The sequence below is a fragment of the Rhopalosiphum padi genome, chromosome 3 (assembly GCF_020882245.1).
Source record: "Rhopalosiphum padi isolate XX-2018 chromosome 3, ASM2088224v1, whole genome shotgun sequence".
Lineage (NCBI taxonomy): Eukaryota > Metazoa > Arthropoda > Insecta > Hemiptera > Aphididae > Rhopalosiphum > Rhopalosiphum padi.
The window spans coordinates 45147244-45211175 of NC_083599.1; the positions used below are offsets into that span (position 1 = coordinate 45147244).

A 63932-nucleotide genomic window follows, 5' to 3' on the forward strand; every position below is an offset into this window, starting at 1 on the left:
CATTTTATAGGTAATTAAAATTATAAATTCATTATAATTTGTATTTTGTTTCAGTGATTCTGTGATTATCAAAATGAACAGCCAAAAGGATATTTTTTCAGTTTAATTATTTGCAGTTGATAAACGCTAGCTCTAAATGATTTTGATTGTTGCTCAGAAAGCCTTTCATATAATTTACGATGGCTTTCTAGCAATAATCATTACCAAGAAAGAGCCTATACTTCTACGTTATATAGTTACCTATGTTGTAGTCCGTTACTAACCACAATTATTGTACGAAGTATTAAGGCGAATGCGAAAAAGAAATGTTGAACAAAATTACAAAAGAAGCGTTCCAGGACTGTTTCAACAAATGAAGACAACGTTGGGATAAGTGTGTGCGTTGGGAAGGAAAATACTTTAAAGGGGACTCAGATATGTAACTTATAAATAAAGTATATTTTGTTTTTTGTCGTTAGTCCGCGTATTTTTTGAACAGATCTCGTGTATAGGTTTAAACCAGATAAGTTATCAATATTTAATTAATCAATAAACATTATTAATCAGAGAATTTACTATATTAATAATTTTACCTGTTACTCATTTTTTTATTTAGCTTTAGACACTAGACCCATTGTCTAACTACTTTTACTATTTTGTCTATTTTCTCATTGGCCATTAGTCCATCATCTAGTACCCATATTTTTCTCTCTAAGCGTTATACATTAGCTTATAGATAATTTAATTTCTTGTAATAATTAAGATATAATATAATATGTAAAAAATTGTTGCTATATTTAGTGTTCTAATATTTTTACCTGTGAAATTAAATATAATAAAATTTGAGCTTTATACGCGTTTATATTTAAAATACCTATACCTATGTCTGCAGTTTAAGACCTTGGTGTGTGTGTTGCCGTTTGATGTTGATGTTAAAAATTGTTGGCCAGGTGTGAAATTTTCTTGGATTTATATTTTTTTAACATATAATTACGCTATTATTAATGGATACTTTTTAGATTAAATTGTATCTTAGTAAAAGAATTGTAAATTAAGTGTACATTTTATACGTGTAATATAATTTCAATAAAACCTACGGAAGTACACGGATATGACACTTATTTAATCATATGGAAGCGACCAAAATTAAAATTGTCAACATGTATAAATATTAAATTAATGTTACTGCCAATAAGTAAATAGCACTATTTTTAATAATTAAACAACACCTAATTTTTCATGTCTACTATTCAGAGTACCTACAATTTCACTACACAGACCCTGTAAAATGTTTTCTATTTATTTACGAGTATAAGTACACGTAGATATATATTTATTTTATTATTGTTCATAAAATTTAAAAACAATAACGTGTATTTACCAATTATTTTGTATACATCATTTTAAAATAGTTGAAAAAAATAGTTCATTATTTTAATTTTAATGTACAATCATAAATTAAGTACTATTACTCTAATCATTATAATCATAATTGATTGCTCTATACGTATTTTCTTTACAGTTACTTCTTTATAATATCTTAAATGTGCATACATAATTAAGTCACTTAATTTATAATTGGTTATTCGTTAATAACGACAACGAGCACCAGAATCTCCAATAATTCAAGTTTGAGGTTACTTATAATACAAATATGAATAGTAAGAATTATGTAGTGGAACTAACCGTCTGATTTGAAAACATCTTTTGCATTTGATAGCCTAATTCTCGAGGAAGATTATAGACTATTTAACATTATGCTACGGTCTTTTGGAGCCTAGTAAAAAGAAAAAAAATCAGTAAGAACGCTTAGCGAAAACGAAGTGTAGGTTGGCAATATTACGACGTGGTGGGTAAGGGGTGACAATATTTATAATGTCAGTTAATAATGAAATACATTTTAAAAAGTGGGTAAAGTGTTATTCGTCAGTCATAGATGTTTATACGCGGACAGTGTCCACTACCATGTAACGAATTTAACACAATTTGAATTATATAAGAGGTGGCATTTTTTACGGAGAATAAAGTGCACAGGGACAGCAGCTAGTATAATATATTCATTCAGTCATTCCGTGAATGGTGCAATTAATTAATTTAAGTAGTTTAGGATATTATTAGTGATTCATTAGACTATTAGTGAATGAAAAAATAATTAAAAGTATAGTGCGTTATAACTGTGGTTAATATGGAAATCAAACGCATAATCTATAATCATTGATTTAAATTTTGTTATAACATTTTTGACGATTAAATTAAGAATGAGAGAATTTTGGATATGGTGGCGTTGTTTGAATGTACGATTATTAGCTGTATCGATGACTTAAGCTTTTAGAGTTTTAAAGTTAGTCGGGGGAGCTGTTAGTGAAGAATAATTTGATAGCAATGAGAACTCATCTATTTCAAGAACAAGTGCTTATGATGAGACTATTTCTGTCAAATTTGAATTGTAAAGCCTAACTTAATATCAAGAAAGTTAACCACATTTCGGTAAGAATAATACCGTTGTATGAGCACAAAATAGTGGATATACACAGAACCATTGTCCATTTTATTATAATGATACAAAAACAAAACTAATAGTAAATGTGCCTGGAAATTATTGGTTAGGCAATTTAACCTACATGTCTGGATGTTCGATGGTAGACAATCTGAATAGTACGCCGGTATTAATAATCTGTTATTTTTGGATTAAATTGTTAAGATGCAGTTTCTATAAGAAAATACGCAAAAATTTATTGAAAAATCAAATTTAGAAATTTAATTTATATTAAGATTAATTTTGGCTTTTTACCTATGGAAATAACTCTATTAGAAACAAGTAGATTATTATTACTGAGTGTATTAAAATAATGAATAAAGTTGAAGAACTATTAAAAAATTACCCAACAATATTACAAATAAAATGAAATTTCTTTTGAAAAATAACCCATATAATAGATATCAAAACAATACATAAAATTAGCGAAAATCTTGATGGAAAAAAACTTCAACAGACCGTTTACCAGATGAACTATAATGTCTAAAAGGCAAGAATAGACGATTTTCCATATTTTTAATAAAATTAATAATATATTAATAAAATAATTTGTCCTACAAAACCGACAACTGACGCAAGTACCTATAGGTAAAAAAGGCAGTATTTTTTAAAAATAAATAGCGAAAATAGGCTGTAGAAGCGCTATATTTGAACATTTGAAGTGACCGCGGGTCCATGGATATGAGTATGTGATGACTATTATATAGGTTATATAGGACTTGTAAGGTAGATTAATAATAAAGCAGTCACCTTTGGTTTTAATTTCGTAACAATTAGGAATGATGACAAAGTTCAGTATTGGGACAAAAAGGAAAAAGTGCAAAGGTGGGCAAGTTAATGAAAATAATTAACCCTAGTTAAAAATTAAGTTAAGAGGATACAAGATCGATAAGTTAAAAGTTAATATGGAGAATAATATAAACTTAACTCAGTTTAAAAAAAGTAAATCTATTTTTTTAAATTAGTATGTAAATCTAATAAAGAGTGAATGTGGCTTTCTAGTTTCTAATTTATCTTCTTCTTTAGCCTAACGGTCCCTGTAGGACCTGAGCTGCCACAAGCAATTCTCTCCATCTTTCCCTGTCCAATGTCAGGTCAACTGTCATATTTCTTCCCAGCATCTTGATATCTTTCTCTACCGCATCTTTCCACCTCGTTCGTGGTCTGCCTATTGGTCTTTTTTTTTGTATGGTCTCTGTTAGTACTTTTTTGATTATGTCGCCATCGGCTCTCCATACATGTCCAAACCATTCCATTCTCTTAATTTTTATATACGTCGTAATATTGGGTTTTGAAAATAGTCTGTATAGATCTTCATTCTTCCTTCTCTCAAAAATTCTTAACTCTGTATTATATATTGGGCCAAAAATGTTTCTAAGTACCTTTCGTAGTTTCTAATTTATAAGTTATAAAAAATAATTTTATTGTACTTTTAATCATAATGCACACTGTTTACATAATATACCCTTTTACTTTACTAATATTTATTAATATAATTATATTAATATATACAAAATTATGTTATCAAGAAAAAGAACAGAAATGTTTGTGTTATTATAGTGTTGGACTATTGGATTATTTTTATACTAATATAGTAATATTTATGTATAAACGAAAAATTTCAAATGTTTTTAACATGATGGATTTTTTTTTAAATCAACTGAAAAAGCTGAGTTATTTCAACTGTGATTAAACTAGTTAAGTTGATTAGAAAATAAATTAACTAATTAAGTTAAAAAGTAAAAAAATTAACTTTTTACCTAGTTAATGCTCGCCTTTGAAAATATATGTAGAAACCGGAAGACCGGGAATAATGAGAAAATACAATGATTAAATGGGAGGAGTCGCCAAAATAGATCAGTTGATCTGTTACTACCGTATTCTAATTAGATCGAGAAAATGTACATTACCCATGGTTATTCATGCATTCAATATTGTCATTACAGACAGTATTTAATGTACCAAAGAAAAAAATGTATTTTAGAATAAATTTAGCGATAGATTTAATTTCATTTGAAAAGCCAATAACACCAAAACATATAAAGGACACCCGTCAAATGAACCAGCTCAACCATACAAAGTATTAAAAATGGACTCTCAAAGACCTATACTATAGAAGCAGTTAGAACAGATACTGTTGACCATACATCAATATTCGATGATAAGAAATACAACACGAAATGTAAAAATAAAAAGTGCGAAGGACGAAGAACTCATAATCTATTACATTGTTTAAAGTATAATATTAATTTTTGTCTTGACAAAAAAAGTAATTGCTTTAAAGATTTTCATATTAAAAAATAAAATACTCACCTATATATTTAGAGATTTTATAAAGGTTACCTAGTATTATTTTACAAAACAAACTTTAATTTTGTTTAATTTTTTTTATCGCTAAAATACCACAGAAAAGGACTATTTATTTTCATTTATAATGTCAAAATAAATTGTATTTGATTAGTTTCACTAGATTTATTTTTAACATCGAAGAAGATTAATAATTTGTTGAAACAATAAAATAAAATGTATTAAAATAATATTTATTTATAGATAAATATTGACTCCACGAAGATCCAGTACACACTAAGTGAAGGTTAAAACTTTGTGAAAACAAATGCAAAAAATTTGAAACTTAAAAATTATTTTTTAAGCTAAAACTATAAATTCGATGAAAAAAAATTTGTGTCTGAAAGGGTTAATAGTTATGTACTGTTTGCATGAGTGATTAACCACGAGTCAAACTGTCAATTATATATATATTACCATAAAAAAACAATAGACTATTAATTATTATTATCCTAATATTAAAATTATTCAAATAATGACACTCATTTAAAAAATAATCAGCAGAATTATAGTTATAGTTCTGAATCATTATAAACAGTTTTTTGCGTTGTATAATTGACAAAATAAAAATGTCCTCAATGTAAGGCTTATTATAGTTTAATTTTTGTGTATATATATATATAATTATTTTGTTCATTTGTTGTGATCGAGTAAATTTCAAACGACGATTATTTTCCATAAAAAGTACCTATATTAATAGATTCCTTGGAACTAGAATTGGTTATAGGTAGCTTATTTTTCTATTATTCTTAACTTCTATAAGTTACTATAAAATAGCTCACCCTTAAATTTAGTTTGGTCTCGGAAAAATAATATTTTTTTGCTAATTTAAATGGTTGCCATTGATTACAGATTAAATTAAATTATTAGAAATGGGATGGAATATAATAATTTTTACAAATATATCTAAAAAAAGCTAATCCTAACTTACATAAATTAATTTGAACAAGGACTTGTTTATCATAAAATATCGCTTAATAAGTTTCAGACTATGAAGAAAATTATGATACCTAACTTTATAAAACTAGGTGATAATTAAAAAATAATCTGGAGACTGGGGTTCATAAACCATTCATTATTATTTATGGAGGAGTATAAATTATAACAAAAAAGTTAAAAAAACTAGAAAATGCACTCCTAAATAATATGACAGCTACATTTATAATGAAGTGTCTTCAAATTATGTTATTATACCTTGTTACTATACCAGTCTTTACTGTACCAAACGAGCGCACTTTTTCAAAATTGAAGTGAATCAAATATATTTAAGAAACACTGAGTGTAGTTAAGATTTATAAAAAATCAAATTTATCATCCTAACATAATAATTATTTTTGTTGGATCTGAAATGATTAATTCGAAGTGTGATACATTAAACAATTAAATACCAGTATGAACATTAATTTTACATCCAGGAAATAAGATTAAAGATTTGCATCAGTTTTAAATTGTATTAAAAAAGATTCCAATGTTGTGGATATAATAAATTTTAAACAGTGTATCAACCTCAATAAATCATTAATTAACCAATTTTAACTAAACTTATGAATAAATAAATACTTCTTTTTTTATAAATTGTAATTAGTTAATTAATGTATTTTATACTTGAAAATTTAAAATATTTTTTTAGTTTCTAACTATTTTTTGTTCTTCTAAATAACTAGTATTCAAGATCAATCCATATGTAAAATGATGTATTAATATATGTATTTTAATTTACAAAAAATTACTAATGAAAATTTGAAGCACTTAATGAAGGGAGTTCTAGTCAGTCATATTCTAAGGCGTGTTGTATAGGCAATTAATTTACTATGATAAGCCTTGTAGTGTATGCAAAGTAAATTTACATTAGTGCGTGTGTGCTTCCCATGTGCATGCCAAATAAATAAAAATATTTAAAATTACTTTTTGAATAGGAATATAATAATATAATATACCCAATAAGATTGTGGGACTAGCTGGTCAAATTTTAAATTATAATCCTGTAAAAACCTTAAGATTTTCTGATATCTTTTCTAGTTTTTGTTGGAAGAATTAATTAAAATATGTATGCCTGCCTTACATATAAACAAGTGAAATATATATAAAATTAAATTGTTTAATTATACAGAAGTCATACATGTATATTTTGATAAATGTCTCAATCAAAATATGAAAAAGATGTTGAGCATTCTTTGTTTTTACAAAATTTAAATTGACCAGTCAATTCATAATATTGTGAAAATAAAATACCCACTCTTGATTAACTATAATAGTGTTTTGTCAGTTTGATTTACCTAAGTGCTACAATTGATAGTTCTGAAAGTACACTAAAATGTTTCAAACAGTTAAATTATTAAATAATTAAATTAATACTTAATCGGGTACTTATAAATGTTACATTTGTAAAAAATCATTTTGATTACTTAGCATCAATTCACAAATAATAAAAAAAAATAACGAGAGGTAGTTTTTCTTATAATATTTAATAATTATGCCATAATTGAATTATTTAACAAATTACCTATATTTATAATTGTAAAAAAAATATATAATAATAAGTTACATTACAATTGTTTGAAATGACTAATTAATAACGTATTATAAGTATTTATAAATTAAGTATAAATGAAAACTAAGTGGTACATATTTTTAATTAAAAGTTAATCCATGGCTCTTAAATTTTTCTGCTACTAATGTTTCAAAGTTATTATCAGTTCCCAACTCTTTAACAGTAAACTGAAAAACAAATAATTAAAACCATAAAATTATTTAATCTATATACAAAATTACAATAATAGTTTGATTATTAATACTAATATACCAATAGGATTATAATAATATTAATTAGATATTGTGCATTATAAAATGTATGTTATTTTTCAAATTATCCATTTTATTGCTATAATAATTATGCTGTAAAATAAATTACTAAAGCAATATGAAAGCTTAAGTATTATTTTAATTATTAAAACGTTATAACTTAAAACACAATTCTAATAAATAATTTTTTGATTCATTGAATTAGAAACATAACAGTATTACAAATTTTCAAAACAAATAAGTAAATAAACAGCAGTAATTTATATTTTAATTTCAGTGTCATAAAGTTGTTTATGAATTGTTCAGTTAAGTTATACCAACATTTTTTTTTTTTGTTTATCAAAGATATTCCGAATTTCCGCGATTAAGAAGTCTTAGATTTGTTGGTATTACGGCCTCTTCTTAAGGAGAAATTTGAATGCAAAGTTGGATTTTTTAAGTAGTAATATCAATATTATTTGCACTATAATACTTAAAAAAATTATGTATACACAAGTTCTTACCAAAATTGGTTCATAACCAAGTTTCTTAAGTTGTCTGATTTTACACAATGTTAAACCATTATATTCATTACTATAATAGAGCACTGAATTTCTTACAAGAGTCATTACAGCAAACCATTTTCCTAATTCTAGTGGTTTCTTAAAATCATTGAATGCTATCCTATTTTTCATTGTTTCGGGAATAGGTACTGGTTTACCATTAGTATCAATGCAAAATAATATATCTAGAAATACAAAAATTTAAAATGAATAAATTTAAAAAAAATTAAATAGAAACTAAATATACACAAAATTACCTGGTTTTGGATGATGAGGAAGAGGGTAACACACGTGTAAATATGACTCATTTTTGAATAGGCTTAGAAGTTCCTCGTAAAGTTTAATAAAGTTTTTGTCATTTGCAGTTAATTTAGCCATAGTAGTTGAAGTAGGTATATGCCAGGCTAAATGCTAGAATATAAAACACAATAAGTTATAACAGAATTTATTATTTTTCAACATAGAAAATATTGGGGCATGTGTTTATTAATTAGAGTAAACAAAACATTGTAATTATCAATTATAATGAATATTATTTCCAAAAGTATATATCATATATATGTAATATTTTAATATAATGCCAATAAAAATACTTTCATTGAACTTTTAAATTCTAAAGGAATAAGATGTTGTTTTTATTCATGTTACAACAAATATAATTTGACTATAAAAAATACAGTAAGTAAAATTGATCATATTTTTCATTACAATGGATATCATTATATATTTTTAGTAACTTCTGTATTGTTTTATTAGGATTATGAAAAATTTGTTGTCTGGTCAGTAAATATGCTAATGACTGTCGATACGGTGTTGGTTGATTATACAATTGAGCAATGAGCAGTACATTGAGACTATAAGTATAGGTACAAACAAGAAGTTTTAGCTTACAATTAGACAGACATTTATAAATATTTTAATTTAAAAATAATTTTTACATTAAACAAAATAATCTATTTATTATTCATTATTATTGTATTATATTAAAATTCAATGATAAAATGATTACTATTACTAATATTAATAATACTAACTGTATTATCACATTTATTTTTTTAGTGGTGGTCATATACCTAATAAATAGTCAATTTGTGAGTCACTATTATTTCGAATTAAAAAAAAATAAAAAATTTAAAAAATAATTTTAATACATTACAAATAACTATCAATTTGTTTTGCAAACAACATTTAAATTAAATTTAGAATTAAATATTTTCAAGAAGATGCTATACTTTCAATCCACATGTGTTATTTCTATCTTATAGAGCAGTGGTTCCTAACTGGTGGTCCGTAAACTCATCTCAAGTGGTCCTCGAATGAAAAAATTTAAATTTAAAAAAATAAGCAAAATTATACTTTTTATTTTTGTTATTCACTATTATCTATAAAAAATAAACAACGAAATTGTCTGAATCCAAGTTATGATATGCAACTGGCACTAAGCAACAGCATTGCTCCAAGAATTCCAAAACTGGCAAAAGAAGCGCGCACTAATAAATCACATTAATTAAGTACCAATAATATAAATTTGTTATTAATTTTTTTCTCATTGAATAAGTTAATTAATATAAGTTTGTAAAATGTAATATTTGAATTTTTATCACCTTTTTTTTATTGAATTGAATTTTTAAATAAATAAGTTAAAATATTTTTCCACTCATAAACGGTATTTCTGGTTTTATTTTGTACCTAGAAATTATAAACTATAAAAGTATGAAAAATAAGTTATAGAAAGAGGGGGAGGATTGAAATCCTTAGGGTGAAACATTTATAAGTGGTCCGCGCTTAGTGTTTAGTTGGGAACCACTGTCATAGAGATACAAAAAAGCAAATATGCGTTCAGTCTTCAGTAGAACTGATTGCATGTTGACGTGTTGTTAGAGTTGTTCAGAAAGAGTATTTATGTAAATAATAAAATAAGTAAATATGTGTTCTTTATGTAAGTATGTATATAATTTAAATTACTCTTAAAATAGTATTGATAAAAATAACTTACTTCATTGCAAGATTCTTTTAATGTATCTGGTAATAATGAGCCAGAATAGTCAGGACATTCTGTAAGCACACCATTGTTTAAACTTACAATATCACGTGGTATATTAAATCTGGATAATCTTTTTCCTAAAAATGTTACACATTATTTAACATAATTTATTAAAGTTAATTAAAAAAATAACTATGTTTGTAATAACTAATTAGTAATAATGAATTTTAATTGATAAAGTCCATTTACTAATTTTACTTTAGGTCAACACATTAATGATAAAAAAAAAGTAACCATTAAAAGAACTAATAATGGGTTTTCTGGACTCAGAAATAAATAGAAAATTATAATTTATAAAAACATTTTAAGGTTAAATTACATTTTACTTTAATTAAATGTTTATTTTAATTATTATGTATCTTAATTTAGAAATAATTTAGTTTAAGATACTAATTAATTCTTTACATTATACACTAATAGAGTATATACAAATATAATAGAACAGGGAGTGTCTAAAGTATTTGTCAATCTAAAACTTATTGTTAATTATTCAAATAACACTTTAAATAGTATTCCTAAATATTCCTAATATATAATAACATTATATACTATATGTATACATATTTTTTTTGTAACTTACCATAACATTTATGAAGTGTTTCAATTTTTAAAGCTTTTGAAATACAATCTTCGGGGTAAAAATTGTTCACAGCTAAGTATGACAAAGTATAAATATAACATCTAGTGTGTTTTTCAAATTCAACATTTCTTGTATCACTCTGAAGTTCCTTAACAATCATCTTAAATATGCATGGTGTTGTTTGTGGATTAAAATTCAACATAGTTAAAGCCAAAGTTACTCTTTCTAAATCCTTAAAAAAACATTATATTTATTTATTTAGATAAAAATTATTGTTTTATTTTTTTTATCACCTTAATCCTTGCCAGAGATATTTCATCTACTATACGCTGCGAAATTTTTTTTAAAAGGTCTTCATGTTTAATCAACAAATTGGTACCCAATAGAGCCATATGAACACAGCATACTAATTGTACTTCATCAACTTTATCTATTAAAGCATCCATTAATCTGTACATATTATCGGCATTCTGGTGCTTTGAGCAATATCTAAATAGCTAAATAAAAATAAAAATATATTTAGAGAAACACAATGTTCATATAAATAATTTATAATATTAATTTTAATTTTAAATATGCATATTTTCCATACTGTTTGATTTTATTTTTAATATATTTAAATACATCATTAATACTTGATTAATTTTATTCAAGAGGACGGACGCCACACCTGCATGTGCTCTCTATCTTACAAATGTAGTACATAGTAAAAACTGTTAAACAACCCAATTTTTACAATATAAAAAGTAAAACATTGGCAACGTTATTTTTAATTTTTTGATATCACTAATACAAATAAGTTCTTATTATTTCAAAATCCATAATTTTTGTATTTTTCAAAGGGCTTTGTAATTCTGATATTGAAAGAATAAAAATGATGTTATACAGTTCAAAATCTCCTATTTTTAGTGAAAATATTTGGTTGCATAACTTAGACTATAGTCTAAAGAGTTCTCACTAGCATGAAATGGTTTTTATTATATTGTATCTTTGTAAGACGGAAACAACACATGCAGGCGTGGAGTCGTCTTAACAGTACCATTCAAACAATAAAAATAAATTTAATATACAAACATAATTGACATTTTATGTCATTAAGTTTATTTTATATAACTGCATTTTTCCAACATATGTTACACAAGTGCATGCCTATTTCATGTTTTTTTTTTTTAGTGCATTCAATTCACAGCTCTGGTGAATAATAACTTATAATAAGTCAAGATCAATAAAATCACAAAGTTCCTTTGAAAATATCAAGTTACTAAATTGTTCTCTGTACTAGTATGTTATTTTACGTCTACTGCTAGAAAAATAAATAACATTTTAGTTTTAAAATTTAACTGCTGAGTTCATTATAGTAAATTTTATAAAATAATTATAATATATAAAAAAATTGTAAGCTATTCTGCCAATAATAATAATAATATTTATTTTGATGGAGAAAAAAATAAACAATGTTTTTAAGTAAAAGAAAGTCATTCTAAACAGAGATATTTTAGGAATGGATTGTGATGCATACACAATTTTAAAGATAACACTTTGTTGCACCAATACAGCAATTTGAAAACCTTATAACTAGATATTTGTTGGACAGCAATATATTCTTTTGTTGGATTAAGTATAGGATTCTTATTTAAATTTGAAAAAGTACCTTTAAAAATGCAGCCAATTCTACACTATTAATGTTTGCAATTTCTTTGATTACAGAGTTGTATAGATTTTTTACAAGCTCCTGATTACGTATAGGTGTTTGAGTTTTAAAAAATCCTAAAGATACTATGCCCAATTCTTTAATATTAAAGTCGTTGTAATAAGAACATATTTCTTGTTCAATATCATACATTGGTAATGTTGGCAAAAACTTTCTACTTGTGTTAGCATAAAACATCATCTGAACTAATTGCTTGGGAGTCAACCTGAAATATTAAATTTTATATTTCAAAAATATAGTAAATAACTTAAAATGAATTATAATGCATCGAGATACAAATTTTTATACATTGTTTTTTACTACCAATAACTAACCTTTTAATATTTAAACTGTTAAAAAGGTTATGATTTGTAGTTTCTCAAATGTTTTTATTAATTTATATAAAATATTATCAATTATATATTAAATGCAAATATTTAAGTAGGTATCTAAGAATATAGATACAAAATTATTTATAATGTTGTTTTAAGAGGACGCCATACCTGCATGTGTTGTCTCTGTCTTACTAACGTACATCATAACAAATTTTCGTTCAGTAGAATACATTTTGTGACGTTAGCTTTAATATTAGAGTAAATTTACCTATTAAAAAATTTAAAGGTAAGAATATTATCTAGACAATGACATATGCTTTAATGATATTATCATTTTAATGTGAGTTATAGCTATGTAAAATATTACAACTTTAAAATGTTCATAACTCACTTTAAAATGATAATATCAATAAAATCATAAGTCATTGTCTAGATAATATTCTTACCTTTAAATTTTATTATAGGTAAATTTACTCTAATATTAAAGCTAACGTCACAAAATGCATTCTACTGAACGAAAATTTGTTATGATGTACGTTAGTAAGACAGAGACAACACATGCGGGTATGGCGTCCTCTTAATATTAACACATAACTCAGTAGTTTCCGAATTATGTGGTATGGGGTAAGTATTGATATTGTAAACACTATGCTAATAAAGTATTATAAAGAAAGAGAAAAAATTTTTGTTTCATTTATTCAAGGAAGAAATGGTAAATTTTTTTTTACTTTTTGGGATAATTGAGCTAAAAGTATTTAGGAACTGCTGGTCTAGCTTGATACACCTACCAAGTGTTCTATTTGTAATATAGGTATTGTATTATCTTAAATTAATCATTGATACTTATATTAAATATTTACTAATGAAAAACATTTTATTTGAGACTACCAAATTTGTTATCAATGTATTTACCTTGATGGCTTACGTGCTAGTTTCCTGACGCCCATCCAAACAAAGTTGCTCAGTCTAGACAGTCTCATCAAGTACCAGTGGTCCATGAACAGTAAAAGCTTGTTAAGAGTCCAGCGCCTATGCCTTTCAATACACTGTCGGTCAAACTCAGACCACAGACGGTAGTAGACAGGATCCTTGGCCTCTTTGGTGTCCCACAATGGTATGAGTGTAAATATGGACAGCAGCTGTTGGTCAGTCATCTGTGGCAGGACATCAATCAGGCGGTCACGGAGACCATTGTACACCGTATCAGTCAGTAGGTAGTCTTTGCCGGCAGCGTACGAGCTGATTGCTGTAAAGGCTTTGTGCACATCGTCTGCCGTCTTAGCACTGAAGTCCTGGCTGATGAGCGAATGGTACTGCTGAGCGGTAATCGCTGTTGGCCAGTTAAGAGCGGACGCGTCTGGATTGACAACTGTGGCGTGATACCCAGGATCTTTGACCATTACGCTGTGAGCATTGTGATTTTCGTTGTTCACATGCGAGGGAAATGCTGAAGAAGATGAAAACTTTGGCCAGATTTGAGCGAATGCATTCCGACGTCCGCAATTGTTCGCGAACGCCCGCCCAACGAAAGCCAGACGGCTCAGTGTCTGATTCATGGTGTAATTCGATTGACGTCGAACTGATTTCAAAATTTCAACGTACAATTTCTTTCAAAGTTGACCATCGTCATTTGGTGGAAACTGAAAGGATAAGCTAATTGGCATATTTGATAACAATTTTTTTATCTATCATACAAAATAGACCGCAAACGAGATTGATAAGAACAAAAATGATACGAGTTTTAGTGGAGGCAACAATAGTGATGGTAAAATGCTATTTATTTAAATAGCAATTGCTATTGTAAAATAGCAGTGATAAATAGCAGCTATTGCTATTTTGTATTTTTCTATTCACACCATTACTGATTCGTTATTATCACATATTAGCGGCTATTATCTATTTGTAAAATATATATTTTTATAATTAAAATTACACTTTGGCCATTACAAGAACAATTTAATATTATTGTTTTATATTACCGTATTAAATTGCATTATTTAGATACAGTTTTATACATAATATTATATTATATTATATAAACAAAGAGAAGAGAATATAAATTTATTATTTACTTAGATTAATATTTTAGTTATGTGAAAATTGTAATTACATACAATGTAGTTTCAGTAAGATATTGTAGGTATCTATTGTGGCCTTTGGGTGCATCCTAACATTGAAGGCTGTTAGTGGTGGTAATTATATGACAGCTTCTATAGTTATTGTTATAGCACAGGGGCTAATAAATGTTTATGAACAACTGCAGAAACAGAATTATACATTAAGGGTCAATGATGTAATAAAAAATATCACTATATAAAGTGGTATGAAAGAAAGAGATCGATGGGGAAATATTGAAAAGAGTAAAACCTTGGCCCGTTGTACGTTTCTCGATCCTAGATTTAAAGATGTTCCATTTAGTGAAGTATTGCAACAGACAACCAAAACCGAAATCATCCAGTTAACTACAGCCATAATATCATCTAGTGGGACTGGGTTATCCGAGGAGCAATCAATTCCAAATGATTCAACCGAACCTAAAAATAATTTTTCAATTTGGAGTACCGTAGATACTAAAGTGGCCCAAAAGAAACCTGTTGGCACAAATACATCTAGGGCAATAATAGAAGTAGCGGTATTTGGAAGACTCATTGCAACGAAGAAATGCAGATCCTTTGAAATGGTGGCAAGAAAATAATCATAATTACCCATATTTGAGCCAGTTAGCTAGGAAAACACTCTGTTGTCTTGGCACATCAGTGCCTTGTGAACGTGTGTTTTCAAAATCTGGGTTATTGATTAGTGATCGGTGTACTAGATTAAGCAGTAATAAAGTAGAGATAGATTGCCGCAACAATCTTCCTATCCAAGTGCCTACGTTTATGCCGTTTATGGGTATGAATAATGAAAGTATACCGTAAATCGTAATAGCATTTTTGTGGAGATACCGAGAGCATTTATTTTATTAAACATTAATTTTAATTTTATGTTGAAACTGTTTAATGTTAACTAAAATATTCCTATCACTAACTGATTTTTTCGAAAGTGTTTTTTACCACTGACAATAATGATACAATTTTAATACAAACATCTTTTTGGATCGTTTTGGATACAAACAAATTTTAAATGTTTTATTGTCTTTTCAGTAAAGAATCAACAAACTAGTAAGTACTAAGTAGTGATGAGTGATAGGTATAATTCAATAATTTTAATATTAGAAAAAAAATAATCGAATATACAAATGGTAAATAGTCAAAATATATAAAATCAAATATTCATAAGATTAATATACAAAATATAAATAATCAAATACCTAATCGAATGAACTATTTATGCGAGGTTTATTTCTAATACAACAGTCGAAACTATTAAATAATAAAAAGTTTTATATTTTTACAACTATTACGAGTATTTGACATATTAACTATATAAAATGACTAACATGCTAATAAATGGGTATTGTTTAATGTTTGGTCTAAACTCTGAATATAACACCTCTGAAAGTAAAAGTTACAAACAAAAATTATGATTTGAAATAATAGAATCATTCGATTATTTCTATTACTATTAGCAAGTTGTTTGTTTGAGATGTAACTCTCCTTAAGAATTCATAAATGACAAAAATCCAATGCTGGTGAAATTAATAAACTATTGAATTTTTGTCACTAGTATCACAAAAAGAAAATAACAAATTTTGAATTTTATATTCCCTATATTAGTTATATTATAAATTAAATTTAGTTTTTAATGATTTTTTTCAATATTATTATTTATTTATATTTATTTTGTACATATTTTTAATTTACTTTTTAACATAGCTTTTGATAATATAGTAGTAAAAATTAGAAAAATTGATTATTTTGACTTGTTAATACACCATATTTATTATTTATTAACGTTTGTAATATTTACTTTTTATTTAATTTTTACATTTTAATAATTGAGAATATATATACTTACTACTTAGATATATAATTTATAGTTAACAGGGTGTCCCATGAGGATTATTATGATATAATTTTTTATAAACATTTAGTAGGTAATTTAATATATATTGAAAATAAAAAAATAAAACATCAAATTACATTTTAAATTTTTCAAAACTTCTTGCTTAACAAGAAAATTTTTCAAAATAAAATATAACAAAGATTTAAATTTAATAGTAAAATAACATTTTTGTTACAATGTGAGTATTCTTAATTGTTTTAAAATAATTTATATTCAATCCAATTGTATTATATTGTTATTGAAGGATAGTCTAAGCTAATCGTTTGTCAACATTGAAGTATTTTTGGTAAGGTGTGAATTATTTTCAAGTTTGTTGTATAATTAATAAGTGTATTATTATGGCTTGGTACCTTGCCATTTTAATTGTACTAACACTCATTAGTTATACCTATCATACCTAGAGTATACACATGTATGTGTACATACAACCATCAGTAGTCTAATAAGTAATGATACTAATATAGTATCCATTTCAAAAATAAAATAACCTAAATCAAATGTTTGATTTTATAAAAAAAAAAAAAAAAATGTAAATGGTTAAAATATATAAAAAAAAAGATTGGCTGTAATTAGCCAAGTACCTACTTAATATTAATGTTTTAAATTTAGTAATTTTGTAAATTAGGAATTTTATGTATTGAATATTAAGGATTTTCATAGATCTCTAATAATTTAGGAATTTAATAATTACCTACATATTATCTACAATTAAATTAACAGAAAAATAAGGGCATTCTGCAATTTTTATTGTTTGAATATGTGTAGATACAAAACCCTGAGCAGTTGATAAATGCATTGTATTTCTCTGAATATTTCATAGCATAATAGTATGTTCACTTAATTACTAATAATAAAAAATAATCCATTAAATAATCAAGTTAATGATTTGAAATTGTTGGAATAATTACTGTCACACTTGTCATGTACCTTTTAATTATTCAACCCTAATCAGAGTTTCAGAAAAAAAAAAATAAAAACTATAATAATTTTCCTTAATTTGTTATACATTTTTAAATAAAAATATTTTCATATTATAAAATTATTAATACAATAGCTTTATTGAGTTTTTTTTTTTATATAGTTGACAAAATAAAGTTGTAATTATCGGTCAATCTACTTTTTGTTTTGGATTAATTAGGTTTTGATATGATATGATTCAATATTTAGACGTAAAAATTATACCAAACAGAGATATAAGATTAAAGAGAATTAGCATAAAAATTGTATAAAAATAAAATTATGAGTTAAATACATATTATAATCTTTTACCATGATTTTAAGTTGAAGACCTTTAATATATTTTAGTGTAAGAAAGGCATCTTAAATTCACAGCATCGCAGCCCATGGCTAACAACTTTGATGGCCCACTGATTGCGTTATAAAAAAAAAATCTATATTATATAATAAGTATTATAAGTGATGCATACAATTATTATTGCAGATCTTGACATCTTGTAATAGAAAATTAATACAAAGTAAAATTAAAATCCCATTTAAGATTTTTTTTAACTTGTTAAGTTATTTTAAAAATAATAAAGTTAAATTAAGTTAAAAGTTACTCATAATTTTTCGTTAACTTGTTAAAAGTTAATTTAAAAAAAAAGTAACTTCACTTAGTTTAGTTAAAATTTTCTAATTTGCAAAAATAAAAAATTTCAGACACATAATATGGTTTATTAGTTAGTTTTTCTTTATGCTCAAGAAAATTATCAGGGAAATTTAAAATGATACATTGCTAAAAACTTGTCCATAACATATGTTTTGATAATTGCTGTTTTTAATAAACTAGTAAGAATATTGTTTATTTCTATATGCATTACCTATTTTAACTCTTTATTTTCAGAACTCAATTCGACAATTCCTTGTTCATTTTTTTATATTTTTATATTTTTCATGAAATTCGTTGATTCATTTGCGGAGCTCGTAGAACCCAAATCAAAACGAGATAAACAATAACTGTTTACAGTTAAATTATTCAACATTTTAACTTTAACTCAAAGTTAAACCATTGTAACTCTACCAAAATGTAAATCTTGAATTATCATTAATAATACGAATTATATGAATTGGATACCTATTACATTTTATAGGTGTATTTCATTCTAAAATCAAACCATTTTTATGACTTCATTGCATATTTGCATAATCTAATTGTAATTAAATGCAATATAAATAATAATCAATCAGGTTTATTTATTAAGTTTTATTCAATACACAAGCTTATACTATCAGCTGTATAAAAATACTCTAACAACTATTCAATTAAATCTAAAACACACCATAATTATATTATTAACATAGATATAATATTGCTTTTCAATAGCACAAGAAAAAATCACCAGCTCCAAAAACTTTTCAAAACGTTGAAAATTGTATGGGTATAACAGGTAATTTACGACCTTATATAAGGAATTTAATCAAAATTTTTTTTTTTTTTTTAATTTTTAATTCATCAATTATCTAATGGAGATTTTGATGGTATTATTAGACAAAATGTAGTTGAAAATCAACGAGAGGTGTACATTTTGGTTTCTGTAAGTATAAATCCACATGTTTCTACGAGAATGTTGGCACAGAAAGTTGGTATGTCAAAAACTACTGTACATAGGATCTTAAAAAAGCACAAGTTATATCCATATAACATTGGTTCAAGGATTAGGACCAACAAATTATGAAAAAACACTTACATTTATTTCAAAAATGTGTATTTTGCATGAATTTGATAGAAGTATTTTTTCGAAAATCTTATGGACTGATGAAAGTAAATTTTGCAATAACGGTGTAATGAATCGTCGAAATTCACATTTTTGGTCAGAAGAATGGATGTATCAAATCAAGTAGAATATCAACGTTTGGTGTGGGTACTTGGTCCATATTTTTATGATGGAAATTTAGCAGGTAAATTAGGTATCATAAGTAAAATTTAGGAGTCAGAAGTTATGAGCTAAAATTTACAAAAATGTACAAAAATCTATATAAAAATGTACTTTTCCTCACAATAGTTATGAGGTCAAAGACTTCTTGTATCGTCGGTTCCCTGAAAAAATGGATGGGTACAAATGGGACACATTATGGCCTCCTCGTTCACCATATTTGACTCCTCTTAATTTTTTTTTTGTTGGGTACCTTATAGATATAGTGTACGCTACCCCACCAGCTTTATTAAATGATTTGATACAGTGCATTCAAAATATACACATGTCTATCCCACAAAGGTATGAATGTTGCATCAACAACGATGGAAAACAAATTGAACATATTCTGAAGCATCGGGAGATAAATGAAATTAAAGAATTCAAATGCCAATATTTTCAGAAAAATGACCTCTAGAAAACGACTCTTCAATTTTTTTTGAAAACAATTAATTAAAAAAATATATTTTTTTAATTTTTTTACCAAGACATTGAAATTAATTAAAACGTGAAATATTTATAGTTCTTATCCCTGTGAATTTTATTAAAAAACTAGAATTATGATATCTCTATTATTTCAGGTTAGGTAAATCCTCGCGGGACACTGTATAGGACATAGGTACTTGATGTATATATAACAACGTTCACATTCACTCTGATGCGTATGAACCGTCCCACTAGCAAATAAACGATTACAGTTGCTTTGCTTACGTTCTAAGTGGAACCAAATACTATATACGATAATACAGGAGACTGGCATATAAAAACTGGCGAATTATTTCTTATCATTGCCCCCCGAGATTGTTAAAGTAGTTGCCTATTTTACTCATTGAAATTTTCATGAAAACAAATTAATTTGTTACCTACACTAAATAGTAAATACTATAGGTAATAGGTATATACGATTATATTTTTAGTTAGAAAATACTAAATAGAAATATTAAATAATTTAGATTTCAGATTATATAGTATTTGTGTATTTACACATACTTCAAATCTCCATAAATCCTATTGGCAAATCGCAAATACATTAAACAATATGATGTACGTTTTAAAGTAAGTATTAGTTAGGTATACCTAATATAATAATAAATAATTAATAATTGTTATTCAAAATATAATACTTTTTTATAAAAATTATACAATACAAATTAAAATTTGAAATTATAACATAAGTGCTTAAAACAAATAATGATACCTAATAATTTATAATTTTATAACACTACTCAAACATGAACTACTTTTTTCGACTTTTTATTTTTTGAACATTTATTACTGATTGAATAAATCACTGCACTTCTTCACATAGCAATTAATACTGACATTTAAAAATTTGTCTAAAAATGTTGTATTGCAGTCTTTGCATATACTTAGTGAGTACCTTTTACAAACATGGTTTATTATTAATGTAAGATCCTTTTTTAAATTACATTTTTTTTTTTAGAATAAGGTTTTCAATGTTTGCATGAAAGAGTGCAGAAACATGTTTAGTGAACTCCAATGTTTTGGCAAGAGGATAAAGTAAACTACAGCCTTCATATTCTTTTATAGCAATGTGTGTATTATCAAGATCAAATTTTGTATTAGCATCCTTATTTTTTGTGGCCAGTTTTTCAATACATGGTTGATGATCCATGATTTTTTACAAAACTATTAATGTTGGTCTCAGTAGAAATAAGAAAAGCTTGTATTAATTGTTACACTTAACCTAAAACTAAGTACAGATATAATATTGTGTAATTTTAAATTTAATATTTGGGAATATATTTATTGTCAGTCATATTACAATAATAATTTTATTATTTTTGTAGAAGAGCATAATTATTTAGAATCGGAAAAAAATGAACAAGGAATTGTCGAATTGAGTTCTGAAAATAAAGAGTTAAAATAGGTAATGCATATAGAAATAAACAATATTCTTACTAGTTTATTAAAAACAGCAATTATCAAAACATATGTTATGGACAAGTTTTTAGCAATGTATCATTTTAAATTTCCCTGATAATTTTCTTGAGCATAAAGAAAAACTAACTAATAAACCATATTATGTGTCTGAAATTTTTTATTTTTGCAAATTAGAAAATTTTAACTAAACTAAGTGAAGTTACTTTTTTTTTAAATTAACTTTTAACAAGTTAACGAAAAATTATGAGTAACTTTTAACTTAATTTAACTTTATTATTTTTAAAATAACTTAACAAGTTAAAAAAAATCTTAAATGGGATTTTAATTTTAATATTAATGAGTCACAAAAAACATTAATAAATGAGTGTTTTGCAGCCAGCAAAATTAAAAATACCAAGAGTCGGAGATATAGTGAAAATTGGCTAATGCTGTGTCTATTATTTAATATTAGATCACCGGGCGCTTATAAATATTTACGTGATAATCAACTTTTACCTCTTCCTCATCCAAAAACCGTTCGTTAACTACTCTCTAGCCTTAAAAGTACTTGTGGTTTTGAAGAAGATTTTTTATCACTTTTAGCAAAAAAAGTGCAACACATGTCATCTATGGAAATATCCATAGATTTTTTGGTCCTTCGAACCGGATCGTAACAACAAACCTTGACCGAAAATAATACATGTTCAATACCTTTTGTCTCGTTATTATAATAGATTAAATTTAATCTACACCACGATACTGTAGCTATCTTAAAGTACTACTTACTAGTGTCATAGTAATCTTGTTTCCGTTCGTCGAGCTACAATACTACGTCGATTTTTTTCTGTCATTATGGCTCCAGAATCTTCAATTACGTATGTCGATGCAAAAGCACGGGTCGTCCGTGCCATTGCTAAAATCACTTCGTTTGTCGTTGCAGCGGGCGATTTTAAGGCCGATAAACATAATCCTGGCAAACGAGCTAAAATCTGTACCATGCTATTGGAGCTGAACGAAATTCGTCAGACCACAGAAGATGATATCCAAGTTATGGAAAATGCTGTTGGTAAAAGATTAGCCCCAGTTGAAGTTTTAGATAACTCAACAAGCCTTAAACTCTCTGCTGATTTTGACAATCTCTATTACGAGTTGGCTGCATTCGCGGATGTGTATAGTTTGTCATTGTCACCCATTATCGAAACATCCAATTCTCGATCAGTGCAAAATCAGTCAGGTGGTTTTGGAAACTTGTCAAATTATTAACTTTCAAAACGAAAATTTCCGACGTTTTCTGGACTTATAACGGAATGGCAGGGTTTTGAAGATTTATTTACATCAATTTTATCTCATGCTCCAGATCTTCCTGACGTTGAGCGTTTCGAATATTTAAAAACCTCGCTAGAAGGTGAACCTCTATCACTTATAGCCCATCTTCCTCTTACATCGGCAAATTATCCAAAAGCTTGGGACGTTCTACGTTCGCGGTACGGCAATAAGCGTGACTTAGCACGTATTCACTTGGACGCTCTGCTATCCCCACACACCGTCAAGTCAAATGATGCCTTGTCTATTAAAAATTTAATTACATCTATTCAAGAGCACACTGCTGCTTTGGATAATTTGGATTTTGTTACTCGGCAGTGGAGTCCGATATTGGTTTACATTTTTGAAAATCATCTGGACTATGACCTCCGAGTTCGTTGGTAGATAACTGTGGGAGACCGACATCACCTATCTACAAATGATTTTCTTGAATTTCTGAAAAGTCATGTACGGTTTGCGGAAGCGCGTGCTGGGCAGTACTCGTCGACTTTTACTTCGCTCACGTCTCAACAGAAACCTCCTTAAAAAATTTTTAAATTCAAAGATGGCGGCGATCGGACCATCGTATTTGAACTTAGTGACTGCATTTAATCCATATTATAATACTGATGTGGGACGCAGGTTTGCTCGAACTAGGTTTGACGAATTTCGTTCAGCTCCAATAGCATGGTACAGATTTTAGCTCGTTTGCCAGGATTATGTTTATCGGCCTTAAAATCACCCGCTGCAACGACAAACGAAGTGATTTTAGCAATGGCACGGACGACCCGTGCTTTTGCATCGACATACGTAATTGAAGATTCTGGAGCCATAATGACAGAAAAAAATCGACGTAGTATTGTAGCTCGACGAACGGAAACAAGATTACTATGACACTAGTAAGTAGTACTTTAAGATAGCTACAGTATCGTGGTGTAGATTAAATTTAATCTATTATAATAACGAGACAAAAGGTATTGAACATGTATTATTTTCGGTCAAGGTTTGTTGTTACGATCCGGTTCGAAGGACCAAAAAATCTATGGATATTTCCATAGATGACATGTGTTGCACTTTTTTTGCTAAAAGTGATAAAAAATCTTCTTCAAAACCACAAGTACTTTTAAGGCTAGAGAGTAGTTGACGAACGGTTTTTGGATGAGGAAGAGGTAAAAGTTGATTATCACGTAAATATTTATAAGCGCCCGGTGATCTAATATTAAATAATAGACACAGCATTAGCCAATTTTCACTATATCTCCGACTCTTGGTATTTTTAATTTTGCTGGCTGCAAAACACTCATTTATTAATGTTTTTTGTGACTCATTAATATCACTCATATTATTTAATTGTTCTTCAATCTTTTCATCACAAAATGTTGCCATATTTTTTTTAATTTTATTTAGTTCTGAATTAAGTTCATTGATTTTTTCTTTAGCACGTACGTAATCTTCTAGACTTTTAGCTGGAGTAATATTGAGTTGTTCTGCTTCAATTTTTTTACCCAGTACTCCAAAAGTAATATCACCATTGGTTGAGACAGTAACAGACTTTTCAATAATTGGTAATAGATCATTGTGGCAGAATGATACAAAACAATACATACAATGATTTGCGTATTACAAATACAGGAATCGCATATGGTTGTAGTATGTTTTTTGCAAATTGGATTTGAACATGTTGCGCAAATTACCTATATAAATAATAGTAAATATAATTAAAAATATAAAATATTTTAATTATTAAAATATAAATTTACTATTACCACTGTATATCGATTTTCCTTTTTTGGACAATAAGAACATTTTGCTTTTCCACTTGTACCGGTTCCAGTTTCTGGGCTTGAAATGACTCCACTAAATCGTGTAATTTGTTGTCTTAGAGGAATAGATAATGTTGGAATACTTTTTCGTCGAACCATATGAGGTTTGCATAGGTCTTTCCCTAATTGTTTTAAAAATTTGCGTCGTGGAATAACAATATCAGTGTTTGATTTGTAAATAATTTGACTATTTATTCCAGCAATGTTGAGTAAAGAAAAAAATACTGTCAGAGGCCATCTGTGGCTGTTTCTTGAAACTGAGTATTCGCCTTTCAGTTCATCCACAACGTCTACACCACCTTTTATAGAGAATTTCTCTCACCGTGTGTATACGAGTCACGTTAAACAGATACTGAAATATGTAATCAATTACAAAGTCGTTTAATGCCCATCTATTTTTAGATTATCTGTATCTGATAAGGTATAGCACAACTAATAGGCAATAAACCGATATAACAGACAGTGGTGACCAAAATAATATCGTAATGAGAGAATCTCTCACCACGCGACCAACGACGGGTTAACTCTGGATCACGAGGTGCAGCAAATCTTGACACCTTTTCTAAATTACTTTTATACCCCGACGTGCACCCAACTATACAGCACCGGCCCATATCTACAAATAACTATTCAGTATTCTTTATTCTATAACAGTTAGTTTATAACAATACTTACTTTTATATAGTTTTACACTATTTCGGATTAGCTTTATTACGTCTTCCACACCAAAATAGCAAATCGCGAACAAAAAATTAAAACATTAACAATACCTTTTTTAATTTCGGCTATTCGGCTTACGCTTACGCAATACGGCATACACACGCTAACGAACAATATAAATACGCCAAATACGGAGTATAAAATATTGATGGTACTAGCACTACTAGCGCTGTTAACGCGCAATTACGCCACGGGGCCGTGGCTCGTAATGAATAGACATACGCCGATTCCTAACCCGAGTAGATAACCGTGGTCACAACACTGGACTGACAGCGTGGAATCGGTCACCGTTATTTTCCACGATATGGATTATCAGTTGTTGTAATACCCTACTGTATGTAAATTACATATTTAGTAACTATATCAATTGTAACTATTTAATTTGTTGTTCGTTATGTGGTTTTCATATTATATTTTTAGTCTTTTAGATCGATTCGTGTTCGTCATGGTTTCAACTCAGAACGACTGAAAATTTTGTGCGCCGTGCCGTTTACGATTAGGAAGTAATGATACACGAGTACACTGGATTCTTCTATACGTCAAATATTATAGAATTCAACACCGAAACTTGTAGAAATAAGATCTCCTTATTTTTCGACGAAGGATTTGCCGAAAAATTCAACCAACATTTAATAACGCAATTTCCACACGTAAATGGTACATATTACTACCCGATCGTGTTTTTATACGTGCTTACACAATGTTCCCAGGAAATTTACATGAAATCCGTCGCATTGATATTTAAGTATTTTAACTCTTCACAAGGTTGTCAGTTACAATTTAGTCTATTATTATAACTGGATGAACTGACTTTCGTTACGCTACAACACAGCGCTCAATTCGGACTATATCAGATTGAACATGCTGGACTTGATCTAGTTATAAATAAACATAAATGGATTAACGTCACGAGATTTTGTAAAAGTAATAATAACGAAATAACCGATTTTAAAATATATCCATCATTCAAACATTTTTCGGACTATATGATTGGACGTTTAGGAAAGTATCCGATAGTAAAACTCAACGATCACCAAACGATCTGGGAGGGTATATACTATCACCCATTACTGTTTCTGAAAATGATATCCATAATCAGCGATGAATTTTATAGAGCAGTGTTTAATTTAGTTTTTGGATATAGTCAAAATATCTAAAAAAAATGATCAAGTTCAAACATTTCCACTCGAAAAATCTCCACTTGAAAAACTTCCATTCAGGATTAAAGTAATCGAAGAATCTAAAGACACTGAATTCAACATTGAAACCGATACATAAAAACATGTCGGAATTAACATGTATGGAATATTTAAAAAACAACCGATCGCTCGTTGAAGGTTAATTTGTTGTTATTGAGCAACAAAGACAAAGAACTAATCATGTAAATACAAAGTATGCAAAAATTTGGAATAAATATCAGGACGCGTTAAAAGTAATAGAAGAATTGAAGATATCTACAAACAGAGTAAACGACCTGCAGAAATCTAATATAACAGTTCTACCGGCTTACCCAAACTAGATCACCGGCGTCGACGACCATACAGTGTGTGATGTTCAAACTTTAAACGCTACTGGTTGTACGGTTAAACCGAAATAATATGCGGATTTCGGAAACCTCTCGGAAATTTTAAAAATAAATTGTATCATAGATATAATACTAGAAGAATCAACCAATATTTTATGTTTCAAAAATAATTAAAATGTATAAAATTTGCCTATATAAACCCCTTCTATTGATTATGGAAAATATCAGATAGCCTGATTAAATTGGTTAATCATATAACCACTAATACTTTTGAAATTAAATCAAAACACAGATTAAAAATGCTAAAAAAATATGTCCCCTTTTTCAAAAATTGGTTTTATATGTCCAATCAAAAAACTAGATGTGGCAAACAATTGTTTTAAACAGACATATTAAAATTGGTGCTTATTTTAACCAGACATACACTATTTGGCAAAACTGATAAATTCAATTTTAGACTGTAGCAAAATATAATAACAATTGCCATTGTGATAAGTATATTCTAATTCCACTAAAAAATAACTTAAAAAAAAAAACAGAAAGTTTTAGTCAAATTAATATTATACAGTAAATTAAACACCATATTATCAAGTTAACACAAAGTTAAAACTTATACTTGGAAAATAGTAAAACTTTAAATGGCTTTTCTGAACATTTTGGTATTTGAGACATATTATAATTTAGCCTTTTAGCCCGATATATATAATTTTTTGTAAACATTTTAAATTCAAATTGATTGTAGTTAAAAATTATAAATAGTTCAATTTTTGTATCTAAAAATTGATATAGGTACAAAATAATTAAACTTAATTTATTTTGTATTTATATAAACACCTACTTCCTTGATAATTTAAAAAAATATTTACATGTGTTTTTCAGGATACAGATATAATTGAAAAAAATACTATTCAAACATATACAAAATGTATTAATGTTGCAATAAATAACTGGGAAAATGCTATAGAATTAACTAAGCATGAAGATCTATTAAAGCTAATAAAACATGAAATTGCATTATTTAATATTGCTTGTGTCTGGAAGTAAGATATTTTAAAACAATGAAAAAATTAAATTATGATTATTAGTTATGAAAATTGTAGACTTCAAGACTGTAATATTTTAAATAGCTGTTTCCAAACGAAAATGTACATTTTTATATTCACATCACATATTTATTACAACAACAATACAGACAGTCATTAGAACAATTATTAAAAATATTACCAAAATTATTGCTAGTCAATCCTTAAATCCCAATCTGTGTTATAATTACTTGTGTAATGATTAAATGCTGTAATAAAACAAAGAATGTTTTAGGGAAGTCTCCATATTTCTTTTTAGGTTATTAGTTTTAACACTTTTGCTACTATGTCAGTCATATATGACTGACTCTTAGTTATCTATTCGCATTTTCGAATATCTTTCTGATTTATATCCTCGCGTTTTGTCAGTTATATGTGACTGACATGGAAATTATCATTATGGCCACGTCAGTCATTTATGACTGACAATCTAATTTTTTTATTTTCAATTTTTTTCATTGATAGTTATTAATTTTTAATAGTTTTTCTGCTTAAAAATATTCTTGAGAACATGTTTATTCAATCAATGTGTACATACATTATTATGTATGACACAAAAATTGTAAAAAAAAAAAATTTATTAAAATTGGAATATATTTAAAATTAAATTTTAAGAAACTTTTTCCTGAGCCATTTTTCTGTTAAAATAATATTTCTCTTGCAAAACTTAATTTGAAATATAGATATTTGAGCCAACCGGCAATTTTTTTTTTTATATAAAACTATTTATTACAATTTATAATCAAACACCATACAATATTTATGGTTTATCTACCTCCTTAATCCTTAAAAATGGTTTTATAAAAATATAAACTATGTTTAATACTAGATGTATTTATTATAATTGTTTTAGTGTTTTAGATTAGGTACTTAAAATATATTTCTATATTATAGAAGCGTGTGAAGCGTTATTCAACGTCGATGTTGTTGAGGTATACGAAGACGATGAAGAAGGAAACAACTTAAAAGATATGCTATGTAAGTAAACAAGTCTATTAATTATGTTAATAGCTTACATTCATTTTTTAATGTATTTTAAGTAAATTCTCCAGTTAATAAGATTTACATATCATGTACGTCTGATGGCTTCACTGAACTCGAAATTTCTGATCCAGATGAGGTAGTTACAATAGAACCCAGTGACTCATTTGTAACACCGCCAAAACCTAAGTAATTTATTTGTTCGGGTAGTTTTTTTATTTTTTTGTTCTTTTTTATTGTTTCATTAATAATTTCATAGAAAACGCAAGTACTATGTTGGCGACTTCAGTGAAGAAGACATTGAAAATCCAAATAGTAGGAAAAAGTTTTCCAGCGAGATCAGCGTCACCTCTCACAATCCTCGGGGCACTTGCTCATCAAAATAATATGGTGGTTAGTACCTATGATGGATTTTAGGTAGATGGTATATAAATATAAAATTCAATTGTAAATCTAATATTGTATGATTAACTCATAAAACATTAAATATAGAATTGTTGGTAATTGTAGATGATTAATGGTGGTGAGTGGATGCCAGCCAATAAATTTGCTATTAGATAAACTGAGTTAGATATTAAGTAAAGGTAAGGTATAGGCAGGGTTGGGCAGTATTAAAGATATAATTGTATCTTGTATCTTGTATCATGATACATAATTTTAAAGTATCATGTATCTTTTTTTCCAAAAGATACAAGATACTATTATTGTATATATTTGTACTGAATAGTACCAAGAAATTTGAATTTCGTTTTCGACCTTCAAACCTTAGATAAATGAAACAATAATGATAATTTTTATTTTGTGTGTATTGTATTGTAAATAATTTTGTCGTGGATTGTATTTTTAATTTTTTACAAATAATAATTCTCCAGATGCAATCTAATCGAAACTAACGATAACGATTTACAACATAATGACATAATATTATATTAATTTTTAAGATAAATTGAGGTGCCCTCTTAAATAGGTATCCCTATTTACAGATTACAGTCATACAGATAATCACCAAACTGACATTTTCGTGCTTATAAAATATGAATCCACTAAATAGATATAAGTGTAACCGTATAGGTTTTTCCACATATTATTTAATATTTATGACTTTATTGTACCTATATGCTATAAGCTATAATGCTAAACTAATATAGACTATAGTGCCCGTTCGGCTCCGAGGACAAAACACGTGTTATGCTGATAGCTTAATATACAATGCGGTGGCGGATCACGCACAAAGACAGATATATTGACCCGACAAAGGCTGTCGTTTTAAATAATGGTCCGACACGAAAATCCGGCCAGGCCGACGGCAAATATACACAACGGAAAAACGGCTGTATCGCACAAAACGTGGGAAATAGCACTCGAGCCGCTGCGCGTCGGCATCCAACACGGAGCACACGAACGAGGGCGAAACTAGACTGTGGAATGCACCAACAAAGGCCGAGCTGTCGTGTATATCGGCATGACGAGGGAGAGGGGATCGAAAGTTCTCGATCGCGTTATCGCAGATAATCGTTATACCGATTCGGGATAGTCCAGAGTACCGAAGAAGGCGGCAGTTTGAACACACCGCGAAAGATGAAATATTCATCGGATACTCAGATAAATGAAAAAATAGCAGATTATTAAACCATGTTACTGATATGTGATATATCTACTGGAATTCTTATGTATGATAAAATGGTTCAAATATAGTTAAGTTATAACTAAAGACTGGATTTATATACATTTAAAATTTTAAAACAATAAGTCATCGATATTTGACGAAATAGACAAGTCAAAAATATTTCATATGAAAATCAATATGCAATGAATTAGGTATACCTACCTACCTCTACCGACTAATTAGTACTAATGATCTACGGAAACGTAATATTATATTTTTAATTTTTGAGTTTTAGACCAAATTTATAGATAATAATTGTATACAAAATTATAATACTAAATTAAAACATTTAAATGTATACATTATACATAATATGCAAAAACATGCGTTTTTATGGAAAATATACACTTGTATTCAAAATATACAAAATAACAATTTGTAATATTATTTATTTAGGTATGATTGATGTAAATCCATTTACTGCATGTAATTGCTTATAAAAATATGAACATGAATTACGTATATGCAAAATCCGTTGTTTAGTTATAACGCTATAGGTAGATACCTTAAATTAATTATTTTATAATTATTTAGAACATATTGAATATCATGAGTAAATAACGGACGGTAATACAAAACTACAAAAGCATACGAACTAAGTTAGGAACTAGAAATAAAGTTTTTATAGTCAAAATAATATGTCTAGCTGTACCTATAAATATTTGTATAATATAATGATAATAGATAATTAATTTTATTTAACTACTATACCTAATTTCTATTTAATAAACTTAAGAGCTCGAATTTAAGACAAGCTTATTTACCTAAAATACAGAATTAATAAACATAATATGTTTATACATTATAGTCATATTCTAGTCCAAACAACTGTAAACATCTACTATAATATAGTACACTTTTGGCCGGTTGCACAAAAAACATCCAATATTTATTTTATTGATCCGATAATTTTTTTGCTTCATAAGTTTTATCGGTTTGATAAAATGTTTTATCAATGGATAAATATTAAAAATCGTTGCACAATTCGTTGTTTATATTTATTATATTTGTGAATATAAAATTATATGCAAATTTACATTTTATTCAAAAATAATAAAAAACAAATATCTCATTATTATGTTGATAAACTTTTATTAATTTTATTTTATTGAACTGATACAACTTATTGGACCAAAATCGGGCCTATAAATTGATGAATCAATATAGTGACTAGCGGTCGATAACTTATTGATTCAATAAGGTATTATGGCTTTATGCAACGTATTTTAATTTTAATCGAATCAAAATAACTCAATTTATAAGACCAATACCTATTTATTGAACCAATATAGTTTTGTGCAACCGACCCTTTAACTTATATCAGAGAACGTAGTTAAAATAATATGAAATATCAATTCAATAATTTTTTTTCGAAAGTGACTTCCGTGGAAGCGGTTCTGCGGAAAAATTTATTTACACAGGTACAATAGCCATACAAATCCGATTATTATCTTTGGAGTTATCATAAATTTCGTGTCTTTGGGTATGTTAGGACGTCACATTCAGGCGTTTCATTTTGATCAGTCGGTCACGTGACTAAATATTTTTGTCATACCTTAGTAAAAAAGCGTTACTTCAAAAACAAACGTTTTAAAATATTTATTAAAAAAGCCAGTTCAGCAGTCATCTATTAAGGTAAGTAACTATAAAATTTACGAAAATGTAATAAGTTTTAATAAGTACCTACCTGATTTTGTATTTTAAAAATAAATTAAATTAAATTTTCATAATTATAATTAAATAACTAAGTATATCTAATGAAATACAAATTCAAATATATTAAAGTTTTTAATTCGCTTTCTTATTTTTAAACTAAGGACTATTGAATATTATATATAGGTTAATTAAATTTATAAATAATAACTATAAAAAATTATTTTAAAACGTTTATGACTTAAAATTATTTTCTATTTGGTTTAGACGGTTTAGTAAATTCAATGTTAAACTATAAGATTGTCCCTATAACCACGATGGATTATTGTTGAGGTAACCATTTAAATGGCTGCAGCAACTTTACATTTTTTTCCGTGTACCTACTATATACGGTACCTAGGTTGTATTTTAATATTTACCTATATAAATAAGTAATAGCTTAATAAATTAATCTTAATGTTTCGATAATGTTAATGTACCTATACCTATGTTTAAAATATAACAAAATACATTAACAATTTCAAGTACTTACTCATGACATTTCCTAAATTCTCACAAAATAATACGAGCGTCTAGAGACAGCACAAGAGCAAATATCTTATCACATCGTATTTCTTATCAATTATCATAATATTATAATCTTTAAAAATAATAATTTTATAATTAATTATAATATAATATAATAAAAATTAAAAATTATTAAATTACAAGTCAATTCATCAAACAGTATAATATAGGTATTGTTCTCTTATAATTTGTATACAAATAATTAAAAATAAATATATGTATAGGTAAGTGACTTACTAGTTCATAAAAATTATAATAATAATAAAATATTATACAAAAAATTATTAAATTACAAGTCAAGTTAATGACTTATTGTTCATATGCATGGTCAAAATGTGTATCTATATGAACATAAGGAGACTCTTCTTTTCCATTTAAGTCATCTATTATTTGCTGTCTTACATTTAATGTTGGCTTGTTTAATCGCTGTTCCTCAGGTAGTTTTAATCTTAGTTTTTTTGTTGAAAAAAATCGTAACTGCTTTTCAATATTTTTATTGGCTGGTTCACGATTTTCATTTAATGTAATAGCAGCATTACTCTCCTGTTCATATAATATTTTTAAATTTGTATCCAACGACAAATTAATTTTTTTCAGCTGTTCATTGTTCAATTTACCCCCATGTGACATAAACATGCTGTAAAGTTGTTGTATTTTGTTTGCAATACTTTCTGTTGATGGGGCAGTAATGTGTTGTACACTTGACATTTTCATGCAAATTTCATCACTTTCCATTGGGTTAATGGTACAAGTTTGAACGACTATTTGGTTCTCATGATCATCACTTGTATTAATTTTTACAGCATGGATATGCTTACACATATTATTTTTAATTGTATAATCATAACATGTACATGAGAATAAATGTACACAGATTTTACATGCAACACAAATAACCTTACATGCGCATGGTTCACATTTCTTCACTAAATATTCCTCTTCTAATGATTCTGATTTCACAGTCCAAGTAATTGTTGACAATACTTGATTTCTACATTTCCACATCCTTTAACTACTACTTGTATTTATGAAGGACAGAATTTATCTAAAATTATTATTAAACGCAATTTTGACTAAAGGAAAACATACATAGTGTTAAAATCCAGTTCACAATTCATTGTTAGCTAATAATTAAGTTATTCAACAAAAGTTTAATCAAACATAAATTTAATTATTAAGCTAGAAAAAAATTATAATAACAATAAAATAAAATACTAATATTTAATTACTTAAGTTTTATTTATATTTTATATATTTTTTAATATTATTCTACACCTATATTTTATTTGAATGTACATTCAATATTTAGTATCCATTAAACCCAAAATTAAATACAAAACATAATATAAATTAATTAGTTATTACAGAAATAGAAGATAGGATTTTTTATTTCAGAATAATATATTGAAAACAAAACATAAATTAATTAGTTATTATAGGAATAGACAATAGATGGGATTTTTCATCTTAGAATAATAAAATGAAAACAAGTTAGTTGTATAAACATTAATATTTTAATATTTAACATTTGGTACATAACAATTTATAATTATATCATAAGAGATGAACTATTTCATAAATTCCATAAACACCAACGACTTGACTTGGAGATCAATTAACAGCAAGCAACACATAAAACAATAAAAAAATCACAATGTAACAATTATATACAACGGATAAACATAATTACAAATTTCAGTAATTGATCAATGTAAATTACTGATTTTGACACTTGCCTATTTTACATGAACCAATAATTTTCATGGCACGTTTTCCAGTTGCTTGAAAATATTCCAGAACGATGGCAATAATAAACACTTGTGGCAATAGTTTTATCTGTGTTAAATCTTGTCCCCCTTTTTTTAACAAACCGAGACGAAGAACTTACCTCCTCAATTGATTTCCATTCTTCAAACTCTAGATAATTTTGATAAATCAAAATATTGATTTCATAAATAAATTAGATAGTGAAAAATTGAAGTAGTATATTTACCCTGAAATGAAACAAAATTCATATTATTTATATTTAATTTCATTTCTGCATCTATCAATGGTTTTGAAGATTTAATGGTCAGTCCCTCCATGTGTAATTTTATATGCCTAATTAAATTATATTTTTTACAAAATTGACGATTACAATACGCGCACTCGAACATATTTGAATATAAATTATAAATCAACCAACAAAAAAAATTTAAGAATTTTAAAATTTTTTAAAGATTATAATATTATGATAATTGATAAGAAATACGATGTGATAAGATATTTGCTCTTGTGCTGTCTCTAGACGCTCGTCAAAATAATTAATAAAATAGCTATTATTCGTTTGAATATCAAATTTCACCCAAATATGTAATTAAAATGTCTATACCAAAAAACTGTGTTTATAATTTTTTTTAGATTCTTTGGTTACACTGTTACAGTATAAACAATTCATCAGTAATTTTGTATTCAATTTTCTTAGCTGTAAAATTCAACATTTTATAAATTGTCACAAAATTATTAGCAAATTTTTGTGGTTTTGACGATTTTGTCAAATTTTAAACTTCAAATACTTATAATAAATCACACTTTTTAACAATTTATTTTATCAATATTAATAGAAAAAAAAACTAAATGTTTAAAATGTCTAATAAATACCTTAAAAATATTTAAAATGTTTAGAAAATTATACCATATATTAAAAATGCTAATATTAAACAATTAATTTGGTAAAGTTTGCAAGTACTTATCTAAAGTTATTTATTTTTGTTATACCAAAAAAAAATTGATTTAACATTAAAATGATCGTTTAACCTTATTTTGATTTTGGAATTATTTAGAAAAGTACTAAAAATATATTACTTTAAAATAAATAACCAAACCTCTCAAAAAAAAATTCAACGATTTATAACTTCTATACTATAAAGTAGACTGTATTTAAAAATATGTTGACAGAAAACGTCACAACTTCACTGAAGAAAAATTAAAAAACGCAAATTATGTTTATTCATTTTACTAAAAAAAAAAAAAATAAATAAAAATATATTAAATTTTTAATTTATAATACCTTTTTTACAATATTTAAATATAAGTACCAATATTAATATTTCTATTAATATTGTAAAAAATTTTCATTTAAATAATTAAAATTTTCTTGCATATTTTGCGCAGATTTACATATTTGTTACATATTTTTATGATTTTGAGTGTATATTATATGGCATATATTGATATATTGATACTTTTTAGTGAATGAAATAATTTATTATTTATAAAATAATTTTTTTAATACGTTGAATATTTTTAAATAATTTATAGATTTTGAAATTTTCCATTATTTTTAGTTTTGTTTTCAGACGTCAATAAACAATGATAAGCTAGAAAGTTTAATACAAGGTTCATCATAAGTTCATAGGCGGAGATTGGAAGGTGCTTACGGGGCTTAGCCCCCCAAAATTATTGAACATTTTTCAAAGTCATGTGGCCGGCCGGACGTTGGACTTATTTTACAACAACTGCCAAAATCTTGGAACTTGACAAAATATTTTTTTTCCCGAAATTTAATCAATATAATAATTAATAATTATTACAACATATACCTACTATAGTCGAAACGGATTGAACAATTTAATAACTTTTCAATATTATACATTGAAAAAGATATCAATATCAATATTGAGAACATTATTAATATATTTGCTAGGTAAAATAGGTTTATTATACTAAAATAATAAAATATTTATTGTATTATAAATTAATGATTTTAAAGTACATATGTAGACATGTAGTTAGTAATGCCTATTTAGCAGGTTTTCTTTTTAGTTGCCAGTTGGTAATTATTAGTTGGTTATTTAGTAGTTAACGCGTATTGGAGGTAATATACGCCGCTTATAAGACTCACTTTGGGACCAGCACAAAGTGAGTCTAATAACCGAATGAATCTTGTAGGCGAAATGGGGAAAAATTGAATTACATATTTATGAATTTTATTTTACTATATATTTTGCTTTAATTTTAATTTACTTTAATACATATAATATTACATATTATATACCTATTATTACATTTAAAAATTCTGATAAAAAAATTAAAATTATAATACTTAAACATATAATAAAAATTATTACATATTAATAAAAAATTATAAAAGATGTATGATGTATTTATTATTTATGAAAAAAAAATTGTAATTTTGGTTTGTTTTGAGTATTAATATTTCGAAAATATATTTTTCGTACCTACTCATATTACAATAAAAATAATTGCAAAAAATGTGAAATGCAATAAAATTTGTTGTAAATACACACATTAAAAAGCATGATTTGAAACCAGAAATAACCCAAAAAATATGTAATTTTTAAAAACCAATTTATTTCTAAATTTTAACCAAAAATGTTTATTTTTTACGAAATTTGAGTCTTATAAACGAAGTGGTGAGTCTAATAACCGATTTTTTTTTATAATGTAACTTATGATAAGTTATTCATTTATTAATTTAAAAATTCTAAAAATTTATATTCACTGCATTTAAATTTAGGATTTCAACGAAATTCGTAAAATCTTAAAAATATTCACACTATTTTGTAGTAAAAATTTCTTTTCATATTGTTTTATATGTTTTTCATCCTTTATAATATATAATATATATAAATTACAACGAAATAATAAAACTATATTTCTATGAACGTTTGAAGTTGATATTTTTGATATTTTATCGTAAGTATAATTTAAAAAAAAACTGGATACTTGATAATATTGTCACCAAATATTTAAATTATTAATTTCTATAAGTACACAAGATTTTCAAAATATTTCTTTTCCTTTTTTAAATTTTTAATTGTTTTTAGTTTTTTTTCTTCTACAGATGTCGATAAACTTTTTTTGCTTTATCAAAAAACTTTAAAACTTAATACAAGATCTCACATAATGTATTACAATAGACATGTATTATGTAAAGATGTTTAAAATACAAGTACATAAGTACAATATATTTTTATAAGCATTTTAAATAGAAAAATTGTCAAAATCACTTAGATTCAAAATTTATAATTGAAGATTGAAAACTTAATACAAAATTCCTCATAAGTATTACTTACTGAAACCAAAACATCTAAAAAATATATAAGCATATATTTTTTTTTAGACATTTTAAAATCAAATTTGGACAAAATTGTATGTTTGAACTATGAATAACGATTATTTTAGGTATATATATATTCAATGATATTTTCAAAGGCAATGTTTTAGTAAAAATGTATTCAATCTGCTAAATAAAACTAATTAAATTACATAGTAACAATATCAAAAAATATAACATAAAATTTACTTGGTAATATAGGCCGATAGACGACCTACGATTAGAATTGTTTTTTGTTGACAATGATATCATATAATTCTAATTTAATATATCCATCGACCATCATAATGACAATCTCGCCACCTAGTTTTCAGCAGAATGGTAACCACTTGCCTACTTATTTATACGTGTTTCTGTGTTTCTAAATACTAACTCAAAAATATAAGGTATTTTTAAAATATGGTTGTAAATACTCCCTATTTATCCGTGTTAAAACATATATTTTAGAAACAAAAATGTATAAATAAAGGTTAATGTGTTGTCTGTTGGTAAGTGTATGTATTTAAATAAAACAATTAAAATGTATTATTTCAACTAAAATAAGTTACCTAGTCCAACAAAGTAAATTACTTAACCATTTATATTACGTATTGATAACTTCATGCCTGTTTTGTTGTTATTAGTATGAATATTATTATCGATTTAATCAACAGCCAAAGTTATCTATGTTGCTATAAAATGTTTTATTAATTGTAATAAATTGTATTAAATGTTTTAATAACTATTAAATAATATGATATATATTAACTGTTAATTATTTTTATTAATATAATGAATTAAGAAATTGTTTAACCGTAAAACCTCTATAGTAATAAACAATTTAATAAATTCGCTAAAAAAATGTATTTTTACATAATGTACAAGTTTTAAAAAAGTACTTATAATATGTTATACCTACCTATCTATCTATTTACTATTTTATTTTTTGCGATTGAAAAGAGAAGGGGACTACTAAAATAAACAATACAGTTACTTGCAGGAAGAGAGTCTCTGATGTAGGTTACAGTGTAAAGCCGTTACAAGTGGAGGATTTGGAATATCGTAGTAAAAGTAGGACGATGACTATAAACGCACTCGGAATGCAGAAGACCAGTTTAGTCGTACCTGTTAATCATACCACGTCGCAGTGTGTTCGTACGGTCTTCTTGTAGAAGTCGGCTATCGTAAATAACCGTTGCCCGTATATCCAGGTAAGATAAACTTCTAAATATATATAAATTATTTTAGTTTTGTTTCAATACATCATACAGAATAATTTTTTTACAACGCTGAGTCAAATTAATTCTTAATTTATATAAATTCTATTTTTAGTAAAAACATTCCTCTTAATCATTAATTATATTGATTTTCGCTTAGGTTAATATTCACAAAATGTATTTTCAAAAAGCTCCATTTTAACATTTATTTTACGAAATCTTACGTGAACAAATCAATGAGATAAATAATAATAAAGATCCGAAATTTCAAACCATGGGTAACATTATAGTTTGTTATTTCATTGTTTGTTTTAGTATAAGCTATATTGCTTCCCAAAAACAGTGGAACATTTTAGTATATAATATGTAGGAAAAATAAATCGTAATTTAGAAGAAATTTAGCATATGATCTTTCTAAAATATCATCGTACCCATATGATATTATCTGTATATTTCTGAAATATTCATGAATTTTCCTTTAGTTGATACATTTTAGTTGTACATTTGTTTAGTAGTACATTAAAATATTACTAATATCTTCAAGATACAAATTATAAATGATTGCATATTTTATAATAAATATTTTTAAAATTTGTAATAAAAAGAACTTAATAACAGTATAATGGTATCATTCTTTCGAGAAAAAAAATGTATAATTACCTATTTAATATTAAATATTTTGTATACGTCCATATTAAATGAATAAAAATACTGATTAATTGCAGTTACCATTGTTTTAAGTAGATACTTCCCAAACATTTATTTCATTATCTTCTAAGGCATATTTTATTTTTAATATATTTTACTACGAAAATTTAAGTCAGTCTCATACATAAAACTGGTTTACCTACACAGAAAAATATCAATAGTATAATATGTACACTGTACAGTATACAAGTCAATGACCTACAACAAAATGTTTTATTTTGATCGCGGAAAAATATTGAAAAAAATCGGATTTAAATCACAATATTCTAAACAAAGTATTTAACGTGTACTTTAATATGTACTTTTATTAATATTAAAGTTTTTTTATCAATATTCAACAATATATTAATTAATGTATGAAAAAATATTTATTTTTATTTAACTGATAATTAGGTTAGTATTATAATTGGTTAATACTATATATTAAATAAGTAAACTTATATTATAGCTTAAATATTAAGCCGATCACTGTATTATCAAAACTTAGTATACAAAATTCAAAATGTTGAATATAAATTGTCCATGCTGTACGTTCGTAAGACGGATACAATAAAATATCACACAAATTGTCTTCTTAATTTAGGTCTTTTATTCAAAATTAATAATATTTAAAGCGTCTTAATACGTTATAATTAATTATTACTTATCTAATAATCTATACATATCTAAAGATATCAAAAATCTCTTGATTTGATCTTTTTCATTTAAATAATTAATATTTTATGCTGAGTGAGTATAGTTGATACATAATCAATTAGAATAGGTACCTTAAAATATGTCAAACGACTGAAAAAATAACTTGTAAACGATTTTGAAAGATTAAAATTTGATGTAGGTAAATACTAATTAAAATACAATAATTATTCTGTGTAAGTACTTAAAATTCTATTGGTATTGTTATAATATTTCATGATTAAAAATTATATCTTACTAATGATTATTAAGTAACTATCATAATTAATTAATTATTTGTTATTTTAGTTTTTTTACTTTAAATTCTCGTTTTAGATTTTTCCGGCATGTGTAGACTATATTATTATAAAAACCGTAATTTATTATTGTTAGGTACTAGGATTGTCACGTTACCTATCGTTATTATATGGTATTATATTAAGTCCAACCAATACATGATAAAGCAATACAAATAATTATCAATAATACTTGCAGCTATAATATAAAAATGAACATTTTTGAAAACTAAAACGTGTAATTTTATGAAAAATACATTTTTGTTAAAATTGATTTATAAAATTATAAATTTGTAAAATGCAGGTTGACAAATAAGTTAATGTTGTTAATAACTGATAATTATTGTTTATAAAAATTTAATACCTACATAATATACGGTATATATTATATAAATATAAAATTTTGTAGATGGAAAGATTTAATTTATTAATTTTTTTTACAATTTATTAACGCGCATTCATAAGTTTCCTATAATCCTATGAAAGTTATTTTAATAGATATCATGCTTTTGTATTTAGATGCCCGATGCTTTATTTATATTTATTATTTGTATTATATAATAACACTATTTACATATGCTGAAATCACGGTCGCAATTTATATCACAAAAATATTATAAATGGTATGAAATAATTTTCTTTTTAATTCCGAGTGGAGCGATAAATATATTGATTTTATAATAATATATTGTTTTTATGTTAATGTATGTATACACAACAAATAGTTGAAAAAGTGATTCAATATTCAACTTTGAAGGTTGTTTTTGATAAAACAAAAATGTAGTTTGGTCTTTTGGAAAATAAATATTAAAAAAACACCCACTATTTGAACATATTCAAGAAAAACAAACACAAAATTAAGTAAAAATAAGAATGTTTACGCAATACCAGTTTTTGAAAAAATCAATTAAGTTTTTTTAATATATAACTCATAAAACACTTAAACTTAAATTTGTATTTGTATACTAGTATATCAGCATTTAATAAACACAAAACAATTTTCAAAATATTTTTCCACTTTTTGAGGTATTTTTAGGCATGAGAAATTTTTGATTTTTCTTTTCTAAATTATTGTCGATAAAATAATTTTACTCGGTTAAAAACTTTGATAATTGAATATAAGATCCCACATAACTAGTGGTTATAAAATAAATATTAAAAATAACTTAGCGCAATTTATTTTGTTGTACAATTATATATCATAAATTAAAATAATTTAACAAATTCATTTTAATAACTCGCTTGATACCTAGTTTTTATATTATATTTTAAAAACAGTAGTTTTATAGAATAAAAGTTAAAAAAAACATTTTGAAGATTTATCGCAACAGTGAAATATTTTGTTCTCTTATTGTTTATTATTTTTCGTTTTATTTCAAAAAACATAGACACGTCATATTTCTTATTAGAGTTAGAAATTCAAATAATGACAAAATTACAGAAAATTGTAAATTATTTTGTCATTAGATTTTATAAGATATTCAGTTTAGATAGTTTAGATAATTAAGTCTTAGCTATTGAATATAAGTTTCCTCGTGAGTTTTATTTACAAAAGTATTTAAATAGATTTACCGAAAATACGTAAGCACAATTTATTTTTAAAAATGTTGACGATAGTCTAAGATAAGATATATGTTGTTTTTGATTTTTTAAATTTAAATATTGTTAATATTAAATTTGACGTTTGTTAAATTCTTTAGGTATTCGAAGTAAATTTGTGTCATATAATAAATATACCTTTTTCTTTGAAAAAAAAATTGTTCTACCTATCGTATTATTAATAGTAAGATAATTTATTACTATTATATAAATATAAATATTAGTAATATTGGCTGACAGGCCTTCGGTCAGAATCGTTTTTATGTATTTTGCAATAATGTACTTATCATTTTTATTTCAAATTTAATACATCCGTTACTAAACTATCCTTACTTAATGACTAGGTAGTAGGTACACTTAACTATCGTATAGTAGAATGGTTGCCTACTTGCCTTTTTTCGTATTATTCTCATTATATCTTAAAACTACCTTAAATAAATAATTGTATTTATAGAAATTATAAATACAATTAAAATAATTATTATTATTATAAGTTAAACAAAATTATGTGAATACAAATTTTGGTGATCTGGGTATCTGTAAATCGAAATAACTGTAATATGAATAGGAATTAATTCCTGTAAAATTAACGCCTTCAAAAAACAAAATCCTGTGTTACGAATAGTAATAGGTACATAAATAAATTATTAAACATCATTAGAAATAGATGCTAATGCACCGTTTCTGTTCAGAATCGGTTTTTTTAAATTTGCAATAACATTGTTCTAATCAAAATGGGCATGCTGTAATTTTCACCATTTTTCACAATTTTTCCATTCGTTTAGTGAAACTCTTTACCGTGAAAACGGAAATATAAACTATCTGAAGAACCAATTATAAAATATTTCTGATTGGTACTATTTCAGTCTAGTTATAGGTCTATATGTAATTTTAAATCACCGATTATAATAGACTAAACTATCATTTTGTATGACAATTTTCGTCCATTGTCCCAGAAAAATCAATTAATTTTTCTTCTAATTTTATAATCAAGAAAAATAATTATCCTTTCCTTTTTAAAAAAAAAATAATTAAATACAATTAAATATACAACGAACATTAACATTTATGTATTTTTAAATTATTTGTAAAATTTCCGCTTTGTTTACGTATTTTGTAAATTTTATTCATAATACTAAAAATTAAAATAATTTATCAATTTACATAATCAAAATTGGTATTTTAATAGTATTATGAATTTACAAGTCGATAATAGTATTCATAAAAATTGTAAGTGTGTATAGGTATATAATTTATTTATATTTAATAAATTATTATTGTAAATATTATGATAAATTAAAAATATAGGTAGTGGTTATGTTGGATACTGAATAGTCAGCATTAATTGTCAAGAGAAAAGAAATTTTTTAGAGACCTAATTTAAAATATGCTCTATCAGATATTTTGTCTATGCCTAGATTCTTGGGTTAATCAATATTAACACTAAAAATTACCAAGACTCCGTTAAATGAAATCTTAACAATTATTGATTTATCAATTAAGAAAAAAACAATGAATCGAATGACCCAACAGCTGAATTATTAAAGAATAAAATGAACGCAGTTTAAACAAATCTAAGATTGGAACACATTAAATAATATGTAGGAAACATTCTTTGTGGTATTAAGAATGAAGACACGACGGCGCTCAAATTTTAGCCAAGTGAAAAAAAAGCAATGAAAAAACAGCCATGAAGTATACACCATTAAGGTCTTATGATGTGAAACGTTCTTTAGTGTAGATATAAATTTAAATTGTCGTAGTTTTAACTATGGAAATTTAAAACACTAAATGATTTGCATAGTTTTACTTTGAATTAATTAAAAAAATTAAAAACAATGAATTGTATTCAAAAATTATTCTAAATTGCATTTAATTCAACACGTATACATATTTTTAATTTTTTTTTTTTTTTTATTACATATTTTGGCCATTTTAATAAAATTACATTGTGTACTTTTTTTACGTACATATTTTTTGATTTTCTGTTATTTATAAATTCCAGCCCTGCTGATAACAATATAGTTTTAATACATATTGAATCAATATTCCATTAAACATAATTTAAAGCAAAGTCCGCACATTTTTTAATGCGAAAGTTTATTTCTTTATTTGCTTTTAAATTTATAATATTCCTATAGATATAATCGCCCTGCGCCAATATGAGTAAATGAAAATAGATACCTATGACCTGCAACCATCCGTCGGTTTTTTTTTAAGTTTACAAGATTTAGATAAATAAATTAAAATATAGGAATAATCTAAATAGCTATAGGAAGTTAATAAATTATTCTATAGAATGGAAAAAAAATAATATTGAAAATATCACGAATTAATGTTTAATTTATAATTGAAGAGAAATCTAATAATAATTATTTATTACAGTACTTTGAAGTTTGAAGTTGGTGATAATATTGAATGATCGTTAATTATTGTACGAGAAGAAAGTTTCATAATCAAATTTGTAAAGAAATATTTTTTACATTTACCTATGTGCACATCGTGTTATATTTTGAAGTTATATATACATTAAGAAACTATGAAAAGTACATTTTATAAACTCATTTTCTTAGAATAATAAAATTAGTGTTCATAAAAGTATACAATACACTATAAATTTACACACAAATTGCAATAGCGGTAGTTATGTTAGATAATACATTCAAAAAGTAAAAGTAGATTAAGTATTAAAATAGTGAATTAAGTGTCTCGAGTATTTTAAATTACATTTTTGTTCAAACAAACCGTAATGACACGTCCAATGTAGGTACGATCACGAGTCTACATAATACACATTAGAAGTACCTATCAAAAAATATTAATTGGATGGTGAATAAAAAAAAAATCGTCAAGAGTAACAAAAAAATATGGCGCCAGATATGCACAGATAATTATTTTAAATTTTCATGAGAATAGAATATACTCATATCATGTAATACTATTACATAATAATGTAACTCAATGGCAAGCCTTACTAAACGGGACACGGTCCCAGGGCTTTATATATTTTTTTAATGTACACATTGAAAATATATTTCAAAAAATAAAATAAAAATATTCATGTCACGAAAAATAACCAAATGATAAATTCATAATAAATGTATACATGATAATTAATAACGATATAATAAAGTTTTTAAATTAATAAAAATGGAAATTGTGAACAATGTAATACCTACCTGGTAATAGTATAAAGGTACATAACAATTATTAACATGTAGTTATTGAATTGTTTAATAATTAATATGATTTAAATATTCAATTATTAATTGTTATACGGCGTTTTTTATTTATTCACGAAAGGTAACAATATTTTATAATAATGTCTTGTATTAATAATTGAAAAACATAATTAATGTTATTATCGAATACCTACTTGCATAGTGATAGTTATATCATATTTATCAGTGAATTGTATATTATAAATGGCACATTTTACGTTAGGATTATTTGTATTACACACTTCAGCAAGTTTCTTTCAAGTATAAATAAATAGTAATTTTATGTGCTATACACTTTGTACCTATATTATAATAAACGAAATAATAATTGTTTATATTAATTTTTTTAAATTTTTATTACTATCAATATGTTGAGTAATGATTATGAGTTACCACGTATTCACACATTTACTAGGGGATGACCCACTCACAACTCATTACCCTCTCCATAAAACCGCCACTTTTTTGAAATTTTAAATTATTTAACTACAAGCAGATTATCATTGAAGAAGCTATACGTACGATGACACTACGACAACGACTATGGTCGATGATATGTGTGACAATAATTAAACATGTTATGCCGTAGACGGAAAGCTCAAATTATGATTAATGTGAACCGGTACATATCGTATTTTGTTTAACTGTTATCGGCGGGGCATGAACATCTCTCGCGAATGTGTCCACTGAAAATGTCCCATTGTTCCTGCCTAAATATGGCCTTGCGGTTATACGAGTACATTGGGTTTTATTTAATTTAACTTTTCAAACGATATTGTATCAAAAATATGTAAATTTAAATATTTCAATGAAATGTTGTAATGTAATCTATGATAGCTAAATATAATATGAATAGCTTTCTCGTTCCGTTTAAATCCTCGCTTAAAATGTAATAATTTAATTATTGTACGATTTTTTATGATTATGAAAATTTACCTAAAAAAAAAAATTAGTTACGCTCTATCACATGATTCTCTAGAAATTAATTTAATTATCATTAATCACAAAGTTTCTATAGCTATAAAATAGTACAATTACCACAAAATTAATATTGAACGTATGTAATTACATTTAAATATTTTTTCAGCGTCTTCCTTATAATTTGAAGTATAGGTATTATATACCTACTTACTCATATACGTAAATGAGGTACCACGAATAGTTAAGATTTTACTTAATATATGATTGTCGATTTAAATATCTAACCCTTTTTTACAATATTATTATGATTACCATAATAACAGATTTCCGCATCTTCTTGTTAGATAATTTTTTTACTAAAAGTTCTTAATCTAAGCAATACAATAATTATGCTGTCTATCAAACCTAATTTTCTCAGCGTGCACATACACTGATTAATTAAAATAATTATCATTTTAAATCATTTTAATGATAACGATATTATTCTAAGAACCTCAAATTGGTTTATAATTTTCTTTGAGTTTTTTTTTTTTTTTTATACTTGTAGCAGTTTTCACCGAAACGGTTATTAAACGGAGAGATCAATTGGTCACACAAGTGCATTTCTCTTCAGTGGTCCTAATGGTAATGATATATTGTTCGTACTTCCACCGATTAGAAATGCTTACTATAAAAATTGTTCCAATAAAATATAGTATTTTAACTAAGAAACTGAATACATTTTTAGTTAATTTAATAATACAATATCATACTATTACAGTTTATTTCAGCTAAAAACTCTTTTTTTTCTTATGTTTTACAACAACTTTAATATACCTATAGGCTATAAACATTATTATTTCAATTTTTTTTTTTTTACCTAATTCCAAGTTTTTATAAATAATAAATATTACTTAAGTAATAGTTATATTATATTATATTATGATGGCTTTCTAAATGTTAATGCAATTCAATGGGTAGATATCATATTTTAATACTTACTATTATTTCGTAACGATTTATTATTTGTTCATAAGTACATACTTCTTATTTTTCTGTATGTATACACATGAATTATATTTATTTCACATTGTTTATAATTTTTATTTATAGTTAACTTAATAGTTGAAGATTTGAAGTGTATAAATTAAAACGACACTGCATTATACAATTACATTGCATAGTTGTACAACTTCATTATTTATCGATAAAGTTAAATTAAAACCTGTTAATATATTAATATATTCCCCTTAAATGAATCGTTTAATTATATCATATACAAATTATTACAACTTTAATTCATTGATACTAATAAATACCTAACTCGTTTTACTGATGTCTGTTAATGATTTTAGGTGCAAGTCTATGCATTTAATTATTTTACATATCAATGAAATTCGATAAGAATTAATAATAAATGAGATACAAATTTAATTCGAGACATTACCATTTAAAGTAAAATATTTTAGACGTTAGTTCACGTAAAAGTATTTAAATTTTGTTTCAATGTTTTTATTGCATAGGTATTTTTTATTTTCGGAGGAGGATGTATGGATTTGGCGTCTTTTATCAATATATAATGATATTTTAATGCAAAATGATTGTTTTTTATTTATAAATTCTTTCAAAAAATAATACTTTATTAAACTTGCCTATTTATTTTGTTTCATTGATTTTATTATTTTACACACATTACTTTTTGGTATCTTGTTACAATCGTAAGCATAATAGTGAATGAATTTATTTTACCAAGTATGTTTTATATAATATTTTAGAATTGTTGGTACATTTTCTCTTTATTGTTTAATGACTTTTTTAAAGTTGGTATCTATATCAGATTCAAAAATCCCACAAGATGTATGACCTATATCAAAAATCTGTCAAAAAGACATCAGAGAATCGTAAATGTCTATCATGTTTATTGAGAAAAGTTATAATTTTAATTGTTTAATTAAGAATGAAAAGTTAAAATAATATATTTAACACATTAATAAATACAATTACATATTGTTTTATACATTTTGTCAAAAAATAAAAAAAATATTTTAAAAACTCGTTAAATAGGTGTTAACTATCTCTTATCAAGCGTAGCTAAATTTTAATAAGTAACTCTAAGTATAGAAATGAACATTTCAAAAAAAACTTATAAAACAACAATAATTCAGAATCACGTTGCTAATGTACAATGTTCGTAACTATAGTAGTACCTATTATATTATTGGCACGTAGAACCTTATCATTAATTGTATCTATTGTCTACGTTGAGAAAATATAAAATGTTAAAATGTTAAAATCTAAAAATATATATATTACTTCCCTGTAAAACGTTGCACTCGTAAATATTACGATACTACGAATTTGAGCATAGGTAACAAAAAAATAGACTAACATACGTATGAACTCCTAACGGTGTTTGGCTTACTGACACAGAAACTATTTAATTGGAATGTAACCGGTTAAAGAGCGCGTGTGATGTGCAGGTATTTGCCGTTTGCATGAGTCGTGCCTGTGTGTGCTACAAACAAAATATTAGGTTACACAAGATTATCGAGTTATGATTAAATGTTTATATTCGTTTTAATAACGTATTCTTGGACTTGATCATGAAAACTTTTCCGGTTTCGTGTAATAACAATAAATACAGTATGTACCTATAATGGCCCCGAAAGATGATTCGTCGTTGATTTCTCTTTTCGATGTTTGACGTTGATTAGGATATAGGTACCTACATACTTTAACACTGGCAATATACGTTTCTCTTATAAATGAATCATAATGATACTTTACAAGAGAAAATATATGTTCATAAATATACACAAAGTATACAGTTGAATATTTACTACCATGCATTGAATGATAAAATAACTTTCTAATGGGCTCGATGGAATAAAAATATAACTACCTATGCGTTTTCTTAAGGAAAAATAACAAGTTTTTTATTGTTGGCAATAATTTTTTTTTTTTATTGAGTCACATCATTCTTCGTAGTGACCTTACAGTGACCTTTAATTATGTGTCTAATTAAAATAGTCAAGTTAGTTTCAGCTATATCGTATATACATAGATTACAAGTTAAATGTTTGCTATAAGAGAGTTAGATATCATTTGAAAATGAGTTGTTGACGATGATGATGTTTTTGAACCATGTTGGTGGTGAAATTACAAATATTTTACTAGCATTAATATATGCAATTTATTTATTAAGCAATTTTAAATATTAAGTAATATTTAATTTAATTTTAATTTATGCCACATTACAAATATGTACCATTTAATTTATTTGCCATATTTATTATAGCAAACAAAAATATTTTTAAATATTGTTTAAAATTAAAACATAATATAATGTTTAGATTAGATACACATTTTAATAATTATGGTTTTATAAATAAATACTACCTATCAGTGTCGTGTTAATTGGATTGAATGGTAAAGGGACAAATTTCCATGGTGAAAAAAATGTTTATTGTTATGGAGGTGGTCAATGCCCAATGGTTATAATCATATATATTATATTCACTATGATGTAGCGAGATTCCGATGTCGTGTCACTGTACATTTCGGATACATTTATTGACTTTATTTTGAAAAATTCATAGCTGTCGGTCCTATATTTATTCGTATTATTTTCGAGTATCCATTATACATATTGCAAAAAAAAATGGATGAACTAGCTACCGAGTAACTGGATACTATTTTTGTATAAAACACTAAAAAAGATTAAGTTTATAACTGATTTTTATTGTTGTGTTTACTTATGATAAAGAGAGAGAGAGAGAGAGAGTGGAGAGCGTGTAAGTATATACATAGAAATATATATATATATATGTATGTATGTATAATAAACTTAACAATACAAATCCAACATCCATGATATGCAACAAATGCCTAGTTTTCTTAACTATTGAACATATCATCCAAGAATGTCTGGAATTCCAAAATACAATCAATACCGAATAAACTAGAAGCTCTCAATGAAGACAACTTAGACAACATTTCAAAAATCCTAACATTTCTAACAAATATTAATATTTTAAATAACCTTAAAACCTCTTTTATTAACAAATAAGTTAATGTTTAAAAAAAACTTTTGTTTATTTGTTTCTTAAATTTTTGTATACTACACACAGGGTTAATAACCTTAGACGTTAAAGCCAATCATTAAAAAAAAACACATTTTTATTAAAATTAAAAATAATTTATTAAAATTAATACTTTAACTTCTTAAATTACTTTTTATATCTTTATAATTCTAATATTGTACGTGTTTATGTGTATTAAGAATAGGATTATTAAAAATTAAAATTAATATTTCGTCGTCGTCATGTAAAAAGTGATCAAGCGTAAATTTTTATTATTATATCTTTTAACTTTAAATTTGTATAACTTCATAATTCATTGTCCATATATATTTTAATAATAAGGTATTATAGGGATTATGTTATACGGTTAAAGCGACTAATAAGAAATGAGTAAAAAATTTACATCACCTGATTTATTAAACTTTTTTATTTTTTAATTGGTAGAAAAGACCAGGTAATTATGCGAGAAATATTTATGTAACAACTGCATCTGATAATAGACGATTCTCATGAAAACGTAATTAGGTATTTTTTATTTTCATAAAATTATACTTCGCAATTTTGCTAAAACAATAAGAGCCTGAGATTTTAAATCTTGCTTCATTTTGTTATGCAAAAAACCACAAACAATTTTTCTAAGTTAATTGTCTCCCTTTAATTGATTACAGTAATGCCGAAACTCACCTATATGTAGAAAATTTATAAATAGTGTAGCGAGCTGTGATCTTATATTAATATATAAATGTAAGTATTATGTATATATAGCAACCATGTAGTAAACGAATACATTAATAATAATACGAACAGGACTGTAAGCATGTAAAATATCTTTAAATTAAGAGTAGGAGTGGGTGATAATTACATTATTTTATACTTTTAACACTGTTGTTTAACATGAGCTGGAATAATTGTTTTTGTACTGGATTCACGACAACACGCTGGATAATCATGCAGGGACATCCTGTACGATTAAAAGTCGCACAGTAGACAATCGTCTGGTTTAATCAACTTCGGTGCCAAGTTGATGATGTATTATAATTATAAAAATAAATCATAAATTATCGAAGTATTTTTAGATTACTTAAGTTTCTTATCACGGTAAATTCGTACGGTTTTTTAATATTTGTCGATTGTTGTCTTCCTTACACAAATCCTTCCATAAATAACCACAATAAAAAATACCTCTGAAGTTAAGAGTAACAACTAGACTTAGGGTTTAACAGAATAATATGCATAAACGATATATTAATTTCTTTGAAACTTTTTTACTACCCAAAAAGTATTTTGAATATAATACGTTCTTAATTGTAATAATTATATTTCAAATTTTCAACATAATTATTTCTAATGGGTGGTTAATATTATTTGTTATTTAAGTTAGAACCGATTTAAAGTTTATATAAAGTTCCTAACGGCTATTGAACTATTAAAAGTTTCAACGATAAAACTATTTGAAAGTGTGTTAATGTATTATTATTAGGTGTAAATGTTACGGAAAAAAGTACGAATACCGATAAAACCTAGGATTTTACCTAGTATACATAAAAATAACTTGGTTTAAACCTCGAATGATTTTTGTAGTTCTGACTTTTACAAACTAGATTAAGTAAATCTTAGAATAAACAACCAGCTAGCGTTGGTAAAAGTACGAAATTTTTTACCAATTATATGATATTAATAATATTAATAATAATTATGATTTAGGTTTATTAGGTATTATATTTGCTACTCTCTACTAGTATATTAGATAGATATACATATCTATATTATTATTAAATATTAAAATTATTTAATTGCGTAGGCTTGGCTAATGTGGTATTTTAAGTCGCACAATACATTTTTGGATTGGCCTTACATCTATTTGTAAAATTTTTTTCTAAACAGTCGTCTACCTTGTCCACTAGTCAAATTGTGATACTGTTTGATGAATAACAATTATATTGTATATTTAATTTTACCAACACTGGTTTGTTTTTATTAAGATTCACTAAATCTCGTTTGTATAAGTCCGTAACTACAAAAATCATTTGGGATTAACAAACTATATTGTGTATCCAAGGTTCTATCGGTATTTGTAACATACCGTAAGATTTATATCTTTTGAAGATCTCGAAATCCGTACTTACTTCAATATTTCCGCATGGCGCATACATGTATTTATTTTTAAGCTCTCTATAACAGTAACCTTTTCAGACATTGTTAGGTATACGATAATAAGTTCGAATCTCATTAATATAAGGTTATTATAATTTTTTTTTTTTTTTTTTTAATTCGAATGACTGTGTTATTTTAAAATATTTATGAAATTGGGCTCCAGTAAATTATTATCAGACAACAATACGTTATATCGTAAATCATCATTAGATTCCTACTGACAAGGAACACGATACGAAAATATAGTGTATGATTCCAATAATTATAATATATTGAATATAACTGTAATGTACATTGTACACATATACATAATACATATTTCATGCATGAACTATGCCGTAGGTACGTGCCCTTCACCACGAAGAAAGCTATTATACTATTTACCATCATATGGACGTTCCGACGGCACATAGGTATAATATAATGATATACCGATGACCAAACGACGAAATTTCTCTAGGAATTTTTATGTTTAATAAGCGTATATTTCCATATTAAACAGACTTCGACTACCGTTACGAAAAAAATCATATTATACTTATACTTTTATAAATTAAAATGTATTACCTATGTGATGGACGATTATTAAATTAATTAATACATTTTTTTTTACTTTTCTAAAACTATGTGAAGCATAAAATGGTCCATTGTTTTCAGTAGGTCACATACGTGTGAATGAGTAAGGACTTGTGGGAATGTATTGTAACTGCTTTATTTTAAAATACATAATATATTATATTGTATGCATAATAAAGGTCGTAGTTCAATGTATAATGAAAATAAAAGAAGTATTTGAGTCATAAAAATGTAATTGTTTTTAATTAATATTTGGTAGTTAGGCGTATAAATAAAAAAGAAAAGTACATTCGCAATTTAATGATATTATAAATGCAACGCTCCGTGAATTGGGTAACTGATAGACTTGAAAGCTGTTTACCATACTATATCTACGTCTAAGTAATAAATTAACATTGTGTAAATTACTTTCCTTATACGACATTATAGAAATGTGTATTTTAATATTTCAACACAGTGTCTTTTATTTATTGAATCTATGATGATATATAGACAAGAAATAAAAATGTGTGCCAATGTATACAATTATTACTACTAACTACAAAGTATGAAGTAACAATTATCAACATACAAAGTCTTACCGAGGTAGTCACCATAAAATAGTTCTTAGCAAGTGTATTATAGTTTGGAAAAATGGTTAATTGAAAAAAAAATAGTATTGTTAAAAATATACATTTTAATAAATAATAAACTATCTATGGACAACTAAGAATTAACACCTTCCTATTGTTTGCAAATAAAAAATAAAAAAAATAATGCTGAACTCTGAAGATATTATAGACTGTGTTATAACTGAAAACTAATATACCTATCTATCAAATTCGAGTAGGTAACAGATCGATTCTAATCTATTGTTTGATCAAATTTGAACCAAATTATTTTTTGAAAAAGTATTTAATATCAAACTTACTCAAATTAAGCAAATTGCCTCTCTAAAGACATGTACTAATGTTTTTTTTTAGTTCTTCAAAACTTACTTAACTGTAAAAGTGTATATATCTCACAATATACGACCTTCCTAAATAAATTATATTTTATAACTATCAAACCTACATAGTTATATAATTGTATTGTATATTAATTTTTACTTTTATTATTTTACAGCTTAAAATGATAAAACAAATATTTCTGTTTATTTTTGGATTGACAATTGTTGTAGCACAGAGAAGATTAGCATTGCCAGATCCACGAAGTTGTTCCAGTAGTAAGTTTATAAATTTAACTTTTATTACAAAAATATACTCAACTTGTATAGATACAAATATGTTTATATGAATGCTATTTGCTTATAATATAAAACGAATGTCGGTATTCGTGTAATATATTACTTACCAAAAACAATATACAGAGTGATTATTTTATCATGAACCACTCATTATCTCAAAAAGTATTCATGATTTTGAAAATATTTTTTTACATTGTTTCAAGTTGTTAAAAAATTAACGTTTTTATTAAATAATTATATTTTTAAATATTTTTTTAAGTTTTTACTTTTTTGGATGACAACAGAGTTTTAATTTCATATTCCATAGCAGAATATTTTTTCTGAGTATTTTGATTCATAACAATCGAATTTAGGGTGGGTTTATGAGTTATAAGTATTTAAAGTTTAGATGCGTGGAGTGGAGTGGTACGGGTTACTCCGCAAAATGTTTGTCCACTACTCTGCTTGTCTAAACTTTAAATACGTATAACTCATAAACTACTCGCCCTAAATTCGATTTTTATGTATTAAGATACTCAGAAAATTATTCTGCTTTGGAATATAAAATTAAACCTCTATGTTGTGATTCAAAAAAGTAAAAAACTTAAAAAAAAATATTTAAAAATATAATTTTTTAATAAAGTTGTTGTTTTTTTTAACAACTTAAAAACTATGTAAAAAAATATTTTCAAAAACATGAATACTTTTTGAAATAATGAGTGGTTCATGATAAAAGAATCACCCTGTATTCTATCCATGTAATTAATTATAATTTATCAAACTAAAACTTAGTTACTTAATGTATTTCTAATGATCACCATTGTCAAGTATTTCAAGATATATTATGTATATTGTTAATTATTATCATATTATATTATTTTTACGTCATCCCAGAAAAAGTAAATTATTGTTGTATTGATAGATATTAGATATCATAATTGGTATTATAGTATTGCATGACCAGTAATATTATTAATTTAATGACTCAAATCACATATACTTTCGCATATACTAGGTTTGTCATATTTTCTGGTAGGTAAAAATTTAACGGTAGATACCATAGCATACAACAATGAAGTAGTCAAAATAGTCAAATAGATAGTGGTAGTTGGCATATTACACGAGTAACCCCCTCCCTAATGTCTATTATTATTATTTATTATTCTCTAATATGGTAAGTACTTAATATTAATTCACTGTGTATGATACATACTAATATATCATACCAATAACTAGGGCTTGGATTTTAATCCACTAAAAACTATCAAAAATAATAAAATATAAAATATGTTCTTAAAATTAATTCTTGCTTTCATTTTTTATTTTATTTATTTATAATTTTTATTTCATTACAAAAAATCTGAAAATTTTTAGTGAATGCGCGAGTGATGGTTTTGAACGCTGGCAAGTGAAAAATCATTTTTAAGGGTGAATTACTTATTCTGAATTTACCAAAATGTGTAATTTAATTTATATTAAACTCTACGTTTGATTGAGTACCGGACGCACTACAGCCATAAATTGTGTTGTAGATAGATAAAGAATAAAGATCTAAATATTTAATCAACTTTTCGAAATTATAACTCGAACGATCAACAAATATGAAAAAATAGGTCGGAATTAAATTTCTCGAGCCAACATTTTAAATTAATAATAATTGTTGATTTAATTATTAAATTGCAACTATAAATTAATATAATGTATAAATATTTAATATGCATTAAAAATGAACAAAATGACAAAAAAGTTACAAAAAATGCGAAATAAAAGTCCCCTTTTTAATTTTCTGATGTATGAAACAAATTTTGTATTTTAAAAGCATTTCCAGAGACTTTTCAAAAATTAATACATTTTGAATTCAAATGCTCATTAAATAATAATAGAAAGGCTTAGTGGTTCGACCACCATTGCTTTCTATCATACATCTTCCAATGTCATTATTAGTTATTACTACTACATTAATTTTTTCAACCAAAATATAAATATTTTTATATATTGGTCTCGAGTTTTGTTATTAATTAAATTGTTATTTAATAATAATATATAATGTATAAACAATGATTGGAATTAAAATTTGTGTGTTTTAATGTTACAAAATATATGTTGATACGTACGCATATTAATAACGTATTAATAATACTGAAATTTTTTTTTTTTAGGAATTCGTCATGCTTCATATCGAGATGCCCGTGGTGTTACGCATTCCTATTTTTTCAGCTGGGAACATGCCCCCACTAAAAGTTTAGAAGTGGATTGGCTTGATGCGAGAAACATTTGTCGTAGACATTGCATGGATGCAGTAAGTTTAGAAACGCCACAAGAGAACGAGTTCGTTAAGCAAAGAATATCTAGAGGTAAACCATAATACGTTTAAAAACCACAAAAATGTTTAAATAAAAACTTATTTTAAAGGAAATATAAGATACATTTGGACGTCGGGACGAAAATGTAACTTTAATGGATGTGACCGTCCTGATTTAGTACCTGCTAATGTAAACGGTTGGTTTTGGTCTGGTTCTGGTGCAAAAATTGGTCCAACTACTCAACGTAACTCTGGTGACTGGAGTCACACTGGAGGATTTGGGCAAGCACAGCCAGACAACAGGGAAGCACCACAAGTAAGTAACATGTTTTACGTGGGCATGGGCTGTAATTTGAATTGAAAATAAATGAATATTACACAAAAAATTAATTTGTAAATAAGTCATACAAAAGTTATTAACTACACTTTACGCAAAATAATTTATACAATATTTTTAAATAATATCATGCATGTATTATAAAATGTTAAAATCATACACGCACCCATCGTTAAAAGTATGTCCGTCCGTCTGTTACGTGCAGTCGATTTCTGATTGGTATTTCAAATTTCCGACAACCTCCTACTATGACACTATGGCGAGTGGCGCGGCGGATAAAGTTATTTTGGATATGCGACTGGTCATGCTCTACGGCGAGTATACTATAAGAAATTGTGTGAGCCGTATAATTTATTTTTCATTCAATTTTTAAACGAATAATTACCTTAAATACGATTAATAAAATATAGTTTTGCAAAAAATGCGTTGAATAAAAATACTTAGCGAGTGAATAACCAGCTTTTTATATACAATTTCCATGGATAATTTTTTGTGTAAAATTGTGAGATAAAACTCTTATTTATAGATTAAAAATAAAGAATAAGGAAAGTTTGTTTCTGATTCATGAATAATTTAAAATTAACAAAAATTAAATTATATTCTAGTAGGTACTGGTACTTTTGTACCAATACCTAATTTAGCGGTTATTTTACTATTTTAAAAATAAAAAGATTTTAGGTATATTTATTGATAATAATTAATAATTGTATGAATTTTTCAGGGCAATGATGAATCATGTTTAGCTGTATTGAATAATTTTTACCAAGACGGAGTAAAATGGCACGATGTCGCATGTCACCATTTAAAACCATTTGTGTGCGAAGACAGTGATGAACTTTTGAACTTTGTACGTTCCCGTAACCAAGGAATTCGCTTATAAGATGCTTTGAAATTTTCTATTTAAGTAAATTATATTGTTAGTATATTCATTAAAGCACAAAAACAAATACTTAGAAAAATCAATTTACAATGATATTTAAGTACACCCCAACCTATAATACATATTATATAAGTAGTTTATATACAAAAAATTATTTATTTCTCCGATTTGGCTATTTTGTGTGTAAACAATTTTAAACTACCTATCATTTATTTTTATTTTTAAAATTTTTATTTTAAGTTTATGATTTTGTATGTATGATTAATAAAGTTTTTTTTATGTTTTATATGAAATAAATTGTCTTATTATTCATTGCCTATTTGTACATAAATATTTTAAATATTTTATATGTATTTCTTTTTTTGCATTGGTAGATTCTACATTGATTAAATAGGTATAGATAGTCGAAAGAATGATAAAAGTATGAAATGGAGCAATAAATTAAGTAAGCTTTAAGCTTACGTATGAAACATTATATTAATAACTTTATTGCAACAATAACAGATTATACATAACATAAATAATTATTAAAATTTTAAAGATTGTAGTACCCATTTAAGCTGATTTTGTGATGGGGGAGAACAAATATTTCAAATTTTGTAAATTATTGTTAATTTTATTCGTTTATGTATATCAAAAGATAAATTAAATATTACTAAAAGATAACAATTTTGTAACATTATAACGATAAAAATATTATTAAAAGTAAATAATAATATAATTCTAAGGTTCTGGCTTAGAGATTAAGTTTTTTATATTGTGTTTTAGTATAAAATAACAGTGCTATAAAATTATAAAAATATTGAATACAGTAGTCTCACTAATCCGGACTAGATGGGACCGGACTCAATCCGGATTAAACGGAATGACGTTTTTTTTAACTTACTAATAAATATTTTTCAAAAAACACCTTATGTATTTATACAAATTCAAAATTTATTGATTTACAATTTTATTATTACACATTATTATTATTGTTATTGTGATATATGTATTACCTACATAATATGTACATATATCAATATATACTCAAATTCTTACATGGAAATTATTCATATCATTCTCAGTAATGCCAAAATTTATTGACAGTCCTATTTTGGTTTTTTTTGTAATGCCTGATAATCAGGGCTAGAATTTGTATGCAATAAAAAAAATATGCAATACAAAAAAATTATTTATTTATTGAAATACATCAGTGATTGACTGTTTGTCTTAATATAGTATAAATGAGAAATAAAATAAAATAATTTAAAAATAAAATTTATAATTCACATTTAACAGTGGAAATACGTGTTACATGCTACACGACCACATACTTTTTTAAATTTTCGATTATAAATTTATAAATGATCGGCGATTGGGTCGTAGTATTGATTTATATTGACTGAAGATTTTATCGTATACCTATTGTACCATAAAATTGTATTTATAAAAATAAAATTTATGTTTGACAAAAAAACAAAGTTTTATACTTTAATCAGCGCAAAGCTATAATTAAATAAGAAATATTAATATTAAATTATAATTATTAATCACGAAATATACTATAAAACATACATTTTTTGTATTCTTACAATCGAAATATGCAATAATATTCATTTTATTCAATATAATGTGCATTTTATCCAAAATATGCAAAAACATGCAAAATAAAAACACCACAATTTATCTCATCTTGAGGTGATTCGTAGACATTACTGACAAAATTAATAATCAGAAGTTGCAAAAAAACCATGCTGTTGCATATAAATCCTATGTGACATAACTGTCACTTTCGGTACTCTTATATGTTTCTTCGTAAAATTCACCGACAGTTTTCTATAAAACCGATACATCATCATACTTAATGTATTTGATTTTAAATCTAGGATCCAATAAGGTACACATAATTAGCAATGTGTTATCTTGATAGCGTCGATCTAGAACCTCAATAATAGTTTTGTACATGTTCTTATTGGTTGATTGCTGCTTCTCCACTTTCATTTAGTTCTATTATTTGAGATAATTTTATCTTAAGTGAAAAAATAACTGTAGGTAGTATAGCCGAATCCGTGACATACGAATCACCGGATTGTTTAACAGTGATTTCCCGGATTGGCTGTATAATAGAACTTAAGTTTTTTAACAAAATAATGTCTGATTCCTGGAAGGAAAAATTTTTATTCGTTCGTAGGAAACTTGCGAGTCCAAGTTTTTTTCAATAATAAATGATGAGTTCCAGCATTGACCACCAACAAGTTTTTTAGTAACATCAACATTTTTTATTTGCAAGCTATATTTTCCCATTTCTGGAACTGTCTTCCAACTATGGCCAAATATATTATGGATTAATTTGACTTTATAGACTACATCTTTTATATCATCCATAAAGATACGTGAAACTGCTGTGTTGAGGGCATGGTCAAAACAAGCTACGTATGATATATCTAAATTGCGTACAGCATTTAGCATATACGATGTATATTGTATAATCAGTTGCCATTTTTTTTCAACATTTTTCAATTCGATATCTTATAATTTAAAATAACCATTTAGACTACATTGGCTATTATTCTCTCTTGATTAGTCCTCTGATGGTTCAATGCAACCTAAGCGGGCTGAAATTGATTTGAAATTAGCGTTAGTGAAATGGCACTTTTAACGGTTGGTTTGAACTTGATCCAGTAGTTCGTGGTGAAAGTAAAGCAATTTGTGCTCTTTATTATGTTTCCTATTATGGTACGTGTTTCATTATACATGGAGGGAATTCGGGATTCTGTAAGAGTTTTTCGCCCTAGTAGCTTGTAGCTAAAATTTAATGCATTCACAAATACTTTTTAAAAATTTGGTAAATATAAATAAAGAATATAATTATCATAGCTTATAAGCGTGGTGTATTTTATCTGTGATTATAGGTGCATAAAGATACAACTTTATAAAATTATTTGCTGCCATAATGCTAATATTAATCACTTACCTGTTATTAATTCTTTTATTTCTGTTTTTTTTTTATTTGAAAAAAAATCATTTATCTTGTGGCACTTTTCACTAGTGTTCAACAGTAACAGTTTTTTTTTTGACCACCGAGTCGTTTACTCGACATGATATGAAAAATTAAAATGACTAAGTAACAAGTAACAGAACACTAAGACGAGGTCCAATTTGAAATAAGACTGCAGACTGCAGTAACAGCGAAATATCGTTATTAAATTACAAATTTAATATAACAGTCAATTAGGTTATGTGAATATGTGATCTGGTTATAAGTTTATAACTAATTATGGACATCTATTGCGTTTTCGTATCGCTGGCCGCTACACTGGTTGGATGGTTAATGCGCTATTGTTATTATTGTTGTGTCTGTGTTTGTAATCTAGTGTGTACGTCGAATTTCTCCAATATTACCCATCTATTTTTAGACTTGTCGTATTGATAATATAGTTTTTTTTTTTCATTTGAATAACACTGAACATATTTTATATTTTATTTATAAACTCAATATGTTTAAAATTATTCATTCTATGTATAATATTATACATTTCAAATAAATATCTACCAGCCCACTAAATCCAAAATAAATTGTCAGGTGCAGCGAAAGCAGCATTCGCTGCACCCGTGCGCACGCCTATGATGGTACACGATTATCAAATTCCTCCCATTTGAACTATTCTCACAACAGCGTTTTGGCATAACCCTCTGCTTAAAGTAATGAAGAGCCTTTAAAGTTACAATTTGTTCATAAATTAAATAAAACCATTTACGTTTCATGTTAGAATACAGTCTTTTATTTTTGGTACGTACAAATATACAAAATATGCACCGATTGCACTTATAAAAGTGAAAATGTCCATTTCATAAATTAATGTTATATTTTCGTAAAATGATTGATTATTGACTAAACTCAAGAAAGCGTATAAACTGACCGTGACGCCAGATGTCCATAATCTCGACTGAAAAAATAATATAATTTAATTAAAAATTCAGAATAGATACCTGTTTTTACATAATAATATATTCTTATCTATTCAAATAGTTAAATAAATATCTTAAAGCAGTAAAACAATTTAAAACTTTAATTTCACAATAAATATAAATAAAAAAGATCTATCATAAGGGCACCAAAAATTAAATTGCTAACTTACTGATCTTGGGCATATTTCAGGCATCAAAATCCACGGAACTGGACCATATCCAATTGAATAAAATATAATATAAATTAAAATTAAACTAGGTAACCATAGTTCATCTTTATCTATTATTTCTATATGGTATGTGGCATTCATTAATAATAAAGTTATTGCCATTCCAAATCCCGAAATGATTAATAAATTTTTCTTCTCCGAAACACCAACAATAAATAAACATATAATAGACGTAATAAGCTAAAAAATTAAATATAATATAAAAATTAAATTTGCATAAGCTCATACTACGCACCATATATGACACGATAAAATAAAATAGAAATGTTAATTAATCAACGGTTAGTTTTAACAATCGTTAAGTGTCCTAATTAACTAAACAAGTGCTTAAATAGTTCTTATTTAAATACCACTATAGCAGCGGCCAAACGTATGTGTGGTTAATGACCCCATGTGAGTGAATACAAAGTATTTCTTTTGAAATTGAAAAAAGACGGTTACCAAAAAATGGTTACTAAAGATATCTGTTTTCAAATACAGTGATCGCCGCTTATTTTAATCACGGTTAATGGTTAATCGTTTATGTTATATAAAACTATAAGAATGGGACGGATGTATAATTATGTGTAAATTATGTCGGTTATTATAATCAATACGCCGCATAATGTTATCAGTTTGAGGGAGGTCGAAGAGAATTTGAAGAAATAGACTAAGATTTTAAAAATTGGTTGAAAATTGATGAAAATATACCTACTACATCAAATTTTACCGAAGAAGATATTTTACATGCTTTATTACAAACATATAAACTTGAATAAATTGAGCTTTAGCTATAAACGGATACCTACCGAAAAACCTCCAAATTCTTTTGAAATCAGAGAGGCCCTACGAGTATACGAGTATTACAGTTGTTTGAGTTTGAAGACTTTCTTATGTAATAGCGTCTCGAGATAAGTCACCAATTACACATACGTTTAGGCGTTTAGTCGCTATTCTAGACATTAATATTACCTCAAAAAACCTATAGACTCTTAATTCTTATCATTGTGCTTCTATTAATCATGTGATATCAGTATTGTATGCAAATTCTTACGTCCGTTTTAAAATATTGGATATAAACTATAGACTATAGCAGTGGTTCTTAATCTTTTGTGGTACGCGGACCCCTGTAAAAATAATATTAAAAGGTACGACGGACCCTCAAGGTTATAAAAAAAAAAAAATATAATTTCAATAATATTTGCAAATTTATTTACACAAAAGTTTCATTTTTCATCCCAAAATACATTAAAAAAAAATCAAGTATGAGCATATTTGTGTTACAATTTAGCCACGAATCAATATTCAATATTTCGTGATTTTATTGATGTTTCAGGTTTTATTGAGAATAATTTTATATAAAGTTTGTAAACTTTATTATAAAAATAGTGTCTATGGTTGTTTTTAACACTAGAACAGAAAAAATTATGATGAGGTATGTAGTGGGAATGGTATTAAAACTTGAAGTAAAAATTAGACATTTTCATTGTATAATTCATATTAAGGCCTTTAATATATCTGAGATGGCCCATTATTTTATAGTTTTTGGCCA

The 63932-nt window shown here is 25.9% G+C and overlaps 3 protein-coding genes across 3 annotated transcripts in view; 1 reads left to right on the forward strand and 2 right to left on the reverse strand.

Annotated features, from left to right (window-relative positions):
* Positions 1-7307: 7307 nt before the first annotated feature.
* LOC132926962 (uncharacterized) lies at positions 7308-14513 on the reverse strand. Its single transcript, XM_060991391.1, has 8 exons — positions 13767-14513; positions 12481-12745; positions 11123-11326; positions 10830-11061; positions 10202-10326; positions 8463-8616; positions 8167-8390; positions 7308-7579 (listed from the first exon to the last, which is right to left on the reverse strand). The coding sequence occupies exons 1-8, from the start codon at positions 14408-14410 to the stop codon at positions 7493-7495; spliced, it is 1935 nt and encodes a 644-aa protein (XP_060847374.1). The 5' UTR covers positions 14411-14513; the 3' UTR covers positions 7308-7492.
* Positions 14514-39127: 24614 nt separating this feature from the next.
* On the forward strand, positions 39128-58517 carry LOC132927176 (uncharacterized). Its single transcript, XM_060991650.1, has 5 exons — positions 39128-39283; positions 54602-54701; positions 56861-57055; positions 57114-57319; positions 58062-58517. Exons 2-5 carry the CDS (start codon positions 54608-54610, stop codon positions 58218-58220), a joined length of 654 nt encoding a protein of 217 aa, XP_060847633.1. The 5' UTR covers positions 39128-39283; positions 54602-54607; the 3' UTR covers positions 58221-58517.
* Positions 58518-61963: 3446 nt separating this feature from the next.
* Positions 61964-63932, reverse strand: part of LOC132925116 (facilitated trehalose transporter Tret1-like) — a 2664-nt gene continuing 695 nt past the window's right edge. The window contains exons 3-4 of the mRNA XM_060989538.1: positions 62342-62581; positions 61964-62149 (exon numbers count right to left, since the gene is read on the reverse strand). Coding sequence (XP_060845521.1) covers positions 61964-62149; positions 62342-62581 — 426 coding nt within the window. The remainder of the gene's footprint in view (positions 62150-62341; positions 62582-63932) is intronic.

Excerpts from the sequence above, each read along its gene's own strand:
- LOC132927176 (XM_060991650.1), top strand. The coding sequence starts at position 54,608 with ATGATAAAACAAATATTTCTGTTTATTTTTGGATTGACAATTGTTGTA. Across the intron at positions 54,702-56,860 it reads TCCACGAAGTTGTTCCAGTA|GAATTCGTCATGCTTCATAT; the intron begins GTAAGTTTATAA and ends TTTTTTTTTTAG. Across the intron at positions 57,320-58,061 it reads ACAACAGGGAAGCACCACAA|GGCAATGATGAATCATGTTT; the intron begins GTAAGTAACATG and ends TGAATTTTTCAG.
- LOC132926962 (XM_060991391.1), bottom strand. The coding sequence starts at position 14,410 with ATGAATCAGACACTGAGCCGTCTGGCTTTCGTTGGGCGGGCGTTCGCG. Across the intron at positions 10,327-10,829 it reads AACACTTCATAAATGTTATG|GAAAAAGATTATCCAGATTT; the intron begins GTAAGTTACAAA and ends TAACATTTTTAG. Across the intron at positions 8,617-10,201 it reads TAAAAGAATCTTGCAATGAA|CATTTAGCCTGGCATATACC; the intron begins GTAAGTTATTTT and ends TTTATATTCTAG.